The sequence below is a fragment of the Cololabis saira genome, chromosome 9 (assembly GCF_033807715.1).
Source record: "Cololabis saira isolate AMF1-May2022 chromosome 9, fColSai1.1, whole genome shotgun sequence".
Classification (NCBI taxonomy): Eukaryota; Metazoa; Chordata; class Actinopteri; order Beloniformes; family Belonidae; genus Cololabis; species Cololabis saira.
Window position 1 is genome coordinate 38,728,794 of NC_084595.1, and position 70,180 is coordinate 38,798,973.

Below are 70,180 nucleotides of genomic sequence, written 5' to 3' on the forward strand. Positions count from 1 at the left end.
ATTCAAAAGTTATAGCAGAAAATAGGAACTATGAAATATCGACCAATCAGAAGAAGGGGCGGGGCTAATTTTCACCAATTATGGTCAAGGACTCAATACCGAGTCCGATGACACCACCCACGACTCTCTATGTCAAACCATTCAGAAGTTATAGCAGAAAAAAGGGACAACCAATCAGAAGAAGGGGCGGGGCTAATTCAGGCCAATGAAGGTCAAGGACTCAAAACAGAGTCCGATGACACCACCCAAGACTCTTTATATCAAACCATTGAAAAATTATGGCAGAAAGTAGGAACTATCGAATATGGACCAATCAGATGAAGGGTGGGCGTGCTTTTTGGCGTCTATCGTCGCCACGGTAACGCTTTTGACTGAAAAAAGTAATGCGCGTTGTCGCAGGATGGAGACGCATATTTTGATGTATAACACACCTGGGTGCACATTACTGTTCGGGCGAAGAATCGGCTGAAGAAATGGCATAAATTTCGCCAAAATGACACGATTAATTGAAAATGGTATGGTTTTCATACTCATCAAAGAACGCAGTGACAGTTATGCTGCACGGCTCGGCCTATTAACATTCTCCCAAAGAGAAGAGATCAGTATCACTGGGGTAGAAGTGTTTCATGATTTTATAACAATCACAAAAAACAACTGGATTGTGGGACAAGTGCACCTAAATCGATATCACTGAGTCCCCTCTGCAGAGCTGGAGGGCTTGGGTTTTATTTATTTAATTTGTCACACATATAGAAACGCCTTGCAGGATAAAATAAATGTAAAATAAAAGCAGAAGTGGTTAAAATAGTTCAAACAGCCAAGCATTCAAAGAGAGCCCTCATTGTACTCAATACTTTTTCATTGTATTCTTGATCCAATCAAGTTGTTTTTCTGTGAGAAAAGAGTATACGCCAGGCTTCTTTACCAATCCACAATCCCAATATCCAAATGAAGTGACTCCAACCAGAACCCCATTGCACAGCAGCGGTCCTCCTGAATCCCCCTGAATGGTTCCAGGAAGAACAAACAGGTGGTGGTTATTTTGAAGCGTCCATCAGTTAAAACAGAGATGAACGTCTGTTAGGCCCACTTACCATACAGGTACCTGCAGCTTTTTTACCGTCCGACCCGGCACATACCATGCTCTTGGTGATGACGGGATCGAAGTTGTAATACTCCGGTGAGTTACACTTCGCTCTGTCGACCACAGTCACGTTGACGTTCATCAGGACATCCGACATTGTCTCTACCTTGCTATTGGTACGTCCCCATCCAGCTGCCAGACACTTGGTGCCCGCTGCCGGCTCATTGACAGTTTTTGCCAGCTTAAGACTTTTCACTGTCTTGGTTTCCTTTGCTTTCTTTTGAAGCTGAAATTTAAGAATATTATCTACATTTAAAAAAAAGTTAATTTAAAAACTTAATGCACTGTGCAAGATCAAGGCATTTTATTGTGAGATATTAAGATGTTATGCCATTTGAGTTCACCTTACCTTGAGCAGCATGAGGTCGTTGAGATTTTCGTTTTCATCATAGCAGGGATGAGGAATTGCTTTCTTCACCTTCTGGACCTGCCTGGAGTCTTTTTCTTTCATCTTGTTCTTTATGGAGTGCACCCCCAGCAACACAGTTTTCATGCTGCAAAAGTATGCACAATTTTATTCATCATATTTATGGCAACTGAATTATTGTATACAACTGATTTTTCAGGAATGTTTTGCAATGTAGCCCTATGCAGATGTCTGAAACATTTGAAAGGATTTTTATTTTCTTATAGTTCCAGTGGGGGTAATGTGTGGTAAAAAGTCGATATGAATGTAGATGTTTAAAGAACAGCAATAAGTTTGATGGCATGGGCTGAATTAACATTACACATGTTTTCATAACGATATTCTAATTAATTGGATGCATGAAGGAGCCACATGCAAAAGTTTGGGTACCTGGATTCAATGTATTGAGATGATTCAACCTTTAAAAGTCCTTAACTTTAAAATACAAAATTGTTTAAAGCAAAATTTGTGTTTTCTTGTAGAATAAAAAATGGATCAGAGCCCTGTACAAAAACAGTTTCATTTTTAAGAAACAATACAGAATTAAGACAAACTTGCACTATAATTAGATGGTAAGGAGTGTTAACTTTCATTAGTGGAGAGTAGTAGTTTTGAATTAGTTCAAAATTTGAGTTTGCAGCTAAATATCAACTAATGTAAAAAATAAATGGGTATTTTAAGCCTCTCTCAAGACTCAAGGCAGTTTTGATAGGGCCCTTTCAGACAAACCAAAGTAATTCTAACTTTATAGGTGCTCAAAAAATGTATAAAAAGGATTATTTGTACCGGCAGACTACCAATGTCAAGCAAACCACTGTTTAAAGTTTAGTTCTAACATTTATATTCTATTCTCACTCAGAACTGCTTTGATGAGTCCCTAATGAAGGTTTATACTCTATATCATCCAACAATAATCTTCATTAGACTCTGATCTAGATGTATGCTGATCTAAGTTGCTGTCTTTTTCACTTCATTGAGATCATTTATCAATATAAATAAAGAAGAGGAAAGAAAATATAACAAATATGTAATTTTTGCAAATTACAATACAAAATAAACAAGAACTATGCAATAAAAAATAGTACAAAACCTTTTTGTTTGCAAAAGGATCCCTGAGCACTATGACGAGTTCAAAATAAATGTGACATTTTTTGAGATTAGATGCTTCAGATTCTTACCCAGTACAGTGGGCAGCAGTCAGGACCCACTGTGGATCGATTAATGTCCCTCCACAATCCGGTATGCCGTTCTCCAGGGCCAGCAGGGCCATGAAAGGCAGTGAGTGTGGCGAGGCTTCTTTCCCATGAATAATTTCAGAACCATGACCTGACATACACACATACACACAAACAACGTCCAGGGAATTAATTTACTATAGTTACAGATAACAATCCAATACCTGACTATTTAAACAGAGATATAAATGATAACAATAATAATGATACAAATACACAAAAAGAAAGTATTACTCACTTGAAGTAAGACAGAGAAAGCCACATGAGATTAAAGCAATGAAACTTTTCAGGGGAGACATTTCCTCGCATCTGATTGCAAACGCACTGACACCCCTCTTGATCTCTTTGGTCGTTATGTGTATTAGATTCAGAGGATGTGGTCTTATAAAGGAAATGCCTGAGTCAGCAGGTTGGGCAGAGACACCAGAAGTGATGCTTTCATTCTGAAGTGGCAAGAGCTATAGTTATAAGTTATAGTTGAGAGCTACACTGCTCTCATGGGTGATTTTCTTTTTTTCCTTTTTTTGTTAATACATCAGTTCCAGTTTCATTTAAAATAATATTTCATTACTTTTAGTTTTCAATCTTCTTAGCCCTTCACCTATCCTGCCACCTGCCCCGCTACCAACAAGCTTCCCTTTGAAGGGGGCTGAGGAGTACAGCTAAAGATATTCCTGTATGAAACAGAAAACAGTGTTTTACACAACCAAACGCTATTGCATGAATGAACCTCATGATGAGTCATTGCTAATCTTCAAAAAAGCCAGACTTCAAGTGTCAGTTCCATTATTCCTAATCCCCTTTCTTGAAGGCATATATATTTGCACTTGTCAACAAGAGGATACAGAAATAAGGAGGAGAAGATTCCTTGCTGGTGGATTATGGTGAGCGTATATACACAAAGGGACAATCAAGTCTCACTCATTTCAATAAGTTCACACACTCTCATGCTGAGAAATTAACTTCACTGCACAGTAATTGCACCAGCCCATTTTACAAACGAGTCAAAGGCAGACTACTGTTGTATAAAATAATTCAAAACCACACTGGATATGTAAACTGCATGTGCTAATTAACTGAATGTGTGTATGTGCTGAGCTTATTGTGAGATTACTCTGACTTGTCTCTGAAAGGAGAAATTCTGTACCAGACACGAGATAAGGGGGGCCACCAAGCAATAAAACCTGGGGCATCCTCCCCCTTTCTTAAAGCAATAAAACCAGTCTTACAGAAAGAGCAGTCAGAACTCAGCAGAGCAGGCTGGCTTCCCATTCTGCAGAAGACTTTGAAATTCTATCTCAGTCTTGTGTCCATTTTTAACTTTTCCAGTTCGATCAACAAACCCGGGGTGATCAGGTTCGATCACAACAATTTGGGGGCTCGTCCGGGATTGAGCAAGAGGAAAAGAGATAATTAGGACAAAACAGCTGGTTACGAAAAGACCGAGGACACGGGCCGCGGCATAATCAGGGTAAGCAGACCCTTTCATCTGCATTGGACACCACTAAATCAAGACCATGTTCAGAAGTCTTAGTAAATACCCAACTGCTGAATTTAATAACTGGTAAATTTAAGGAATGACAACTGCTGAATTTAAGAACTGCTAAATTTAATGACAACTGCTAAATTTAATGACAAAAAAAAGACTAGGGCTGGAATAGAAATTAAGAGGAAATATATAGAAACTGGGTTTAAGGCTCATAGAGCGGGTTAGAGGCCCTGTTGCCGTAGGCATTCCAAAGTTTTGAGTGTGGCAACTCCACCGTGACATCGACGGGTGCACGGATAGAGCTGGGTAAAGTTGCACGGGAATTGAGACACCCCAAAATCACTGAGAGAAGTCTTGAGTGTGGCGACTCCCACCGTGGCATCGACGGGTGCATGGATAGAGCTGGGTAAAGTTGCCCGGGAATTGAGACACCCGGAAATCACTGTGTTGAGCCTAGGATTAGAGGTTTTAAATTGCCCGAGAAACTTAAATGGTGAGGGTGTGTCGCCGTGAAGATACAATACTAAGATCCATGTTGACATGAGCCTAAGAAACATAGACGGTGAGACTTTGTGAAATTACATGTAAACTCAGCAGCAACTGCTGGCGCGCCTGCGTTTGTGTGTGTGACGGGCTGCTATTGTGTGTGTGTGAGGTACTGCGTTTGTGTGTGTGACGGGCTACTATTGAATGTGTGTGACGGGCTGTGATTGTGTGTGTGTGTGCCGTCTGTGTACCGTTTGTCATGTGCATTCATGAGATACTGTGAAAATGGTAGACTTTGTGAACAGCTGAAAGTAGATATATTTTGTCATTTTAAGAGAAAGAGAAATATAATTTTATTGACCTCGTAGTTGGCTTTAAAATGGGAAATTGGAAAAAGACAGAAAAAGTAAAAGAGAGATACGTAAAAGTTCCTAAGTCAAATCATGATCTGCTCTGAGCTTTAGCAGATTTGTAGGTAGGAGAGATGCAGAGAAGCAGAGACGCGGCCTGTTTCCCCTCACAGGACCCAACAGAAGGGGGAGGGGCTGTTTATGTCCTTTTACAACATCTGAGAAGGCCAGTAAGGCTTTAAAATACAGAAGATTATTTAGATATTAATATTATTTAGGGGTTGAAAAGGTAAACATATTAGAATATATTTGGACATAAATAAGATAAAAGATAAAAGGTTAAGAAGTAAAAAGTATAAATTCATATGAGTCTCTCTGTTGACATTTTTTGTTAAAATAATACGAATAATGAACTTCTTTAGATGATGCATTCTGTGTCTAATAAAGGAAACTTTTTTATCTGCTAAAAATACATGAGCTTCAAGAGAGGACTTTTGGGAGATGTGCTCAGGTTGACGTTTCACTGTATAAGCATACCCCTGTTTGTTTGTTTAGGTCATGAATGAACGTTTGTCCTTGTAGGTGAATTTGTCTGTTGGGGAAACCTGTTTGTGTGGCCAGGATTTGCCTGGATGGGAAATGTAAGACTCAGTGTTAAGAATGAGATTCTGAGCTTGGAGTTTCTACCGGAGCCCCCACCCAAACTATTAACTATGTTGTCCATGTTTTGATTCACACCATTCCTATCAATAAAGTATTCAGGATATATATTGCCTTAGTTAGTAGATCCTTGGTTAATTAGGTTGTTCAGTATATCCCAAGTTCCTTTTATATTATTTTTATTTTCATGTAATAATTTTTTATAATATAGCTTTTTGCCAGTTCTTATTATATCTGTTAGTTTATTTTGTAGATCTTATATCCTTGTTCTGCTTCTTTGGTTTTTACCTTAAGGAAACATTTATAAAGATTATTTTCCTTTTTACAAGCATTTATTATTCCTTTAGTGAACCAAGGACTTTTTAAATAAATTCTGATTAATTTGAACGAGAAAGAAGCCTAAGGACACAAAAAAAAGGGGATTAGTGACAGAGAATAGCCAGATGAATATAGGAGGCTGGGGGGGTGCAGAAAGCGGAATTCCACAGTGAAAGGTACTGACGGACACAGTCATAAAAAGTCAGGTTACTCCCTTCCCCATTCAAAGGAGATGTTGGTGAGACGTAAGACATGTCGGGTGAAACAAAAACAAGAAAAAAGGAGGAACTTTTGGAGTGCAGTTGGTGGAGGCCGGGCGCGGGGTCAATGAGGCTGGGGTCAGGCCGAAGGCGCTGATAGTAACTCAGGCAACACACACACGAATTGTATTCTCCACCACATTTCACCACAACCCCCACACTGCCATTACGCATACCAAGGGATAGGGATGGGGGAGCGGAGAGACCAGGGTGTGGGAACCACACTAGATCCCATGCTGACCATGGAAGGGGACGGCGACCAACAAACGCTCCACAATGAAGGTGGGTCCGACATCCCATCTGTCCATCAGTACACTGACGGGGACTGGCTTCCATGCGGATAAACAGACTCTACCATTCACACGCCCCCTCAGGATGAGGGTGGGACTGCAAACCCTGAAACAATTTTTTCTCTTGTATCACCCCAAGCTCCCTGTAACCTGATGGGAAGAGAGTTACTAATCAGGTTGGGGATGATGATTCAGTGTGGATCCGATGGTTTGACACTTACCTTTCTGGACGGAGGTACATGGCGATGCGTGGATCAACCATCTAGTGGACAATGCATGTTATCTCCTCAGCCAGGTCCGGCCGCAGATATATATTGGACTTTGTTTGAACCAGAAACACCGGCTACTCCTGGCCTCTATACGGTCTATCAACAGTGGCGCCCCTGAATCGACACCCTGGGTCCTTATGCTCCTTCCCCCGACCCCTTACATCTCACATTATTTCATGACACGACACCCAATGGTACCATGATGCCTTCCAAGACAAAAAGGGGGACCATTGGAGTATTGCGTGCACACACATGTATGTTTTGGCGGTAGGCGTTGCCGCCTCCGCTGCACTCACGACTGCACGACGAAGGTGGTATGAAATGGTGGATGAGGCCTACCCTCAAGTGTCATTGGCTTTGCGCCCAGGCCATCAGGCTAAGGATTTAACGCCTCCAAAGCAAAATTACAATACGCTAGAAGACAGATTTAATTCCTGGGGAGATTGGTATCTCAAAGGGGGTTCACATCTCTCCAGAACGCCGCTCCTCCATCCTCCACCACCCCACAGCCCTGACTGTAGAGGACATGTTGTCCTTTTTAAGACTGCTGACGTAATACCTGACTACACCTTCACCACCCAACAGTTGCACGACATGGTAAATCAACTAGGCGTTAGGAACCGAACGGCACAACTAGATTGGGCCGAGGCCACAGAAAAAGCGTTTATTCTCCTGACACAATTACTATCGTCGGCAGCAGTCCTCTCCGCCCCAAATTACTTGTCTCCGATTTATTTAGATTTTTCTGTAACAGGATCATCAGCAAGTGATGTCCTGTTCCAGAAAAAGGGGGAATACGGTTGGTAATCATGTATGACATGGAAACACGACACCCTACATGCACACAGCATGTAGCAGCTACAGCGAAATTAATAAAAAAAAACGAAGCACCAAATATTTCATACACACACGAAGGAATCAACATGGCAGATCATATCACAGAGGGAGAACCACACAAGTGCATGGAAAGAATCGTTCGAGACGACAAAGTCAGGGAAGACTTAGCGGCAACACCATTTGACGAAGCGATTAATTTGTTTGTAGACGGATACTGTTTTAAACACTGGGACAAAGGGTTACAATCAGCATATGCGGTAGTAAACGAGGAAGACGAAACATGGGAAACAGTAGAAGCTAGAAGGATTGAAGGCATCCAATCAGAATCAGAATCAGAATCAGATTTATTGGCCAAGTTTGAACATTGCCCAACAAGGAATTTGACTCCGGTTATTTCGCTCACCACCCAGATTTAAAAGTAGCAACAGTAAATAACAAATGTACAGTAGATAAACAATGTGGCACGTATTAACATATATACGATTAAAAAAGTGAAAGGTGTAGCAGTACTGAGGTAGACATTGTAATGATAGCTCTTAATAAGAAATATAAATTTTTTTTAAAGTGAGCAATCAGCCCAGAGAATAGAGGAATTGGCAATAATAGCGGCCTTGAGATGGGAAACGGAGATTGAGATGAGTTGAGTTAAACCTGAGACCACCTGATATATTGTGCAAGCATTATGGGAGTAGTTATATACTTTAAGGCAAAGAATACCACAGTGGGAAAACAGATGGCGATTAGGTGAATTAAATTCAGTCCAGGAGATGGCACGAGTAATTTTTCTTTTCTGTAAAAGTTAAAATTTTTTAGATAACTGGGATAAGTATTACATTAAATAATATTACAGTAATTTAAATGTGGTTCAAACAAAGGTTTATAAAGAATGAGAAGGGCAGAGCGTGGAAGAAGGTGTCTCGGTTTGAAAAACAGACCGACATGTTTAGATATTTAGTTTTTGCACAAGGTGATCTATATGACAATTAAAGTTTAGACAGTCATCAATGAGGACCCCAAGGAACTTTGTAGAGTTTACTTTCTTTATTTCTTCATCATTTATTTTGATCTGAAAGGCCAGATTTTCCATATTCATTCGTTTTTTATTGAAACTAAATGATGTATAATTTGTTTTCTTAATATTAAGAGAGATTTTGTTCATCTTAATCCAAATATCCACCTTAGAGAGCTCATTGTTAAGGAGGTCTTGAAGTTCATGGATGTTGTTATGTGACATAAGAAGGGTTGTTTCACTGGGCATTCCCAGAAAACATGCCAGTGTTTAGCCCCCTGGGGCAGATCATTTTCAACTTTATTCTGTGCGAAGATATCTCTTTATTTAACATTCAACAGTGAACTAAGAAGGAGCTTAACAAGAAGGAATATGTTTTTCATTTATTGTAATAATTAATTTGATCATCGACCAGTATTTTGGGCAAATGTGCCATAGTGTCGTGTGAGCTAATGATTTTTACTTTTTGTTGCCTAGAAATGCAATTTTTTTCCACAAAGGAAATGTTAATCAAGCGGACAATCCTAAATACCCCGTGACTGCTTAAAGAATTTAACAGAGAAATTTGCAGGTCTTGATTGTTTAAGTGTGTGTACATACAATGCCCAAAGGGAAAGAAATCAGTAATGTTCTTAAAGAAACAAATATTGCTGCACACCTTTCTGTATAAAATTATAAAATAATGTATTAAATCATCTGGAGTTGAGTATTGTGTAGTAGGTAAGATCATGAAGGCGTTTGGAAAACGCCGGATGGGACACGCAAATATGAAGACCAAATTGGCAAAAATCTGTGCACAGACCAAAATGACATGGGTGGACGTGCTACCCTTGACCCTGATGGCAATAAGGATCTCGGTGAACGCGGCCCACGGACTAACCCCGTACGAACTACAGACTGGACGACTGTTTCCAGGGCCGCAGAACGCGCCCTACATGACGGAGACTGACAAATACCAACTTGGTCAGAAAGCTTACTTCTCCGAACTGCAAAGTTTGGTCTCTGCTTACTCCAAACAGGTCGGGGACAGACAGACACTAACCCCACAGACAGAGTGGGTTCTCCTGAGAGTCATCAGAAGAAAGTGCTCGGAGCCGAAGTGGACAGGACCCAGAACGAACCTCCCACGTCGTCCAACTCCACAGGAAAGGTGACATGTGGTGTCACTGGTCGCAGTGGGCCCCACCGGACCCCCACGAAGATCAGAACCCCAGATCCGGCTGGATCTGGCGCAGCAGCGGACCTCAAACCTGAGCCCTCAACAAAGGGGCAGAATAATCCCCTGGGCAGGTCCAACAGGTGTCAGGGTAGTCTACCCCTGACACCCGATATATCACACCATTCAAAAGTTATGGCAGAAAGTAGGAACTATCAAATATGGACCAACCAGATGAAGTGGGGGCGTGCTTTTTGGCGTCTAGCGTCGCCACGGTAACACTTTGGACTGAGAAAAGTAATACGCGTCGTCGCAGGATGGACATTTTGATGTATAACACACCTGGGTGCACGTTACGGTTCGGCAGGGCCGGTTCTAGAAAATGATGACATGGGCTGCATCTCAGATCAGAGGGGGTGCACATGCCTGGCACGTTATTCAACACTAAATTATGCATTTTCCCATAATTTCAAGCAGAATGATACTAGCAAAACAAGAATATTTAAAGTGTATTTCAAATGCTTTATTGCAGCAATATTGCTGCAGAACAAAGAAAATGTTACATTTAGTCTGGGCTACCTCACCCATCAGACAATCTAGCAACAGAAGTGTCTTACCCTGAAAATAAAAGATAGAAATTCAAACTAATTTTGATACAGCTCAAAACCATCACTAAACATGACAGTTATTTCTAGTGAAATGATACCAGTCAAACAATAATATTTAAAGTGTCTTTCAAGTGCATTTTTGCAGCAATATCGCTGCCGAACAAAGAAAATGCTACATTTAGTCTGGGCTACCTCACCCATCAGACAATCTAGCAACAGAGAATAAAACATAGCAACAAAAATAAATATAACCATAAATATACAGGACTTTCTCAGAAAATTAGAATATTGTGATAAAGTCCTTTATTTTCGGTAATGCAAAAATATAATACATTCTGGATTCATTAAAAATCAACTGAAATATTGCAAGCCTTTTATTATTTTAATATTGCTGAACATGGCTTACAGCTTAAGAAAACTCAAATATCCTATCTCAAAAAATTTGAATATTCTGGGAATCTTAATCTTAAACTGTAATATTTCAGTTGATTTGTAATGAATCGCGAATGTATGACATTTTTTATTTTTTTAATTGCATTACAGAAAACTTATCACAATATTCTAATTTTCTGAGACTGTCCTGTAAACTTGCTTGCGTGGTTGTGCTTGAACCACTTCCGAATATCCATCGTTACTTTGTGTTAACGGTGCAGCAGAGAGCAGCGTCTTGCTGGTGCAGGTAACTGCGCGCTGGAAGCAGATGAGTGATGTACATTGGCTGATTTATGGTTCCGCGTTGCACCAACGCAGAGCTTAGGATACGCGGGGACGTGAACGTACATTGTGCGTCGCCGTGTACCCTACGCCGTCGATTTAACGCAGAACCATAAATCAGGTTTAACGCGCGAGCATTTGTCAGTTTTCCTTTCGTCTTTTCAACTGAGCATGCAAACACATACACTGCGGGTGCAATGCATGCTTATATACCCTCATAGAACCGGGCCTGCGGTTCGGGCGAAGAAGCGGCTGAAGAAATGGCATACATTTCGTCAAAATGACACGATTAATTCAAAATGGCCGACTTCCGGTTCGGTTTCGGCCATAGCGCCAAGAGACTTTTCTTTAAGTTGCGACATGATACAGGTGTGTACCAATTTTCGTGAATGTACGTTAAACCATATTGTGGGGCTTGAGGCACAAAATCTTTTCTGTATGGACCAATCAGATGAAGGGGGGGCTCGCTTTTTGGTGTCTAGCGTCGCCATGGTAACGCTTTTGAAAGAGAAAAGTAATGCGTGTTGTCGCAGGATGGAGACGCACATTTTGATGTATAACACACCTGGGTGCACGTTACGGTTCGGGCGAAGAAGCGGCTGAAGAAATGGCATAAATTTCGCCAAAATTACAGGATTCATTCAAAATGGCCGACTTCCTGTTGGGTTTCGGCCATGGCACCAAGAGACTTTTCTTTAAGTTGCGCCATGATACAGGTGTGTACCGATTTTCGTGCATGTACGTCAAACCGTATTGTGGGGCTTAAGGCACAAAGTTTTCTAGGGGGCGCTGTTGAGCCATTAGGCCACACCCATTAATGCAAACCATTAAATATCAAATTCTTCGCCAGGCCTGGCTTGCGTGCAAAATTTGGTGACTATTGGGGCCCATTTAGGGGGGCAAAAAGGATAAAGAATAATAATAAATAAAAAATTCCTACAGATACAATAGGGCCTTCGCACTGTAAGTGCTCGGGCCCTAATAAATATATCCTCTCCAGATACAGAACCCTGCTCAACAAATTCATTTTTAACTCTGACAGCAGGGGGAAGAAGAGTAAACTAATCCGGGTAAAAACCATTTATATGACCTGCCCAACAATGATAAAAGTTGCCATGACACTACCTCTTTTCCACCAAACCGGTTCCAGGGCTGTTTCTGGGCTAGTGCTGAGTTTGGAACCGGGCTTTCTGTTTCCACTGACAAAGAACTGTCTCCGGGCCAGAAAACCCGATTCCAAGGTAGAACCAACTCTTTGCTGGGCTGGAGGAAAGAACCGTTTACGTAAGCGGAAGGGGGACAGAGTTATGAACCACCACCAGCACTGCTCCAGAACCAGCCCTGGAACCAGTTTGGTGGAAGAGGGGTAACGTGACCTTAATCCTTATTAGCGCAACAGTATAGCAACAACCCAACAATGAAGACTGTGTTAGACATTATCTCTTATTATCTGATTCTCATACTATTTAACCTTGAACCATGACTGAACAACATTTGCCTTTATTCACTGCTCTGGATTCATGCACAGGATTTCTCTTCAGGTTAACATTTAACTATGCCCTTACTTTTACTTTCAGGAGCAATTACTTTTGAGAATATCAATAAACTATTGACACTCAGTCAAATATCAGTGTTTGATCTTTTTAGTGCCACGGCTGCGCCGAGTGGCACGCCTCCTCCATAGCTATGCAATAGCTATGGAGGAGCAGTGCCTCTTGGCGCAGCCAGAGGCACTATTGTTATTGTGTGCGTTTCATCTTATTATTCATTTTCCGGACAAACTTCGGCGCGTAACTAGCTTTGAGAAAACGCGAAAAGTAAAAACGTAGAAACGTGCGCCTTAAGCGGGAATCATGTGCTATGAATTTTATTAGCGATTGGTGTGCACGTTTTTGTGCAACGTGCAAAAAACGTGCGCTTTTAGCGCCATCCGGAACGCATTGGGAGAACTTTGGGACCTCACCACTCGCACACCATTACTCGAAAAATTCTGAACCGATTTAGAAAGTTGTAGGCCCTGAATTTAACTACAGTCCTGTGGATTTTCAGAGCGATTGCACAAATAGTTTTTGCACGAAGTGCAAAAACATTTCCAAATTTCCAAACTAATGGGGAACTATTTTCCAATGTATTTGTATGGGAAAATGTCGAGGAAAAAAAGACAAAATTCACCTTTGTTGTGAGTCATCTAACTTGCTCATACTTGCACGTAGAAATGTCATTCAAACTTCAAAACGGAGGAAAACTTCTCTTCTCTCTCCAAACGTGAAACTGTTTTTTCCTAAAATGTACACTTTTCAAGATATGAGCCCTCAAGCGAGGTCTGGAAATCACTTTTTTGTCAAATCTAGAGTGTAGCTCTAATTTTTTAGAGTGGGAGAGACAGTCAAAAAATGACCTTAATTTGTATTTGTAACTCGAGCTCACGGCCAAACCGTGAAAGCTAGAAAGATAATTTTTGGTCAGAATGTAGACATAGATGTTGGGATTCATAAAATGTGACTTTGACAGGCGGGGTATTCACAAAATTTAAATGGGGAGCTGCGCCAATTCCTGCCTCAGTCCCCATTGACTGCAATGTAATTAAAAGTTTTCTTCAAAAAAATCTCACTTTGTTTTCGAACTGCCGTTACTAACACATTTTAAGGAATATCTGAATAAAATTAAGATTGTCAGAATCTGCCGGGTTCTGTGTCTCTCACGATGTCTTTGTTTTTCTGTTAGGAGCTACGGTTTTCTCAAAAATCTGAGTTATTTGAGAACTTGTCACAAGGCAAAAGCTGGGGTTTTCTCACAACCAACCCGGAACCTTCCTCATTTGGAGGTTCATGTTGCCCCTAGCAACCAGAGCTCAGCTGTTGACTGATTAGACTGAGCCAGAACTGGTCGCATGAGCCAGTCAGTACAGACTTCATATACTTTAACCTGGAAAATTGAGAAATCTGAACCCTGACCTTTTGACCTTAGATGATCACCAGTCCGGCTGGGAACCGGTTCATTGGATATATATATATATATATATATATATATATATATATATATATATATATATATATATATATATAATTATTATTATTATTATTATTATTATTATTATTATTATTATTATTATTATTATTATTATATATATAATAATAATAATAATTATTATTATTATTATTATATATAAATATATACATTTGTATATTATATATACAAATTACCCCCGCCCCTTCTTCTGATTGGCCGATATATTATAGTCCAATATCTTTTGAATGGTTTGACATAGAGAGTCATGGGTGGGGTCATAGGACTCTGTATCGAGTCCTTGACGTTCATTGGTGCAAATTAGCCCTGCCCCTTCTTCTGATTGGCCGATATTTTATAGTCCAATAACTTTTGAATGGTTTGACATAGAGAGTCATGGGTGGTGTCATTGGACTCGGTATTGAGTCATAGACCTTCATTGGTGCAAATAAGCCCCGCCCCTTCTTCTGATTGGTCGATATGTGAGTCCTTCAACGTTATTGCTTGCAAAATGTACACAAATGTGCAGCAGCCCGCCGTGGCACTTTCGAAATTTCTGCGAGGAAATTGTGTAGTTTATTATTATTATACATATTGAAAGCCACAAAGTATTGTCTTTGAATGCATTAAAAAAAACTTTAATAGCATTTCAGTAATTTATGAAAAATGTCAGATTGCAAGTGCAGTGAGCAGCAGTGAGTTTCCATCTTGGATGCATTAATATCCCTCAGAGAGCTGGTTTATTCTGTTTCTAACAGAGCCATGAGCTTCAAATGATCTCTGAACTTAAAAAGAAATTAATGAAACATAACAGTGTACCAGATGCACTGTGATACTGAAAATATTCCACACGCTCGCTTGAACTTGAAGCTAAACGTATTAAAGTTAATATTTTAATGTAACCATGAGCTTAGAATAGTACTCACATCAATGGACAACCACAAACAAAATAATAAATAAAACATATCCTGACACTAAACGCTTGCGAGCCAATTAAATTGTTAAATAGGTGTTAACTACTTTGCTGGACATATTTGGTGGAATTTGTTGATCATGGATGCCTGACATGGTTTTCATACTCATCAAAGAACGATGCTGCACGGCTCGGCGTATTAACATTGTCCCAAAGAGAAGAGATTCATGTTTCATGACTTTATAACAATCACAAAAAACAACTGCATTCTGAGACAAGTGCACCTAAATCAATATCACTGAGTCCCCTCTGCAGAGCTGGAGGGCTTGGGTTTTATTTATTTAATTAGTCACACATATAGAAACTCCTTGCAGGATAACATAAATTTAAAATAAAAGCAGGAGTGGTTAAAATAGTTCAAACAGCCAAGCATTCAAAGAGAGCCCTCATTGTACTCAATACTTTTTCATTGTCTTCTTGATCCAATCAAGTTGTTTTTCTGAGAGAAAAGAGTATACGCCAGGCTTCTTTAACGATCCACAATCCTTATCTCCAAATGAAGTGACTCCAACCAGAACCCCGTTGCACAGCAGCGGTCCTCCTGAATCCCCCTGAATGGTTCCAGGAAGAACAAACAGGTGGTGGTTATTTTGAAGGGTCTATCAGTTAAGTCGGAGCTGAAAGTCTGTTAGGCCCACTTACCCCACAGGTATCTGCAGCGGTTTTACCGTCTGACCCGGCACATACCATGCTACTGGTGATGACGGGTTTGAAGTTGTAATACCCCGGCGAGTTACACTTTGCTCTGCCGACCACAGTCACGTTGACGAACATCAGGACATCCGACATTTTCTTGACCCCGCTCTTGGTAGTTCCCCATCCAGCTGCCAGGCACTTGGTGCCGGCTGCCGGATCACTGACAGTTTTTGCCAGTTTAAGACTTTTCACTGTCTTGGTTTCCTTTACTTTCTTTTGAAGCTGAAATTTAAGAATATTATCTACATTTAAAAAAAAGTGAGATATTAAGATGTTATGCCATTTGAGTTCACCTTACCTTGAGCAGCATGAGGTCGTTGAGATGTTCGGTTTTATCATAGCAGGGATGAGGAATCGCTTTCTTCACCTTCTGGACCTGCCTGGAGTCTTTTTCTTTGTTCTTGTCTTTTATAGAGTGCACCCCCAGCAACACAGTTTTCATGCTGCAAAGTATGCACAATTTTATTCATCATATTTATGGCAACTAAATTATTGTATACAACAGATTTTTCAGGACTGTTTTGAAATGTAGCTGATGCAGATGTCTGAAACATTTGAAAAGATTTTTATTTTCTTATAGTTCCAGTGGGGGTAATGTGTTGTAAAAAGTCAATATGAATGTAGGTGTTTAAAGAACACCAATAAGTTTAATGGCATGGGCTGAATTAACATTACATATGTTTTCATACTGATATTCTAATTAATTGGATGCATGAAGAAGCCACATGTAAAAGTTTGGGTACCTGGATTCAATGTAAAAAATAAATGGGTGTTTTAAGCCTCTCTCAAGACTCAAGGCAGTTTTGATAGGGTCCTTTCAGACAAATCAAAGTAATTCTACCTTTATAGGTGCTCAAAAAATGTATAAAAAGGATTATTTGTACCGGCAGACTACCAATGTCAAGCAAACCACTGTTTAAAGTTTAGGTCTAACATTTATATTCTATTCTCACTCAGAACTGCTTTGATGAGTCCCTAATGAAGGTTTATGCTCTATATCATCCAACAATCTTCATTAGACTCTGATCTAGATGTATGCTGGTCTAAGTTGCTGTCTTTTTTACTTCATTGAGATCATTTATCAACATAAATAAAGAAGAGGAAAGAAAATACAACAAATATGTAATTTTTGCAAATTACTGTCAGGGAGATTTTGGTGAGGACCCAGATGCGGGAGAGGAGGAGGCGGGAGTTTGGGAAAAAACAAGGGTTTATTCCAAAAGAAGCAAGAGGCAAAAAAACAAAATCAAAGCGCTGCTTGGCAGGAAAAAAACTAACAGGAACAGGGATAAAAAAAACAGAATACATGGAGGGAAGCACAATACAGACCGACAGGGAACAAGGGAATGACAAGACCAGATATACTCAGGGGATAATGAGACACGACGAGACACAGGTGCAGACAATCAGGGCAGATGGGACACAGGCGGGGCAAAACAGAAACTGAAACGCTGGGGGGAATGTCAAACCCTGACAATTACAGTACAAAATAAACAAGAACTATGCAAAAAAAAAAAGTACTATGACGAGTTCAAAATAAATGTGACATTTTTTTAGATTAGATGCTTCAGGTTCTTACCCAGTACAGTGGGCAGCAGTCAGGACCCACTGTGGATCGATTAATATCCCTCCACAGAACGGCGTGCCGTTGTCCAGCAGGGCCATGAAAGGCAGTGAGTGTGGCGGGGCTTCTTTCCCATTAATAATTTCAGAACCATGACCTGACATACACACATACACACAAACAGCATCCAGGGAATTAATTTACCATAGTCACAGATAACAATTCAATACCTGACTATTTACGAGATATAAATGATAACAATAATAATGATACAAATACACAAAAAAAATAGTATTACTCACTTGAAGTAAGACAGAGAAAGCCACATGAGATTAAAGCAACGAAACCTTTCAGGGGAGACATTTCCTCGCATCTGATTGCAGACGCACTGACACCCTTCTTGATCTCTTTGGTCGTTATGTGTATTAGATTCAGAGGATGTGGTCTTATAATGGAAATGCCTGAGTCAGCAGATCGGGCAGAGACCCCAGAAGTGATGCATGCTTTCATTCTGACGTGGCAAGAGTTACCACCAATACCGGTCAGAACCACCTTTTTCATCAGCTGTGTGGTGGAGGTTTTTTTTTTTTTTTTAACCCCTTTGAGGTCACACAGCTCTCATCAGATGGTGGGAACAACTAGAACAAGAAAATGCTGGGAACCACTTAAGTTTCAGTGTGTCTTGTTATGGGTGGGGGGGGGGGGGGGGGGGGGGGGGGGTGCGGGGCGGAGGCTGTAATGACATGAAGAATGAAATGATGTATTCAAAGTTGCCTGATAGAAACATTACATGAAGTTATAGTTGAGAGCTACACTGCCCTCATGGGTGATTTCCTTTTTTTGTTAATACATCAGTTCCAGTTTCATTTAAAATAATATTTAATTACTTTTAGTAAGTGTTGTATTGTTCTCGTGGTCTCCAGTCCCTACAATCAGCAAACCAGCCAAGGTGACTTTGGACTCTTGGTCCAGTCATTGACTTAAGTGTAGACCTGCCACGTCATGGCACTGTTGTTCCACTACAACAACAATGGTGCTAACTCCGACAGCTGCAGTGGACATCATGGGGAATTGAAAGACTGTTGACAGGCAAGAGACCATGGGCCCAATCGTTTTAGCCCTTCACCTATCCTCCCACTTGCCCCCCTACCAACAAGCTTCCCTTTGAAGGGGGCTGAGGAGTACAGCTAAACAGTGTTTTACACCACCACACGCTATTACATGAATGAACCTCATTCACCTCCAGTCATCAGTCTGTCAAGCTCCTGAAGTTTGCGGGCGACACCACCCTCATTGTACTCATCTCTGATGGTGATGAGTCCGCCTACAGGTGGGAGGTGGACCAGCTGCTGACCTGGTGCGGTCAGAACAACCTAGAGCTCAACGCTCTAAAGACAGTGGAGATGATAGTGGACTACAGGAGGAACGCAGCCCCACCTGCCCCCCTCACCCTGTGTGACTCTCCAGCAGACACTGTGGAGTCCTACCGCTTCCTGGGGACCTACCCCAGGACCTCAAATGGGAGTTGAACATCACCTCCCTCATCAAAAAAGCTCAGCAGAAGATGTACTTCAGGCGGCAGCTGAAGAAGTTCAACCTGCCAAAGAAAATGATGGTTCAGTTCTAGACGGCCATCATTAAGTCCATCCTCACCTCCTCCATCACCATTTGCTGCTGCCACTGTAAAGGACAGGAGCAGCTGCCGCGTATCATCCACTCTGCAGGGAAGGTGATTGGCTGCAATCTTCCATCTCTCCAGGACCCTGAAGCCTCCAGGTGTCACGGCTCAGACAGGACAGAGAACCCAAAAGCACAACACCAGGCAGAATCAGAGTCCGTGAGGCTTTAATACTGGTCAAAGACAGGCAGGGGTCAAACCGGGCAGACAGGCAGATCAGGCAAACAAGTCCAAAGGGGCACGCAAAAATCCAAAACCGGGAGTCATGCAGGGTTACAGGCAGGCAGGCAGGCAGGAACAGGACAGAAATCAACAAACGGCCAAAGCTCCGGGGGCCGTCCTCGGTGCCGGGCAGACCGGCGAGGCAGTTCGGGGGGTTGCCCTTGGGGCGTAACAGGCGGATCCGGGGGTCGGTCTGGGGGCTTGGCAGGCTGGTCAGGGGGTCGGTCTGGGGGCTTGGCAGGCTGGTCAGGGGGTCGGTCTGGGGGCTTGGCAGGCCCATCCAGGATCGCCTCAGGAACAGAGACCGGCGGTGGGACCGCCTCAGGAACCGGGGCAGACAGGATGCGGGGCACCGGAACAGACAGGATGCGGGGCACCGGAACCGGGGCAGACAGGATGCGGGGAGCCGGAACAGGGGCAGACAGGATGCGGGGAGCCGGAACAGGGGCAGACAGGATGCGGGGAGCCGGAACAGGGGCAGACAGGCTGAGGCCGAGGCTGGAGCGGAGGCCGGAGCCGACGCTGGGGCTGGAGCTGAGGCTGGGGCCTCCCGGACCACCGCCGGAGCCGGAACCGGGGGCGATGCGTCCAAGACCACCACTGGAACAGCAACAGGCTGGAACTGGGGGCATGTCCCCGTACCCTTCACCGTACGGTGGTAGAACGCCACTTGGTCCCCATAAAAAAAATCCCATAAATCCTCTTCCTTAATTGGTAGGTCCATGTTGGCTGGGTTCAGTCTTTGGCCAGATTGTACTGTCACGGCTCAGACAGGACAGAGAACCCAAAAGCACAACACCAGGCAGAATCAGAGTCCATGAGGCTTTAATACTGGTCAAAGACAGGCAGGGGTCAAACCGGGCAGACAGGCAGATCAGGCAAACAAGTCCAAAGGGGCACGCAAAAATCCAAAACCGGGAGTCATGCAGGGTTACAGGCAGGCAGGCAGGCAGGAACAGGACAGAAATCAGGAACGCTGGAAAGCGAGGCAAAAGCACACGACAATCTGGCAAACTAGAAGGTGGAAATGGGCCGGTATATGAGGGGAACTGCTGATGAGGGAAACCAGATGTGGAGCCGGGTGGGGAAGCACAGGTGAAGGGAATTAGTGGATCTCTGGCTGATTAGGGTGGCAGGATCCGGAAAAACAGGGGAGTGAGTCAAACAGCAAAAAAAACCTATCCTACACTGTGAAACTGTGACACCAGGACCCTGAAGCGTGCAGGAAAGATTGCAACAGACCCCTCCCACCCCGGACACAAACTGTTCTAGACTCTTCCCTCTGGCAGGAGGCTGCGGTCCATCAGGACCAAAACCTCACACCATAAAAACAGTTTCTTCCCAACTGCCGCTGTCCTCGTCAACAAGACCCCGGACCCCCCTCTCCCCCGTCTACTACGGACTGCTCCCCCGATCCCACTCTACCTTACATTAACGTAAAGACTGACCTTATGTGTTACATTAACGCACATCCTAGGTCACTTTTGCACAGACTCATATCCGGCTGTAGCACGGCGAGTGCTACGGGGCCTGACCGACAGGACAGAGAGGACACAGAGTTTTATGCAGAACCCTTTTATTAAAGCAAACACCGCCACACACGTGCACAAGCACCTTCTCCCACAGCATCAGCCAGATCAGCCCCTTCTCAGTCTCAGACTCGCCTTGTCAAGGCTGGCAGGGTGGAGAGGTTGATGGGCCACACCTGTGACCCATCACCTGAGTGGCTGCATCTCCTCCACCCTGCCACACCGGCACTTTAAAATCTCATGTTGTACATTTTCTCTCACGTTGTACATTCTCTCTTTTCATTATATATTTGCTCTTTGTACTGCATTAATCACCATAACAAATTCCTTGTGTGTGTTCAACAAACATGGCAATAAACTTATTCTGATTCTGAAACTTATTCTGATTCTGATTCTGAAACTTATTCTGATTCTGAAACGTATTCTGATTCTCATGATGAGTCATTGCTAATCTTCAAAAAAGCCAGACTTCAAGTGTCAGTTCCATTATTCCTAATCGCCTTGCTTGAAGGCATATATTTGCACTTGTCAACAAGAGGATACAGAAATGAGGAGGAGATTCCTCGCTGGTGGATTATGGTGAACAAAAAGGGGCTACGTTCACACACTCTCACGCCAACATGGCATTTCTCATGCTGAGAAATTAACTTCACCGCACAGTAATTGCACCAGCCCAATTTACAAACGAGTCAAAGGCAGACTACCCACTGTGTCCTGAGCTCTCAGCTCAGAGCAGCTGTCATGAGTTACCAACCTATAAGAGGGAATGTGGGGGGTCAGTCAGTGTGCAATAACCAGGACTGTGCAATAATGTGAAATATTACACTCACAGGAACACTTTTTCTATTCATATAATTCTTTTTATGGCACTGCACTTTTTATTTTTATTTTATTTAGTTATTTTGTTTTGTTTCTACCTTTTATTTCTATCTTTATCTTTATTTTCACATTTTTATCTATTTATCTTTATATAGGTGTTTGACTTTTGGGGTGTTTGATTTATAAATGACAGTGCTGTGTGTGTGTGTGTGTGTGTGTGTGTGTGTGTGTGTGTGTGTGTGTGTGTGTGTGTGTGTGTGTGTGTGTGTGTGTGTGTGTGTGTGTGTGTGTGTGTGTGTGTGTGTGTGTGTGTGTGTGTGCGTGTGTGTGTGTGTGTGTGTGTGTGAGACATCTGAATCTGATCTGAAATTAATCTCTCAGCCAATCAGAAAATATAAATGTCTTTGTTGCCGGGTAAGGTCTGAGTTTCAGCTTCAAGAAAGCTTCAAAGCTTGAGAGCCCTGACCATGGATGTATAAAATTAACTGGATACCGGACAGGAAAATGGCCGCCGTTCATTTCAATGGAAGTTGCTCGTCTGGCGCATACGCCGAAAAAAGTTCCTGACTTCCGGGTTTACTTCCGCGTTGTGGGGCCCATAGAGCATGCGCAGTTGAGTCACCTCCCATCATGTCCTGGGGCAATGAGAACGAGTATTAATATAATATGTATTAATATAATATATTAATTAATGTATATTATTACATATATTATTAATGTATTAATATAATATAATTATATAATATGTATTAATATAAAACATCCATGGAGTGCACGGACACGGCTGTGACGTCAGCCGTGACGTCACGCCCAGAAAGAGACTTTTCTTTGACTTTTCTGGCCGTTAGAAAACATTTTTGATGGATATAAAGTCCAGGACTTAAAAATATAGAATACAAAGATTAGTAATTGACGGTGATTACAGCTGGAGGTTCCTGTGAACAGTTTTAGAGGCTTCTCTTTTACTATTGCGGTCTATGGGAAAAAAGCTTTTTGGGCCCCATGTGATTTTTTGTTGCAGTACCGCAGCTGGCCACTGGGAAAAATCGGCATGCCTGCTGAGTGCGAGACCGGGGGCCTGGCCCTGACACACAAAGTAAAAGCGTATTATTTATTGTATTATGTTAGCTTTGTATGAGTCTGTTGATGGTACCGTGCATGTTTGTACCTGTCTACATTACTTTGTGTCGTCTAATTAGGATTATATAGTGTGATATATAGACTGAATGATAATGGGTTGTCATGCTAACATGCTATTGCTTAGCATTATATTGTTTTCAGAAGGGGCGAAAACATTCGCTGACATTATTTTCCAGACTGGTCAACAAATATCACAATGCAAGTTAAATATCAACATGTCAATCCTTTTGTGTTTTATGTGTAGCTATCTGAAGTGAAGGACTCTCAAGCTTAATGCGTGAGACACACGCATTTCAACAAGTTCACACGCGACACGTGCCATTTCTCACGCTGAGAAATTATTAACTTCCCCGTACAGTACATCTTACAAACGGGTCAAAGGAAGGCTATGCTACTGGGCGCTTATGTCTTGAGTAACTAACCTCTTGGTAAATCAGAAAATAGTATTTTTTGTTGCCGGGCGGTCTGAGTCTCAGCTCCAAGCACTCCATCGCCTATGAGACATTCCACCGTGTGTGCGCGTGAGTCGGAATTGAATCCTGGAAAGATTCAGCATCAAACCAACAATTTTAATAGACATTTTATTGGCGTTATTGTTGTTGTTACAGCCATAGATACACGTTAGCATTTGCATTGTTGGTTCTTTGGGGGCCATGAACTTAGTCACAAGAAAAACATGCTACAAACAAGATTTTAGAGCGGTCTGAACATCCAGCTCTCAGCTCACAGACTTTAGTTTTACGATTGTCCTGGACGGATGAGGTTTTAGCCTCCTTTTAATTTTAACATCCGACAGTTTAAAGTAGGAAATAAGGAAAAGCATAGTAGAACTACAAGATAGGTGATCAGTTTTTCTGTGTGCAACATCCATTACCTGAATAGTCAGTATTTTAGGTGTAGTGAGCCATATTTTACTGTTAGTTAGACTTTTATCAATATCTTCCCTCTGAAATGATAACATTTTGCTGTGGGTCTAAAACATTCAATTGACAACAAAACTCACTACATTTAACTCGAGGTAGAAATTATCAACTGATTCTACTAAAACTTTCCAGCAGCTTATGCATTTTGTCTAATATAGTCAACATTTGGCAAAATATCCAAAACGGGACTTTTATAATTCTGTCTCTTAAATAAATAAAGTAAAATAAATAAATAAAAATAAAAAACTATAGAAAAAATAAATTGTGAAAAACAATATTAAAAAAAACACAATGCAACTGAAAATAATGCCAAAATACTTTGATAAACTAAACCCTTATGGCATAACTAATACTTCCTCAGATTTCAGTCAGATTCACCTCTCTTTAACCAACTCCGAAAAGGGTAGAAAGATTCATAATCCCTGTGTATAATGTCAATAACAGAAATAACACAGAAGCCAAAATGTAGTAGTTTCATCTTGCAGCTGATTCAGCCGTCGCATGAAAACAATGACGGCTTCATTCTCAGCTGCAGTCACTTAAAGTGCAAACACATTAGTTCTATTAACTACGGATTAACAATAAAACTTCTGTTCATCAACGTACATGTGGATAACATGAATGAAGTACAAAACAATACGAAACAGACTACATTCATTAAGGTTATTCTGCACTGCACATCTCCATGGCAACACATTAGCTTATGTAGTGAGTTACTAAATGACACATAATCCCAGACTAGAGAATGTGAGACACGCCCTCTGCAGTTTTAGTGAAAAATAACGAATGAAATAACAGAAATCCAATAGATCAACGGTTCTCACCTGGCGGATAGGGACCCAAAAACGGATCATGGACCTGTTTCAGTGTATTTTGGGCCTCAGCCACAAGTAAAGCTAAAGCTCTCAGTTAAAGCTGCATATTTCTGAAATCTACTTCTCAGTTATAGCACTTCTTTTTAATGTTGTATTTCTGCTGTGCGGTTTGTACCAACGTTTCATTAAATATATTTGAAAACTAGAAAAATGTTACCTGATTGGACTCAAATAACCCTGACACTGCTACTCCGTCTGCTATCATTCTTGATCGGGCTGCTGAGGCTCAGTGAGCAGAAGTCATATCTCCATTGGTTCTGATAACAAGTGATACTTCACAAGTACAATGAACCTCTAATTTTACACCTTTAACATACGAAATATGATGTAATTTTGTTTTTAATTCACCCCACCACTGAACAGAGGGGTGTGATTAACTAAATGCTGCAGCTTAATGCTCAAAGTAATGACTCAAAGCCACGACCGTTTCCGAGACTTAACAATGCAACATTTAGTGTAATCTTAACCACATACATGTCATTGTCATTGCCTTAACGTTATCACAGGTTTAGGTGAAAGTGGACCGAAGGTCTGCATCCTAACCTCCAAATATGCACTTTATCACCTGTTAAAAGTGAGAACCAGTTATTTAAATCAACATTACAAAATGATTGATTTAGACTGAATTCCTCTGCACAAGAAAAGGAAAAAAAGAGGAAAAAATATTTTGTCTGCACATGAATAAACTGCATTTTCTTGGTAACTTTCACATTTTGCTGAGATATGGTTTGTCTCACAGTCTCCACTAGGTTAGCATTATGGCTGTTGAAAAGTAGGGTAAAAATACTAATAATCATTTTATAAAATATCAGTTTTAAATCTAGTTGAAACTGATTTTGTAACGTAGTTTGCCTGCCGGTCTCATGACTTATTTCTTTCTGCATTCAAATGTGAGTGAAAATACTATTGCAGGCAGCTTGCCTGCGGTTTACAGTTACCTTCCTGTGTCATTTTATGGTATCAAATGACTCATAAAATGATCAACGTAAGCAGGAACCCATCAAAATTATTTAACAATAAAGATTTCTTTTTGATGACTTGATGATTACGGGATAAAACATTACGGACTGTCGGTGAAAATATTGTAATGGAGCAGAAGTGAAAGACATGAAAATTAATTAAAGTCAAACTTTCAAGGTGGATCTTTTTCTCCTTTGTTTTATCAGGTTAGGAATGGTGTTATACTTTATGTGTATTTGTTTAAATAAATTGTCTAACTGGTTTGTACAATATTGTAAATAACTTTCACTGTATTCTCTACACGCCTGCACCAGTGAATCTAAAATATACGGAATGTGATATGTGATTTGGCTAAAATGTGGTTCTAGCCAAATCCCCTGTTTGTCCTGATGTGTCTGGTTGACAAAGTGTCTTCAACTAGGAGCTCCAGCGGTGAGACTTCAGTAGCCTCTTCAATGAAGTCATCTGAAGATGAGGAGAGAAGTTTGCATGTCGTTAGGAGAGTTTCAGATGTTTTCAAGAGTGTCTGTTTCATCGCAGGAGAAATGAGACTCACCTTTTTTCAGTATACGATAAAGAATCCACACTAGAGGAGCCAAAAACACAAGTTTGAACATCTTCACAATGATGATGAGGATTTTGTGCACTTCAGAGTCTATCATGGCAGAAGAAAGACACAAACAAACAGGTAAATGACTTCATCCTGACCAGATTAAGTGTGTTGGAGACATGCCAGTTACCTGTTTTAACTTGCAAAGTTGCAGAATTATTTTGAAGGGTGACATTTTCCCCAGTTGCGATATTTGGCCGTAAAACAAAAGCAGAAATCTCGATGAAGTACTCCGTGAGTGACGTTAGGTTGGAGATGCTGATGTTCATGACTGAGGAGCCAGCGGTGTAGGAGTAAAAGAGCGTCTCACATTTGTGGGAGCATATGGTCACGTTGTAATTGTGCGGGGTCGTCAGCATGAATGTGGAGACGGTCCAACTAATGCTCACATAATCGTCACCTACAGAGTCCACTGTCACTGTCTGTGGAGAAACTGGACCTGTGAGAGACAACAAAGCAGAGAAATCCAATAAACCTTTCTTTTTCAGAGATTACATTGGTCTATCTCTTGATTTAACGTTAATTTTCCAGTGGGAAGTATCAATGACCCTCGAAGAAACAGCCACTGGGCACCATTTAATAGACACATAACCATTTAGAACACCAAGGCATGTGACATAGACAGAGTGACAACCAGACTAGGGTCAACAAAAGACAACAAAAATGGCATTTAGTGGAGTAGCAACACCATGTGTTCCTACCACTACTCCTATGTGATTTTGTGCTTATGTTGTTCTCTCAGATGTAAGTCGCTTTGGATAAAAGCGTCTGCTAAATGACAGTAGTAGTAGTAGTAGTAGTAGTAGTAGTAGTAGTCATAGTAGTAGTAGTAGTAGTAGTAACACCATTGAATGAATGGTGTCGCTTTGCACTAAAAACTTTTGGTTCCTGGCTCTTGGATGCTCCTGAATAAGCCATCACATAGAACCTCCCACCATGATTGGCTTGGCACACGCTGTACTGGTGGAAGGGAGGGGTGCCAGTGTCATTTCTCAAGAGAGAATTTTCACAAAGTGAATAGGTACTACTTGGAAATAGCACAATCACCTACTTGGAAATAGCACAATCACCTACCCTGACAGACAGTCATGTGAACCTCCTCGCAGTATCGAGCCAGCAGCTTCTCGTCCTTCTCCATCCTAGCCTCCAAACTTGCACAGCGGCCCCTGTAGTTCTTCCTGTACCAGTGTTCGTAGGCCAGTTCCTCCCCGTTGACCCACATCCAGTTGCTGGAGATGTTCTGCCGTGTCAGGCCGAGCCAGTAGGTGTCTTTGTTTGCAGGAAATGCATTGAGGAGAGCAAAGTACTGCTTCTCTGAGCTCAGAACCGCCAGGTCCACATAGTGCCTCTGGCAGAAGTCCCGGGCCTGCACCCAGGACATGGGTGTTTGGACCACGTAATATTGCGAGGTAGTCTGGCCAGCTGCAAAGCCATGGCATACCACTAAGATAGGGGAAACAGCAGAGATTGAGTTGTTTACTCCTATTTCTGACAAGTTCAGCCGCAGTTTTTCAACCAACAGCACCTCAAAGCTGCCTGATCTGCAATGTGCCACTAAGAGAAATCACAAATCAAACGTGTGTTAAGAAAAGCATAATTCTGATTGCCACCTAGAAACTTAATTACTGAAAAATATACATCGTTAGGGGTATATTACTACAGGCATACAAACTTACACCGAAATGTAAAAGAGAAAATCAGGTAGCAATTGATCAGTAAAATGGAATATAACAGAAAAGAGGGTCGTTCTGTCTATGTATATACCGTACCTGTATACGTGCACATCATTTTCTTTGACTGACATTACAGCAACTATGACTAAAATCAAAGTTCATGCAATTATTTAAAACAGTCTTAAAAATAGCGCAACTGGTAGAAGTTACATCAGTCATTTCAACTACTGCATTCCGAAAAGTTTTTTCCCAATTTATAGAGTTTTTTTGTTTATGTTCTTAATCCAAAATGAAGAAGTTTAATAAGTTACCCAGGACAGCCAGCCGCTGCAGTATCTGTTTCTCACTGGTAAACATAAAGTAAAATCCGTGTGTTTTCCTGGATGGTGATTGGTGCCGTTTCCTCCTTTTTCCAACAAACAGCCCACCATATGCTGTGTTGTATGCTCCAAGTTTAGTTCATTCATCTGCAGAACGTATCCTGGACTCTCTCCTCATTGTCTCCTAAAAACCTCTTGTACCTGCGAGTTTCACCTCACGCTGCAGGATGACGCAAGAAGTGGTGTGAGTGAGTGGGAGTGTCCAGACTTGATAATTCACTTGCACGAGGAAGTTTTCATGATTTTTTTCATTAGACGCAAGTGCACACCTGCAGGAAGGTGCAGAGCTTTTATACTAAGTACTAAAAATGTTTTCAGGTAGCTCCTCCCTCCAGAACATGTTAAGACCCAGCATAATGATGAACGCTAGTTTGCAAGTTCGTGTATTTTATGACTTTGAGAATTTAATCCAATTCACTTGAGTCTTTAAAAAAAGCTTCACTGACAAGAGTCGAGCTGACTTTGATCCCTCTGTTACCTGGATATGAAAGAGAGGTGTTAACAAGAACAAGAATAAAGGTACTCCATGTAAGTGATATCTAGCAATGCTAGGGGTGTCAAATTAGCGTATTAATTGTGATAAATTTATTACAGGCATATTTAACACTTTATGTATATTTTAATCGCTTAATCTGTTTTTTTATCTCTAACCTTACTTTTTCTGTTTGCGAGTTGGCTTTATTGTGAAATCTGTGTTTGTGCTCGAGTTGTGGGTGGAAAACAACGGTCAGTCCCATTGTAGCTGGACAGGCCTGGGGAGGAACGGTGAGTAGCGGAGAAGTGGAAATGGAGGAACATGTGGAGGTCTGGTGAACGGGGAATTTACATTTCTAAAAAGGCCTGTCTGCACTTTTGATAAAAGTAAATTGATATGTATTCTTTTTGGAAAGGGCTTTGCTCACCACATAAACGTAAAGCACCAGGTCACGAGCGCAGCCGCAGCTAACGTTAACGATGTTGCCACAGCAACGATGTTGCCACAGCAACGCTCTTCCCCAAACTAGATTGGAGGAGAGCAGCCTCTCGGCTGCACGTCTGCGGCCGAGAGGCTGGCGAATGTTCCTGCGAAGTGGATGTAAATGTTTAGGACGCAATTTGTTCAAGTCTGTAAAATAATAAATAAATGACTTAAAGGTATTGTGACATCATTTTTAACATGCTTTTCACACTATTAAAAGTCTTGGCAAACATCCCTCAAATGTGTCTAAAAGAGTGTAACAAGAAAAACTTCACTCTAGTACTCCATTCCTGGCTTTTTATTACAGTGTTTTTTTGCGCCGTGAAAAATGCTTCCTTTTCTCCCTTTCCTGTCAATCATTGCCCCGCTCCTCCTCCAAACCTCCTCCTCCTCCAGCCATACGCTCACAGCGGCGTCGGAGAGTTAAGCCGGGAGCGACAGGCGAAGCATGCACGGAAAAGCAGCACGGCGAAGCAGACAGTCCACAGCAAACCATCACAAAAATAAAGGCATGCAAGCAGCAGGTTCCCCTTATCTTAAGTCCAGTCAGTGGCCGCGGGTCTTTTTAGCAGTTTTCCTCCGGTGATTAGAACAAAAGAAGCTCTAAACAGCTCTGTGTTAAGCCTGATTTATGGTTCCGCGTTAAATCGACGCAGAGCCTACGCCGTAGGGTTCAGCGTAGGGTGCGCGTCGCTGCATAACCCTACGCCGTAGGCTCTGCGTCGGTGTAACGCGGAACCATAAATCAGCCTTTATGGTGCGCTGGAGAGGAGAGGAGGCAGGGAGCTGGGTGGAGGGGGCGGTGATTTAGCGGGGTACGACGTCACGTTCTGCCACCAAACCAGATGAGCCGTTTTTGCATAGTTATGCGGAAAATCCCAGAAAGCACACAATACACTGAATGTTAAAAGTTTGTTGTTTTTTGGGTGTAATTGATGTTAAGACACCCAACAAAACACAAAAAATCAAGAAAAATGTGTTTTTCATGTCACAATACCTTTAATAAAGCCACTTTTTTGGTTGTTATATATCAATTTTTTGATCTGCCACAATAATGTAATGAGAATAAAGGAAAACACCTCAAGTTGAGGGCTTTTCTCAGCAATTTTTAGGTGAGATTAAAAAAGCGATTTATTAGATGAATTAATTACAGATCTTAATGAATGAATCGCTCAATTTTTTAATCGCTTGACAGCACTAAGCAATGCATCCTTATCTTGACACAGTTATAAAATCTTGTTTGGCCAGTTCATCCCATGCAGTGATTCTATGTATCTGACCGTGAAGTGTGGATTACTTTATTTTCCACAAGGGCCAGATACGTTTGTGGACCTGACATCGCAGGCGTGTCAGGGTTTTCTTTTTCTTTTTTTTTCATTGAATGCACACTCGTTTAATGAAAGGATCTTTCTGTTCTTGCTTTCATTTTTTTGTTCATGTGCTTATGCATGTACGGATAAAAAAAAAAAAGTACCTCTCAAGCATAGGTTGCACATGTCCATGTTTTAGTGTCATCAGAACTTTGAGCTATAAATACCAAACACTTGCAGGCAAACATGCTCCCAGTGACATGGAGGTGCAACGCTTGTGATGTGTTTACGGCCCACCATATGCTGTGTTGTATGCTCCAAGTTTTGTTCATTCATCTGCAGAACGTATACTGGACTCTCTCCTCATTGTCTCCCAAAAACCTCTTGTGCCTGGGAGTTTCACCTCACGCTGCAGGATGACGTAAGAAGTGGTGTGAGTGAGTTCCCAGACTTGATAATTCACTTGCACAAGGAAGTTTTCATGATTTTTTTCATTTGACGCAAGTGCACACCTGCAGGAAGGTGCAGAGCTTTTATAAGTGCTAAAAATGTTTTCAGGTAGCTCCTCCCTCCAGACCATGTTAAGACCCAGCATAATGAAAAACGCTAGTTTGCAAGTTCGTGTATTTTATGACTTTGAGAATTTAATTCAATTCACTTGAGTCTTTAAAAAAAGCTTCACTGACAAGAGTCGAGCTGACTTTGATCCCTCTGTTAAATGACATTATGAAGCCACTTTTTTGGTTGTTATATATCAATCTTTTGATCTGCCACAATAATGTAATGAAAATAAAGGAAAACACTTTTCTCAGCAATTTTTAGGTCGGATTAAAAAAGCGATTAATTAGATTAATTAATTAATTACAGATCTTAATGAATTAATCGCTCAATTTTTTAATTGCTTGACAGCACTAAGCAATGCATCCTTATCTTGACACAGTTATAAAATCTTGTTTGGCCAGTTCATCCCATGCAGTGATTCTATGTATTTGACCGTGAAGTGTGGATTACTTTATTTTCTATAAGGGCCAGATACGTTTGTGGACCTGATATCGCAGGCGTGTCAGGGTTTTAATTTTCTTTTTTTTTTTCATTGAACGCACACTCAAGCATAGGATCTTTCTGTTCTTGCTTTCATTTTTTTGTTCATGTGCTTATGCATGTACGGATAAAAAAAAAAACGTACCTCTCAAGCATAGGATGTTGATGTCCATGTTTTAGTCATCAGAACTTTGAGCTATAAATGCCAAACACTTGCAGGAAGACGTGCTCCCAGTGACATGGAGTTGCAACGCTTGTGATGTGTTTATTCTTGGTCAAAGGCCTTGCAGTGGAGGTTTACACAGCTCATAATGCACTGCTGCTTCTATACATCCGTCTCCGTAAACGTGTCACCCATGACAGAGCGCACATCGGTGGTCGTGGTGGTCTGACTTTTCATGTTGGAGGAAGTCTTCACCACAGTCCTTCTGAACAAAGTGTCCTCATCTTGGCACATACTTGCAAGAGGGTTTTTTTCTTTTCCTTTCTCAAGAGGACTTTAATCTACTTTCTGTTGATGTGTAACTCAAGTTATTGTACTCACACTGCTCATTGGCTTACATGCACTAGTGTTTGGATGCATTCAATTCACTGGGTAAAGTCGAATCTATTTATAGCAAGTGTCAAATAAAAAGCTAAATAAAAACTAATCCAACTGACCCACAAGGTTCAGGCGGCAACTTCATACCTCAGATTTAATATGACCTGTATCACTACCTGCCAGAATACCTCTGCTGTACAGGTTTTATCATTCTTACGTCAGTCAAACCCAGTTAAACATATCAATTATAAAGAAATAATCAGATATGTTGCTCTTTATTGTGGTTAGCTCAGAAGAGCATACAGGAAGTGCGTAGTTTCTGTGCAGAAGGTGTGAACATGTTCGTATCGGTGGTGGAGGTCTGACTTTCATCAGGTCCGATCAGATAGCGGCGTTGTTTGTAACTACAGATCCCAGACGTGAAGGCGCTGGTCAGCTGCAGCAGAGAAGACGTGACTGTTGTCGGGGTTTATTGCCAAGTGCAGAACTCGATGAGAGTGACCTGAAGATACACCAAAAATATTCTACTTTTAGTTGCCAAAGATTCCCTGTGACAATATATACATTAAGATATTAGACCTTATACAGCTAGACATTAGTCTGTCTAACTTCAGATAGACAGCTGCTCAGTCAAATCATTCAGCGTGATCTAAGTGTTTCGTAGTAGACTAGCGTAGTACCAGCTGTACCTTTACCCCAACCAAGAGGCTCTGCATACAGATTAGGGACAAAATCCTGTAGAAGAACAGGTTAGGGTTGGGGTTTAAATGGATGACCAACACGCTGAGAATCAGATATTAGAATTTTAAAGACAAAAAAGCACCAAGAAAGAGAAGAACACCAAATTTGACAGAACAGGCAGGAAGGATATTGATAAGAGAGGTGACTAATAGTGCAAGGGAAACCCTGAAGGTGCTCCAAAATTCAAGAGATTAGTGTCTGTATGCTATGGAGCAATGGCGATCATAATCATAATCATAATTAAAAACATGAAAAAGCCATTGCTTAAAGGAAAGCAGGAAGCTCTTCAGTTCAGAGATCATTAACTTTGGTGAAATCATAGTTTCACATTCACCAGAAGCCAAGGACGTGCATGAGTCAGCACAAACTGGCTTACAAATCAACTGGGTGGGAGATGACGGTTGTGCTGCTGTGATATCACTCAGCATGTGTGATCTTGTACTACTCTTATTCCAACGAGGCTGTTGTGAACATGGTAAACAGAATAGTAGATTTAACGTATTTGACATGTTTTCTGACCTGTGAGCTGGTGGATCCGCCTGAGCGAGGGAAACTCCCACGCCCAGGAGGTGACTTGGTGATGAGGAAGGCCGTGGCCTGTGACAAGATATCTCTTCTTTTCAGCCCATCGCAGGGAACAAATCTACAGATGGAGTCATTGGGAATAATCTATCAACCAACTATAGTGTAGAGTGTAATTGAAAATGTTTTAAAACCCCTCTGATACGAGTCAGAATGTAAGCACCTGTGAGTTTGTGTTCACAGACGTCAAACAAGAGCCTGATCGTGTGTCCCAGACTCTCAGTTCACCGTCTTTCCATCCTCCTCCAGTAGCAATCACCTCTCTCTGCCACGGACACCATCCCAACGCCTATGCATGAAATAACACATTATAGACACAATGCGGGATCACCAAATATATTTGACCTCTCTAAGTGACAGCAGATTAATCCTAAAAACACGTTCCTTGCTACTCAGTCCTGTATTCGTTGAGATTAGTCATCCTCAAGTCAGAAACTGAACACTTGCAGTATATGACTGATATGGCTGATTATAGTTATCACTAAACCCATAATCAGTCTGAGAGAGCTGCAGATCTACTGCTGCAAGTCAAGTATGTGATACGAATCAGATCAACCTTTAGGTTGTGGCTTTAGAGAAGGGGCTGAGAAATCATTTTTCGTTGAACACGTATGGCATAACAGTGAATACTGTTCAGCTTCAGCTTCAGTGGCAGGCTGATCCCACCACGATGCAAAACCGAACGCCACAGAAAGTCGTTCCTCCCAGCTGCCATCAAGCTCTATAACTGTCCTACTGTATGTGTAATACTCCAGCACTTTATTCTTAGCACTTTATTACTCAGCACTTTAGTACCCAAGCATTTTAATTTTAAATATAATTTTAAATCTAAGTGATCTGTTTTTTTTTATTGGATCTGTTTTTTTATCTTTGTGTTGAATGCATGCATGAAAAAAAACGCACTGATGCTGCTGCTGCTGCTGCTGCTGATGTAACACCTTAAAGCAGCACAATGTAACTTTTCCACCTTAATATAATATTTCCAGAGTCATTGTGATGGAACATCAACTTCCAACAGGTTTAATGACACCTCTGTCATGGTCTGAGGGGTCTGTATCGCCTTCACTGGCACTATGTAACTTTGAGGTGGATGGTAGGAACCCTTCCACACTACTGGTAAAGCACTACCGCTTTTGTCCAAAGGAGCCGCTAAACTCAACAAAAGCTGAAAGTTACATTGTGCTGCTTTAATTTCCTGCATCCTATCCTATCTATCTATCTATCTATCTATCTATCTATCTATCTATCTATCTATCTATCTATCTATCTATCTATCTATCTATCTATCTATCTATCTATCTATCTATCTATCTATCTATCTATCTATCTATCTATCTATCTATCTATCTACTGGCATGCAAACATACTACATTAAAACTACAGTATGTCAAACTTTAATGTTTCAAATCAGCTTTTTAAAATTCTTATAATTGTAATATAATTTTACTCAAAGTACAGCAGAAGGCAGTAAAAATGCACGCTCAGACTCTTTTCTAGATTTAAAGGTAGGGTAAGCAATTTCTGGGCTGTGTCTGTAGTGGTTTTTTTTTGTTTCTTTTTTTCCTGATTGTGCTCATCAGATGAGCAGGTCGTGGAAGGTGAGGAACTATATATATATTCACTGAATGTGACAAGATTCCCAAGAATAACTTTCCCTACCTTTAATTTGTAGTCTCAACTGAAGATACCTTAACAGCACTGGGTTGTTCCATGGTCATAATCGGCTGTTGTGGCCCTTTGGGCCCCGTGATGTCACTATCCCAGATATGGAGAAGACCCTCCGGTGAGCCGCTGGCCAGCCAGTCGTCTCCAGGGGACCACTGCAGGTTGCAGACCCCCCCCTTCTGGGAGGCTACGCCTATCACCGGTGCAGGAGCCCGGGGGTCCAGGTGGTGGATGTGTCCCAGAGCAGAGCCACTGTGGGATTGTAGACACTATCAGAGAGCAGGGAAAACCTTTATGTACAGTATCTATATATATATATTAGGGCTGTCAAAGTTAACGTCCTCTTAACGCCGACAATTTTTTTAACGCGTGATAAATGCGCAGGATGAAAAAAAAAGCGCATTATATAAGTTCTGGCCGTCGACGGCACCCGTAGCCTGAGGAAAAGTGTGGTGAACTGAAAGATGGAGAATGAAAAGGGACTTTTGAACGGCTAGTTCACTTTCAAAAAGATACCCAGATGGTTTGTTGGACTAAAGTTATTTGCATGTACTGTCGATTTGTAATGAATTACCGACGGATGCAGAGAGCGCAGCACACAAGTGTAAAGTTGGGGACTACATTGTGTTTGTATTTATGAAGGAATGTTACATTCAGGTCAAAAGCTTTTTTTGTGGAAAGTTGAATAAACATTGGCATAAAGCAGCATATTTGCCCTTTCTCATTTAAAAAATACCTTAAGGTAATTTAAACAGCAAAGAAATGTGTGAATAAATGTGCGATTAATATGCGATTGATCACGAGTTAACTATGGACAACATGCGATTAATCGCGATTAAAAAAATGAATCGTTTGACAGCCCTAATATATATATACTGTATACATATAGTAACTGTTCAGCCAGCCATTATCCTAAACAGACTTCAAATGATAGTTTAAAATATCATGCACCAAAATACCTGGTGAGTAACTGCTGTTTCCAGGAAAGGGCCCCCACCGAAGACAGGTGTGAATGGAGATATCTTATGCTCTGCTTGTGGTCAACATCCCACAACTAAACGTCAAAGAGAAACTCTGATGCATCACAAACCGTCACCCTGCTGATTCAGAAGGGTGTTGAACTTCCCCTCAGAGACCACCGCAGTTTTTGCTGAAATGGCTCCTAAGCCCCTTTGGCACCCGCATCTCCAGAGAAGTTACCTGCATCCCCCCTCGCCTGTTTCCGATGCACAGAACTCTGCCGTCTCTGCTCCAGCACAGGCAGGAGACGGACGGGGCCTGGCGGTGAGGTCGGCTCGCGTCTGGATTCGGCTCCAAATGTCCGACCACCTCATGAGTTTCTGAATTCCACAGGTGGACAGAAGAGCCAAGTGCTAACGCAACCATCCCGTCACAACTGCAGTCGAGAACACTTGCATCTAAAAGGAAAGAAATGGAAAAGGAAAAGAACTAAAGAGGCTATACTGTAGCTTAAATTATTGTAGGTGGGTTTTTTAACAAGTATAACAGACTTTTCACGTCAACTACCAATGTGTTCGAGGATTTCAAGTGAATCTTTGCAATTACTACAAATCCTTGTTGCATTATGATAAATTGTGATCTGAGCTTATAATCAACAATTAAATACAAACATAATCTCAATTGGAAACTCAAACTGTGTTATTTTTATATCTTTATTGAAAAATCTAAAGTTTCACTATTTTTATCAGATCTCTCATGTAGTAGGAACTTTTTGGGAGGGTTTATGTCTCTTATTTGTTCCTTTTCAACGTCAAGTTCGTCCTGTTTCTTTAATTTTGATGTTGATTCCCTGCAGTGCTCCTGCCGTGTCCTCCTGGTCACATCACCACACTTCTCCTGAGCCACGATGCAATGTTTACTCCAGAAAAGCAGCATCTTCCTCTTTTCCCTCCATGATTATATGTAAACCACTCGTGCCCTGAAAGAGCAAACGGCCTCAAACCATGACGTTATCTCCACCATGACACACAGCAGGGTTTCACAATTCGTATGCAAAGCCTTTTTTTCCCCTCTTCTCAACAGGGTGTTGTGCATTTTTGACAAAGCATTCAACTTTTTTAACGTCACCTCTCTACCAGACAGTGTCCCAAAGGTGACGTGGAAAATCCAGCCTTGACAACCAAGAAGAGTTTCCATTTTTATTTAATTTCTCTGATGATTCTTCTAGGGACCAAGAAAAATGTTGTGATCAAGCTAAATATTTCTTGAAGAGTGAAGGCTTTCTTGGTCAACACCCCAAGGATAAGCACATATATACACACAAATATTTGTAAAATGAAATGGGACTCGGGTCTTCTCTTACAGTAGTCGTTCAGCAGTGATGGTGCCCCCAACATCATCACGGACTTTCTCTGCAGACCTACACCAGCTTTGTTCAGAACAGCAAAAGGCTGCAAACCATGTCTTCTCTCTTCAGAACCTGCAATGGGAAAGTATTACAAAAACTATAACTCTCAACATGTATATCCTATGAATAAACTGTTAATGCTTTAACTAAAATGTGATCACTTTGTTGTGGCAATTATAAGAAAACCATACTTTTATATGCAATTGCTGCCAACAAGCGATGAACACTTGCTTAAGTGAGTGAATAGTCACTGCGTTTACTTTATTTAGGCCTCTGCATGTCCTTGTTCTGTCACATTTATGTAAAAGTTGTACTCCACCAGTTGTACTTCGTCGCCTATTTATACTGGCCCAACCAGACAGAAAAATCCCACAAATCCTGGTTTTTGCATACAAAAAAAAACAACTATAAGATTTGTTGCAGTTCCTCAACTGGCCACTGGAGGCTGGCTCTAAAAGTGAGCCAATCTCCATTGACTTCCCTGTTAAATTATCCAATTTGAGAGCAGAAATAAACACATTTACAGCCTGGTTCAAAAGACCATTTTAGTCTCAATTGTTTGATTTCACACTCATTACAACTCTGAGAAAGGGGGGCAGGGAGATTTTTTTTTTGTATTACATCAGGATAGTTTACATAAAGCAATACGTTTTTCTCTAATGATTGACAGCCTGCTCAGTCAATGGGTAGCCGTTATCAATTCCTTATCCGTTATCATGCTGCCGCACTTTGCGAAGCAATCAGAAGTTTTCTATTTCACCACTGAGTCAACATGTCAATTTAACTCAAATGCAATATTTTTTTTTCTGTGTAAAAAAAACTCTGGACCGTTAAATCTTCTCACTATTCTTGGCACATGTGACCTTGGGTAGTATAATCACACATATCATTCAGATGCTGTGACACTTATTCACGCCTTACCAACTTGTTGTATACGTCCGTCCGCTCGACCTGCTGCTCTCCACACCAGCTGGGCTTTCTGCAAAATATAAATACTCTATAATAGATTTGATCTTTTTATATGTTTGTTTTCACTTCCCATCTTCCACTAGCCTTATTAACCAGGAACGCACCCTGACACTCTTCCTCTCCCCCACACCCTACCTGCCATGACACTTAACTTAACCTGCACTCTATGCGTTACATCAATGCTCAGCTCGCACTTTGGAAACTCGCACTGTGATCACATGTTGGACCGCTCTTACTTATACTTACCTGAATCACTTACCATGTATATATATTTATATATTCATACTAACCCATATACTGCTAATCCCATTACTTGTTTGTATATTGTCTATACCGCTAAAAATATCACTGTTTCATATCTACAATATTTAGAAAAACTTGTTGCACCAACTACGCCAAAACAAATTCCTTGTATATCCAGTAATGTACTTGGCAATAAACTTTTTTCTGATTCAGTATGTTTATTTTTCCACTTTGGCCATATATATATATATATATATATATATATATATATATATATATATATATATATATATATATATATATATATATATATATATATATATATATATATACAGTATATATATTTCAAAGATGCATACGGTTCTTGCATACACCATGACAGCAACACCATGACAGCAACACCTTGGCTGATTGTGTTGTACATTAGCTTCTGTGTGGACAGCACTATCCTCATCAGAACAGCAAGATGAGTTCCTAAAAAGCAACTATGGATCACTAATGACCTGAACAAGAAGAAAAAATAGTCTTCAGAAGGGGGCAATACAGTTATTGATGAGTGTACAGAAACAAGTTAGAGTCAAGATTAGAAACAACATGGAGGCGTACTGGAGAGTGAGCTCCTGAACACTGATCGCAGGTTTCAAGCAGGAGAAGAATCAGACAGATGGATGTCTGGACGGATAAATAACAATAGATTGAACATGTTCTTCAAAATGTTCAGTATGGACACAAGCTCAGCATCCTTCTCTCCTGCCCACCTGGACAAGAGACTGGACTGGAGATGCAACACTGATGCTACTTAAGATGGGACAAAGCAAACTGTATTTCTTCAGATAGTTAGGTTCTTCTGCATTTGTAGACTTCAATCTCATTTCTTTAACTCTTCAGAAACACACCTGTTCTGGGGGCTTTTCTGTGTCCGGCCATGCTCTGGCTCTGGAAACATGCGTGTGTGCTGTGTTCTGTGGTCCAACGGCCTCTGTGTAGCTTCTGACACCTGATGCCACTGTTTCCAGAAAGATATTCAGAAAACTCTGGTCAAATTGCAAACACACACACACACACACACACACACACACACACACACACACATTCACTTCCTCTACGTGATGAGACATCTGGACTCAAGGGGTATGAATAAAAAAGGGCTTGCAGAAGTGTTAAATGGTAAGGAAAATGTTTTAATAGAGGCATAAGTTGACGCCTATTTCACAACTAAGCCATGAATATGTTACACTGCAAGTGCAGAGTTGTGAATATGACAGTTTAGGCGTTGTCTGTAGTGCTAAAACCTGCTGCAGGACGTTGTGATGCATACATTAATTAAACATTTATCTGAATAAATAAGCACTGTTGCAGTTTTTTTTCTAGCAAACAGAAAAGTTGGCGATTGCAATAACTTATAAACTGTGTGGTATGCATTCTTTTTTTTTTTAAGCATTTGTTTTGTTGTCTCAGTAATTAGACAATTGAAGAAGCCTAAATACATCTGAGGACTAACTTTGTTTTATCATGACCAAACTCCAAAAATGTAAATAAAATGAGAATTTCAACAAAATATGGTTTTAATTGTATATTAATAAGAGCCACATTTGCTTATTTACTGTTTGCTACTTTTTTAAATCCGGGTACAGTGAGCGAAATAACCGGAGTCAAATTCCCTGTCTGGCATGTTCAAATTTGGCCAATAAAGCTGATTCTGAATATGATTCAAAGGACCAAAACAAGGTCATTTAAAAACAGGATTTTGGTAATAATTAGATTACTAATTGCAGTTAAGATGGGGTGATTGTTGCAGGACATGGTCCTGCTGGGTAGTGATACCTGCAGGGTCTCCCTGTGGGGGTGTGTGTGCTGGTCTCGGGGGGGAGTCGAGCTCCAGCCTCCTACACACGGTATCGAGCTCAAAGTTGGGACCACACCGCCACCTGGCGGCCACCGGCGGAATCACAGCAGGGCTGTCGGCGCCGCTCCTCTGGATGAGCCACCTCCTGAAGCGTTTGTGTTGGATCTCCGGGATATTGTGAAGTTTCTGGGGAAAGATACATAAATATATACAATAATATGTCTCAGAATTATGGTCATTTACATGGATTTCAAACTTTGAGAAAAGCGACATGAACCAAAGTTCTTTAAAAGAAACAGCATTAAGGGGAGCATTTCTGGTTTGAACTTTCAAAATAAAAGTTGCATAAAATGTAGCCTGGTAGTTGGACAGTTTACTAACGTCTATGGTTGGACCACATTAAGTCGATTTTCTCATCCATCTTCCTTCCATACTCAATTCAATGTCATTTATATAGCGCCTATTACAATACAAGTTGTCTCTAGGCACTTTCCAGATACCCCGAACATAACCCCCCAGCAATTATTACATAAACATGCTTTTCAAGTTGATAGGTGATTCTAGATTGAACATAGGAGTGAATGTGAGCTTGTGTGGTTGCTTGTCTATATCTTGCCCTGTAATGGACAGGCAGCCTGTACAGGAAAATCAGATACAGATATTGGATGGATGGATGGAAGCTTGCTTGCTTAAATATGTACTGGTTTTGATGGCTTTTGGTTAAAAGTTGAGAGACATAAACCTGGCACTAGTAAGGGAAAACATACATTAAAGGACCACGGGTTGGACTTGAATTTGTTTGGGCTGTGAGGAGGATTTTCAGCAGTTACTTCCACGCTAAGTAGGTAAGTACTGAAAAGCCGTTAAGCGGTTGCTAGGCAGATAATTCAGACGTTTGTGTTCATTCAGTGTTAACTTCAGTATTAAAAGGCTGTTGCTAGAACGCAGCTTACTGGTTGCTAAGAGGTTGCTATAACATACAGTGTTTATTGTTAAAAGTATGCAGACCTCTCTGAGGATAAGATGTCAGATAGATGTGTTACCTGTACATTTGAGGCTCTTGTGAGATTTTGCACTGAATAATTCTGTATTGTTATGGAAATAAAGTTCTATTTGGCCTTTCATGTACTACTCTTTAATGCAAAGAGATGCCTGTTTGTGAGAACAGTGAAGCAGATGTCCCAGAAAGGAAATCAATGATTCATTTTACACCTGATATTTCATTGAAGTTTGACAAAAAATGATGCAACCATATTGGCACAACTGCATTCTTTAAAGGGGTCAAATTGTGCTTGTGCATATTGTTCATTAACTGACTTAATGTTGTTTTCCACAGGTGTTTTTCCTTTTAAGAGTCTGTTTTTGTCAGTACGAAGAAATTCCAGCCTTTAGGAGTTAAAGCTGGATACAGAGTTTCTAGGGCCTACATGTTTTAGATGTTTCCCTGTTTCAACACATCCTGGTACAAACAATGGTGTCAGTAACAGACTGGTGCAGATGATGATCCATTAATTTGAATCAGGTGTGTTGATGACAGAATCCATCGAGGACCCGACTTGAAGAGCCTGCTCTCAGGGAACCATTTGGCTGGAAATGAGCTTAGTCTAATGTAAAAATAATTGGCCTCTTTGACCTTTTTTTTTATTTAAATTAATCAAATCTAAATGATTTGTGATATGTTTAATTTGATAACTTGAGTCCGAGATTCATGAAATTGTAAACACAGCTTTTTAGACTTTTAAACTTATTTTGAAGGCTGTTTCCGGTACTGTAGTGGTGGTTTCTCACTAACTTGACAGATTTTTTTTTTTTTTTTTTTTTTTTCCCCATCTGGTCCACTCGGGATTCTGGCAGTCCCCACGCCGAGCTCGGTTCTCCTCGTTCGTTCTTCGTGCTCCAAGATGGAGGCACTAGGGGGTTATCCCACCAAATCCTCCAACCCCAGAATCAAGAGGTTGCGGGTCCTGCTGAGCATGACAGTGGGTGTGGGGTGTTTATTCCTCCTCCAGACTCAGCTGGTGAAACCCAGAAAACCAGAGGACTTTTATTCCTTTGAGGTTAAAGACGCCAAAGGGAGGACGGTTTCCCTGGAGAAGTACCGAGGAAAAGTATGTCCACATCATCAACCATCAGCCTTTTCCGTTTCAGGATTACAAAAAGAAAAAAGTGTGAAAAAAAGATCTGTGCAAGACTTGTTGCATCGCTTAAGCGGCATGTGTTGCAGAGTTTGCTGGTAATCGCAGCCTCTCTTTTGCAGGCGTCGCTGGTTGTAAACGTGGCGAGTCAGTGCGAGCACACGGAGCTGAACTACAGGGCTCTGCAGGAGCTGCACCGGGAGCTGGGCACCTCGCACTTCAACGTGCTGGCCTTCCCCTGCGGCCAGTTCGGGGACACGGAGAAGGGGCTGAGCCGAGACATCGAGGCGTTCGCCAAGGCCACGTACGGAGTCACCTTCCCCTTCTTCAGCAGGGTCAAGATCATGGGCTCGGAGGCCGAGCCTGCGCTCAGGTTCCTCACAGGTTAGGAATCACCCGCACCGATGCATGTCCCCCGCTGTGATCATGGACTAGGGTTGCCAACCCCCTGAGAAATAAATAAGGGACACCTCACCGGATTGTCTTCACCCTTCCTGGTGTGGTGAATTTTTAAGCTCTCTTTTTTTGAGTGAAACAATTTTTTAACTATTTGACTCGAACCTGAATTGAATTAGATGCATATTTTTGAATGCCATGAACACATGGAAAACAAATTATTATCCAGCAATTCACTCTAATACAAAACAACAAAATGAACTGAATAAAATAAGTAACTTTCTTAAACAGAAACCTGTCCTGCTTAACTTAAAATTGTATAAATTAATATAAAACAGTAGAAAGAAAGCAGAACATCCATTCTGTAATAGTGCACATTTTTAGTGCAAACAGAAAGTCTGTAGAAAACTTGTAAACATATTTGTGCCTCAAAGGCCATGACTGTAGGCTACAGTTGTAGTATAACAGAAAAAATAACTTATGAACTCAACAGCTCAATGCCATTTTCCTTCGGCATTTTATTACTATTTTTTTGACTAATACGGGACAAAGTGGGTCTCTTTTCAGCTAAAAACGGGACGCGTACTTTAGTTTATAAATACGGGACGATTCCATTTTTGAAGGGACGGTTGTCAACCCTATTATGGACCAATGTGGGTCAGTGATGTCCAGTGTTGTGCAAGTTCATACTTCTCATGAACTAGTTCAACGTTCAGTTCTGTAACTGTATAATTAAACTAGTTGCTGTTATAGAAAGAATAGGCTAATAAAAGAAACTTATTTTGGGGTTTTTTAGGGGATGATTCTGAAGAAATCTGCAACGTTAGGTCTCCAAAGACAGAGGACTAGAGATGATGAAGTTTGAAAAAGTCTGTACGCAGGGAATAAAGTCAAACTCAGAACAAGGTGTCCATGATCTAAAAGCATTTTGACAGAACTGGATTCAATTTCTGTAGTGCAAACCACTAAATGGGCTAATGCTTTTTTTTTTTTTTTTTTTAAATCGTTAGAGAAGCTCATGTAACATAAATTTCTTTCCTTCATGCATGGAGCGAAAGAGTATTGTAATAACCATTTCAAAGTCAGCACCTGTGATTTTTATGAAGAGGCACTGGTGCACACGAGACTGCTAACTTTGAAGGAGACGTTTACTGGAGCAAAAGAAGCTCCAAACCAGATGTTTCCCCAGAAGGTTTTCATAATTTTTGAAGGGAAAGCCAAACCAAATTCTGAATGTAGCACAGGATTATGCCACTGTGGTTTGGTTGAAAAGAAAGCGTGCCTACAATCAGCGGACTCTCACCCACTGAACATTTGGTGCATGTAAATGAAAAATACAGCAAATGAACAAGTCTGAAGCAACAGGGTGATAAAAAGCCCCTGATGTGTTGGGTTTGTTTTTTCTACACATGCTGTCTATTGGATGTTGAGTTTTCATTTTAGATTTAGTTTTTGCACCATTAATACCTCTATAACATTTGTCTTTTCTTTCTTTCTACAGATTCCGTGCAGAAAATACCAAAGTGGAACTTTTGGAAGTTCCTGGTGAACCCGGAGGGGAAGGTGGTCCGGTTCTGGCGGACGGACGAGCCCATGGAGAGCATCCGGCAAGAGGTCACGTCGCTGGTGCGAGAGATCATCCTCAAGAAGCGGGTGGAGCTATGATGGAGTTTCCCGGTAGATCCTGGACGTGCTGCTCTGTGTTCCTGAGCTCCGACAGCCAGGAGTGTCTGAACTGTCACCAGTGAGAGCGGCCGGGAGGTGCATCGCCCAACAAATGTGCAGGATTATCCACTAGTGTCAGCCACAGAGGCAGTGGGAGGCATGCAACCTGTGGTTGACAGCTGTGATGAACAGTCCTTACAGTGACCACTGCTGCAACTGAAGGATCAAGTATTTGTCATGTTGGCTTTTTACAAATGTTCTTCTTTCTACTTTATCTTTCTACTTTTTTGCATCGATTTTTACATCAAGTTTACATTAAACTCTTATGATGAAATGAATCATTATTTCCTATTTTGACTCATTTTTAAGCCAAGCAAATTCTGATACTTCTGTCCAGCAATAAAATGAATTTGATTTAACTATGAATTTATAGATAAAATTGCTCACTACTTTTAAATAATCCATAGTTTGATAGCAGTGTCAAAGAACTTAAAACTTCACACAAATCTACAATATTCATGCTAATACTCTTCATTTTATACATATCACTTTATAGCAGCTGTTCATGTGTGTAATCCTGGGACATAGTTCAGTCAGAACATAAAAAAGGGTGACTGTAAACAAAAAGTACCAGTTTTGATGCACAACACCAGCTCTGAATCACATGTCGGATGAAAGAAGTGAATGCAAGTTAAATGGACGTTTGGAGGGCAGCAGCAGGTAAGCTGGCACCTTGCATTACAACCAGCTAACGAAACACTGCCTTCCAATCACCCAACATGTCATACATGTAATAGCTGTAGCAAAAAGGCCTAAAGGGTTTGTTCTGTTTTTCTGGAACCACAAGTTCAAGGATGTGCATGTGTTCCACTTCCAAATCCAGCTGTGCAAGGTTGATTGACTGAAACAAAATGACTGGAGTCAAATGTAATTGTTCAGGTGGCAGAGCGGTGTGAGCTGGCAATAGACACAACAGTCAGCTAACATCACACTGCCTCCCAAACAGTCACAAATCGGGAGACCTATGAGACTTACAAATGTTTTCTTCTTCCATTCACACGTTTCCCTGCTGGTGGACTTTGCATTCAAAGGTGAAGCTGAAGAGCGCTCCTGTCTGCTGACACGTCTGAGGTAGCAGTGGTGACCTGTAGCAGTGGTGAGGAGTGCATCTATCCGTGTATGAGAGCGTCCAGCAGCACTAAACTGCACCGCCACCACATCACCAGCTCTGGAGCTCACCTGAAACTTAACCTCACCTTCCTTTTAATCCTGTAAAACATTCAGGTGATTTCCGCTTTCTACTCTTTTCAAATAATTTTCAAGCTAGATGAGTATTCTCTCACTAATATGATTAAATGCCAGTGGTAATTGTTCTATCAGACTGATATTACCCAAAGACTAACTCATGGTGGGGTTGTGTTGGATGAAGCCGGAGCAGTGCTGTGTTTGGAGTTTACCGGTTACCTGGGGTCCGTTTCACAAAGCAGGTTTAGTGAAAACTCTGAGTCTGTTAACCCTGAAATGAGGGAAACTCTGAGTTTTCCGTTTCACAAAGGGAGGTAACTCAAACCAGAGAAAGAGAGGTAACTCTAGCCTGTTTCACAAAGAGAGGTAACTTAAGCTCTCGGTCAGTTACCGTAGTAACAGACGCTCTGAATCTAACCTGGTCGGGACCAGGTTTATTTCAGCGAACCTGGAGTTTCTCTCTGTCTCCTCCCTCAGTGGCGTCAATTCAGCCAATGGGTCTTTACGCAATACACATCCGTTTTCTGCACCACGGACAGCAAGCGGCAGAGTTAGAGAGCAGAAAAGGCTTATCTAACAAATGCAATTTAACTCGTTCACTTTATTCACTATGTCAGTGCAACAATATCACAGGGACATCAGATTTTAACTTCAAACAATTAAAGTCCAAATGCAAAAAGGAGAGGGAGAGTAAAAAAAAGTCAAATATTTCCCTTAAACAGATGTATAAGAGGATTTATATATTACTTTGAGATGAACTTGCATAATTAATCCATCAGTGGCTAACAGCCTCGTTAATATCTTCTGGACCCATCACTTGTCTTCTTTCTTTTTTTTTATTGCGTGGTTGTCTGCTTCATTTTCATTTTTGTAAGTTAGTAACACTGCAGAGCGCACTAAAAACGAGATTGATAGCGACCACTGTTGTCAGGGACGCTGGGACCTTTCCAGATATGAGGGGGGTACAAGTGTTGGGAAAGATAATACCTAGTGAAATCCATCATGTTGTTCTGATATGCATTTGTAGTTATTTTACATGTATTAATTAATAGAACAAATCAATACAAATAGACACAGAGTAATTCCATAAATGTATTTAAAAAAATAAAACATTTACATTTTCCCCTGAAGCCGAGGTGTGGCAGCTGCCGTACCCAATTGACGACCCTGATCTAAATGACAATAAAATTTCATTTTTTTTTCTCCAAAATATGCTCTCATACTCACCATACGCACGTATTAACACTTCTAACTCCAGTGGCGTGAAGTATGTGGATCTAGAGATGCAAACTGATGTTTCGTCAAAGGGATTTTGTAAATTGAAATGATAAATAAAGTTAAAAAGAAAAAAAAGAAAATGTAAGTCGCTCTTTTGTGTCGCCGGTTGCCATGGTGAATCCTTGTATCAGCGCTCTACTGATGATGGCTTTTGATTTCCCTCACGCACGAGTTTAACTCCAGGTGAAACTACTTAGAGTTGAGTAAATTACCTCAAATCCGCTGTTCTGGAACCGAAAACTCAGAGTTTCCGATCTCAGAGTAGATCAACTAAGAGTTCAGGATTAGACTCAGAGTTTGTTGAACCTGCTTTGTGAAACGGACCCCTGGTTGCAGCAGCACCAACAACAGATTCAAAGGCTCATTTCTTCTGGGCTATTCTGGACATTTGAATGCTATTGCATAATCCACTCACCCGTTTATTGGACTTGCCGTTTCTCATCTTCTGGTACTTTTGAGTAAAACGCAGTCTTCCTTGTGTCTGGAGCTGTTTGAGTGGCTTGGGTCAGTCCTCCTGTGCACTTGCAGCCTCCTATGCTGCTGCAGCCTCAGATATAGTTGTGCAAGGCGGACAGGGGAGCGGGAAAAGCCCCCCACCCCCCTCAATTTGCATAAACGTGGTCAGGGATATTGTAGGCGCCATGGTTTCCACTGGAAACAAATAAGGAAAGAAAAGTAAACAATGAAAAAACGCATTTGTTGCTCATTCCTTTTCCCCCCTAATCGTTTGCAGCAGAAAAAGACAAAGACCTGTTTCTTACATTTTTTTGGTGACAAAAGGTGAGGTCGGTTTAGTGCATAACACACACGCACTAGCGAACAAAGTTTATCTGGAGCTGATGTGGCGCTAAACGCTGTGAACGGCGCGCTCGGGGGCGGGGGCGCGCTCCCGCGGCGCCTCCATCTGCGCTCCTGCAGCCTCAGGTGCGGCCGGGGCCCCGCGGAGCGCACATGCACCAAACATGATTGAGTCTTTCATTTAGGCCTATTAAAGCCAGTCCTCTCTGAGATTAGTATTTTATTTTGGGGGTCTTTCAAAAATAATTAAGTTATATCCATACCTGTCATGTTTTAGATTTAAAAACACGGGCACTTTTCTGCCGCTGTCCCACCAGCCCTACCGAGGTCCAGTATCTTACATTTTAAGACAGATTTATGAAAGGTCCAAAATAACTACCTGTCAATCACTTCAAAACTACAATTATGTGCTCATAGCCTGATAGGCCGACCTTTTTTCACACTGAAATGCTGTGGACACTCATGTATTCCTATAATAGAGCCTAAATAAAAACACAAAAGTGAATTAAAGCACATGTATTTATTTTAAATATTTCCAGTTTGTCTTCAAGTGAAACATTTATATTTTCTTTTAATTTGTCATTTTCACTCATGGCTCTCTGGTATTGACTGACATCGTCCTTCCCCTGTGAGAGACAGTCACACTAACATCAAATCTTCCAGAACGGGTAACTGTGCACCACCTGGTCCTCTTTACATTTTCTATCCAATTTTTAGAGATATTTACACCAAGTCTTCTTTTTTGGGCACAAATGTTTTCTCTCTCTTTACATCCATCCATCTCTGATTTGTTGTTCCGAGTTTGCTCCGGTTTGCTCCCGTTGTTGCCACTAACCTCGCGAGAACTGCCACCCAGGCTACAGCAGGTGGCAGTTCTCGCGAGGCTATCGACAATTCAGTTTGCAGTTTAAAAATTATTATTATAAAACGGGAAATTTACTTGAAAATACTAATACGGAGGACGTCAGGAAAGAGGGGTAAAATACAGTAGTTCCCCAGCCAAAACTGGGAGACTTGACAGGTATAGTTATATCTGATTCATCTTCTCGTCTGACGTTTAGATCCCGCTTTTCCAATGTGTTTGTGTCTAAATTATTTCACACTTGTTGTCAATGTTTCAAAATGTGCAGCAAGCCAAGAAAACGGCTCAAATAAAACGCGTTACATTCTCTGTTGTCATATTTGCCGCCTTCCCGCATATTTTTGTCATCTATTTCCCTCCACAAGCCCCCATCCAGGTTTGGCTTTGGTTTCCTAGAGACTGATTGTGTCCGTCCTCGCCTCTCCCCCCGCATCGACCCGCCGCTTGGCGGCAGCTGGACCGCTCAAATGTTTCTGTCAGGCCGAGCCTCGACTTCTGCACAGTCGCATTTGATCCCAGGAAAAGTGTCTGTTTTGGCTCCAAAACTTAAGTTTTTACAGTCAATGAAGGAGCTGATTGACAAGAAAGTTCTTGATTTATAGGATTTCATCTTTTAAATAACAAACTGTACTCAAATCAAAAGCTGTATAAGTTATATTGACAGATAAGAAGAGGCAGGCACCTATCTGCAGATTTTGAATGTAAGTATAAAGTGATGTGATGCAAGCCTAATTTCCCTCAGTACTTTCTCTAAAATAAATAAAAGTAAATGACATTTGTGACAAAAAATATCAAACGTTTGCACTTGCAAAATTTAAACTGTTTTTATATATCTTAAATAATGACAATGAGTTTGTTTTAGTTTTTAATACTTTTTTGTCTGTTTTTATTTAGTTTTGAGGTTAAGCTTGAGGTGGATGTGAGTCGGTGAACATCTGGACCAATCAGGATGTCAGTGGTTAAATTTCTGCTCTCAGAGTTGGTTTGTATTTGGACAAAAAGCTGAACTCCAATATGCAGTTTACTTATTTGGCTTAGATTTGGCTCTAAGAACCAGACAACTGTCTTATTAATTGTTATAATGAACTCAATGATGTGATTATAAAGCCAGGCCTTAATGGGTGGGTGCAGTCTTCATATCTGCTATGAACTTCAACAGTGAAGTTCATAGCAGATTACATGCAGATTCCCACAGGTCATCCTTATATCACCTTTCCTTTTTTTGTTTTCATATTCAAGGTTTTACAACTCTAAATGATGAGAAAGGTGTTTCCATATTCTACCCACCTGCGTGGGTTTTCTCCCGGTACTCCAGCTTCCTCCCACAGTCCCCAAACTTGTATGTTGAGTTAATCGATTAGCCTTAATTGCCCATGAGTGTTAATGTGTGTAGTTGTTGATCTATGTGTTTAAGCAATGATGTGGTGACCTGTGTATCCCTGGGTGGGATGCTTCAGCAAACTCCTGTGGATCTGAATAAGAATAATCAAGAATTGATAAGAGATGGAGGGGTGGTTTTGGAGAAGGGTAGGGGTCATGTTCTGGGTTTCTGGAAAGCACCTATACAACTTGTATATAGATGCTAAATACATAACAATGAATTGAACTGAATTGAATTACGTCATAAACATCTTCCAGACAAAGTATTAGACACTTTTTAACCTTATAAGGCACTTTTATTTTCAAACCTTTAAAATACATGTTTGCCATGCTGGAAAAAATGAAAAAATACATCAAAATGTAAACAGAAACCCGTTGCAAACAACAGTGACAGCAGTATTAGCTCCTGTAAGCGTCACTTTGACTGCTTACCTTAAAGCTACCTGAGGAAGGCATAATTTTATTTACAGAAATCAGTTACAATTACAGAAATTGAATTGTAATGCATAAAGAGCTGTCTACCCATACATCTTTCCACTCTCTTATAGTTAATAGCACCTTTATAACCAGAGCTGCTGCTCTAATCTCTGATTTTAGTTGTGGTTGGGTAACCAGCGAAAGCGGTATCCCCCTTGCTGAGTTCGTGAGGTAAATGCATGTCCATGGGGAAACACCTGAGTCCTTATGGTGCCATGTTCTCTAATAGTTGTTCTAAAGGATGAGACACTGTCTCCGGCATCAGGTCCATCGACGCTCGTTCTCCCGTCATTGAGTGTAGACATCTGAAGGCCTGAGAATGCACCGTACATGCGTATCGTCTCTGTTTCCCCATGCTGTCCTAATCCAGCGTTGCTGTGGAGGACGGCATTGCAGCGGGTGCTGATGTCCTTCAGCAGGTCTTCCACTGAGTCAGAGGACTCTGTTTCATATCCTTCGTCCAGTCGCTGCCGCTTACAGGGACCCAGCGAGCCATTATCAACTGACTGCACCACTGGTTCTCCTACATGTTGGTCTCCGACTGTCATCAGTTTCTAGAGGAATATGGTCAAAGATCACAGTTGATATTCATAGATAACAATGCATACATATAAGACATATAAGATGAGGATGGATGTGTGCATCTTGTCTCTCGTGTTCTCACTTCGAGTGCTGAGGCCAGGTGCTTCGCTCGACTGGCCAGCTGCCTGAGGTGAAGGTTCCTCTCCTGCAGGGAGTCCAGCTCTTCCTGTTGTCTGTGAAAAGTCTCGTGGAGCTGCAGACACAACATTCACTCAGTTATGCACACAGATTTAAGAACTACACTTTGTGTATGGACTGTTTATGTAAATCACAAAAATGCAGCTATTTTCTGCTATACAGATACTTTATTTTTCAAACCTAACCAAATTAAAGAACTACATGGAATGAAATAAAAAAAATCTGGTGTATTTTTTGGGTGAATCTGTTGAGATGAAAGAGATCACTCAGCAGCATTAATACATCTAATTTTAAGGTTTTACCTGTTTGTTGATGGCACCAGCATGCCCCAATTCCCTTTCATGACACTCTGCCATGCTCCTCCACAGTTCTCCATCGTGGCCTTGAAGGCTGTCGGTCTCTGTGGATGTATGAACCAGACTATCCTCTGGAGCAAAGTCCCCCTGGGGGGTGAGGGGAGGAATGACACATCCCTGAAACTGCACCAGCTCTGCTGAAGACAGGCTGCTCTCGAGTGTGGCAGCAGACTCTGACAAGGAAGACAGTCATCATAACTTTGGTAGGATCTCCAGAGTTAAGGGTGATTATCAATGATCACAATGTGGTCATATAAATAGTTGCGGTCCTTATGGCCAGTGAACTCACCTGCCATGAAATCCAGCACATAATCTCCAAAATGTCCTGGGTCAGATCCATTCTGTGAACAAATAAAACTAGCAATTAAACCTTTTTTAAATTATTATTTAAAATTATAATTTTTCATTTTTTATTATTATTTTTGAACAATCTGGCCTGACACCTGAATTTGTAAATAGAAGAGCAACGTGCCTTGTTAACAAATGTATGGCATTGTATTTTAAAGGAATGTGCGGTTGCCTGGTGCGTAATATGCGCATCCGTGGCAAAAGCAGTTTTAGAAATAATAATAATAATTAAAAAAAATTGTATTCCTTAATAGATAAATTAATGAATGAATAGATGAATAAAAATTTATTTTTGACCATTTTATTCTCACCTGAGAGTCCAGCGAGTTTCTCTCCTGTGTCACCGCAAAGGTGCAGTCTTCTAAATCATCCCATGCAATTGTTGAAAATTCTGTAACACACAAAAGCAAAAAACTGCATGAAAAGACATAAACGTTGGTGTATGAAGGTCAGTCATGATGCGAGAGATGCGACAGCCGCATAGATACCTTGATCAAGGACGCATGGGAGCTCAACGTACACAGTGACCGGACTGCTGCTTCTTGGCACCAAGATTTTATCCTGTATAGGACCGAGTTTATTAGACGTTTCAACTATAAAAAGGGTTACAAGACCGTGAAGAAAAAGATTGGTTTTGCTTACAGCTGCTCTCCTCCCGTGCTGTCCCATTTGGTTGGAGAAAATACCACCCGACGCTCCTCCGTCTCTTTGCGTCTCCATCGGTTCTGTCTGCAGAACTGAATGGACATGATTGAATTTATGACTGATATAGTCGACATTCTCCCGGTTTGTGTTTGTCTCTGCCGCGGTTTCATAGTTTTGACCCAATCAAATGCACTTATTTGGTCTCCAGGGAGTGACAGCGTCCTCGGAGATTCAAATTGTGCAGACGGGTTTCTAGTCTAAAGTGGGAAAAAGGTGCCGCGCATAACGGCGCCATAACAGCAGCAGGTGCGCTGCTGCAGGCATGCCCGCCCTCCCTCATCCCTCCCTCCCTCCCTCCCCCTCCCTCCCTCCCTCCCTCCCCCTCCCTCCATTCCTCCCTCTCCCTCTCTCCATCCTCCCTCCCTCCCCCTTCCTCCCTCCCTCCCCCTCTCTCCTTCCTCCCTCTCCCTCTCTCCATCCTCCCTCCCTCCCTCCCCCTCCCTCCATTCCTCCCTCTCCCTCTCTCCATCCTCCCTCCCTCCCCCTTCCTCCCTCCCTCCCCCTCCCTCCATTCCTCCCTCTCCCTCTCTCCATCCTCCCTCCCTCCCCCTCCCTCCCTCCTTCCCTCATCCCTCCATTCCTCCCTCTCCCTCTCTGCATCCCTCCCTCCCTCATCCCTCCATCCCTCCCTCATCCCTCCATTCCTCCCTCTCCCTCTCTCCATCCCTCCCTCCCTCTCTCCTCCCTCCATCCCTCCCTCCCTCTCTCCTCCCTCCCTCCCTCATCCCTCCCTCCCTCTCTCCTCCCTCCCTCCCTCTCCCTCCATCCCTCCCTCTCCCTCTCTCCCTCCTTCCCTCCCTCTCTCCCTCCATCCCTCCCTCTCTCCTCCCTCCATCTCTCCCTACCTCCCTCCATCCATCCCTCCCTCTCCCTCTCTCCATCCCTCCCTCTCTCCTCCCTCCCGCCCTCCCTCTCCCTCCCTCCCTCATCCCTCCATTCCTCCCTCTCTCCCTCCCTCCATCCCTCTCTCCATCCCTCCCTCCCTCCACCCCTCCCTCCATCCCTCCCATCCTCTCTCCATCTCTCCATCCCTCCCTCTCCCTCCCTCCCTCCCTCATCCCTCCATTCCTCCCTCTCCCTCTCTCCCTCCCTCCATACCTCTCTCCATCCATCCCTCCCTCTCCCTCTCTCCCTCCCTCCATCCCTCCCTCCATCACTCCTTCCCTCTGTGGGCATATTCCCAGCAGGATGCTTTACAGGTCTTTACAGTTAAACACACACACACACACACACACACACACACACACACACACACACAAAAACAATACGTTTTTATTATAAACGTAATTGCAAGAGAGGATATAGGTTATGCAAATGGTCACATTCCTATTATTTTACTTGAATCACTACAACTGGTTGTGTTTGCATTTTAGTGATCTAAGGATTCTTTGTGCCGGATCAGTTTGTGGGTCATTTCTGTTCAAATGCTACGTCAGAAAGCTTAAACTAGACAAAATCCTGTTTTAAAAACGAAATGGAAATTAAGAAAAGGACAATTACATTCAATTACAAAGATTTTAGGCAACTTTGCTGGACTTTGATGGAGAGCCAAAGCCCTAAACGTGAGGCTACTAGTATCAGGGAATAACGGCAGCGGTAGCGAGTCCTGCAGCTTTTGTTTTCAAAAGATTAGTAGTGCCAACATGCTCATGTTTAAGTATAAAACTAAGTATAAAAAAACGGCCTAATAATAGACCTGCTGACACCGCCACACAAGTGCAGTGAAATATAATTTTTTTGGACAGTTTTGTATATAGGAGCGTTTTTGTAGAGTGATTATACATATTTATTCATATAGATCACAGCATCTTTAAAAAAAAATCTTTATTTAATTAATCTTTAAAACTTTAAGAAAATTCAAATGTTGTCAAAAACAACAGACAAAACTTTAGTTAGAACTTCATATTTCACACCAACAAACCAGCACAAATTCACTTAATAATAATAATTTATTACAAAATAACAATAAACTGATTACACACCTTAGTTTCAGATCTTTCATTGTGAAACTTTCAGCAAATCCACGCATATACATGAAAAGATGTCATGACATACAAAAGTATTACCATACCTTACATAGACATAAAATTAAATAAATAAATAAAGTATACTTATATTAAACCTCTAGTGGCTGCAAACATGACTTTATTTTTTACTCTTGGAAGCCGCTAAGCTCATAACATCACCTAAACCCCTTCCACATGACTGTTGTGTGCTGCTGACGCCCCCCCCCCCCCCACCTCTGGTCATCCCGCTGCTGCTTCCACCTGCCTGCTGTGTGCTGTCGACGTCCCTGACTCCCCCAGTCTGGCCTTCGGCAGGAGGGTCCCCCCTGATGAGCCTGGTCCTGCTCAAGGTTTCTTCCTCCTAAAGGGGAGTTTTTCCTTGCCACTGTTTGGCTTAAGGCTTTTCTCCCACTAAGGGAGTTTTTACCTGCCATTGTTTATATAATAATTGCTCGGGGGTTTATGTTTATGTTTATGTTTATGTTCATGTTCCTGGATCTCTGGAAAGCGTCTAGAGACAACATCTGTTGTATTAGACGCTATATAAATAAAATTGAATTGAATTGAATTGAATTAAACCCTGTCTCTAAAGGTAACACACAGGAGGATCTGATGTATTTCTAATGGTGGTGCAGTTGCAGTCACATGGAACACACCAGTGTCAGTGTCTCCCGGTTTAGTGACACCAGCAGCTTCAGTTTGTCTTTGCACTCCTGCAGCAGATTGTAGTTGAACTCGTTCTCCTCGCCTATAGACAGGTCATTTGCTGCACAGGAGTCCTCGTCTGAACACTCACGGTTCTCAGAAGGGTTGATAGAAATGGATAGGTCATCCCTGAAACTCTCACACTGGTTTCCTGGCGAATGCTTGTTTGTGTCCTCGGCATAGCCGTGTTCAGTTTTCAGTAATTCACCGGCTAGTCCTAATGCACAGTTAGCAGTCAGAGACGGTGGGTATTTATTGAAAGCATAATCAGCGAGGGTCAACTCACACACTTTTTGTGCAAGGTTGCTGCACTGCCTGGTTCTTGCCATGCCCGGTTTCACTGTTAGAAACATGTCACTACTGTCGCTCTCAGTCATCAGATGGGCATCTTCAACACAGTTGATGAAACAGTCCAGGAAAAAGGCCAGGGTGGGTGCAGCCAGGCGGAAGTTCAGACGGAGGAGGATGAGACACTCCAGGTTGCAGAGCTGCTCCTTGGTGAAAGCATCACAACACAGTGACAGGAGGTGGCTGACTGAAGGGGAGCACACCTCCACCTGCATGGAGAAAACGATGTTGAATGGAATGACAATAGTTTACTCAGTGGTATATTCAGTACTGGAATTGAGGGGGGATGGGGGGGGATGGCATCCCCCCCTGAAATAAAAATGGTCAAAATCATCCCCCCCTGTAAAACTGCCATCCCCCCTTTCCATCCCTTATGTCATTTCATCAATGAATGTGGTTTTACTGCTATTTCAACATTTAGAGTCATCACCAGAAAAATAATACCAGAAAAATAACTTGTTATTTGACAATTTTCACCTGTTTCAAGTAAATTTTCACTTGAAATAAGTAGAAAAATCTGCAAGTGGGACAAGATTTATCTTCTCATTACAAGCAAAAAAATCTTGTTCCACTGGCAGATTTTTCTACTTATTTTAAGTGAAAATCTATTTGAAACAGGTGAAAATTGTTGTTTTTTCCAATGATGAGTCTTGTTTTAAGTGTAATGAGATTTTTTTTACTAAAATGAGACATTTTAACTAGAAAAAAGACAAATATTCTTGTTAAGATTTTGAGTTTTTGCAGCAATCCATTTTACTTATCCTGTGAGGGACAGAGTCATATTGATAAGTTCAGAAAACTGTTTTTTATTGTTGCGTTTTGATGTATTTGATGTAAGCCCAGTGGATATTTAAAGCTTACAGAAGGCTGCATTTAACTGCTGCTATGTCATTCCTGCAGTATTTCTGCAGGTGTTTTGGTCAGTGCTATTATTTGTAATATATAATATTATTTGTAATCAGCACAAATTATCTGTCCCCATATGATAAAATCCACCATCGCCCCTGATTTTCTTTTACAACTTGAGTACTGGGTATATTATTCCCGAAGACAGACCTGTTTACTGGCTAGGAGGAGTGCAGTGACCCCCAGGAGCTGGAAGCAGTCAGCAGCAACAGGAGTGGATGCCAGAAATCTGTCCATGATGTTCACCGTCAAACAACAGCATTCAAAGGACAGATGGAAATGTTGGTGTACTGGGATGAGCCAGCTGACCAGCTTACACCGAGCCTCTGCAGTCAACTGTGGATGAAACACAGATGTACAGTATATATAGTGCATTATACGTCACTGATAAAAACATTTGAGCCTATTTCCTTAAGACAGCTCTTGTTTGCTTTCTATTCAATGAGCAACCTCAACTGTATCTTAATCCTGCAAAAACGTTTTATCAAAATGATTACATTTTCCAATAGACTTACTAGATCCACCCCATTGTTCCAATCCCTAAGTATTCTCCCTATTTTTGCTGTAAATATTTTTCAGATTTGCCTTTTTGTCTATCAATCCATTAACAAGCTACTTCCAACCTGTTTTCATTCTTTATTTCAATTCAATTCCCAAATTCATCACTTTAATACTAGGTCTGCAAACAATCTCCATCCCACCTTTTTCAGGACTACTTTTTCTCAATTTTCAGTTAGGTTCAGAGGTTCCTCTTTATTGAAACACCTTACCACTCAATATTAGAGAATGCTTGAGCACAAATAATTTAAAAAAACAAATCACAACTGTTTTGCTAACCCAGCTTAGCAAAGCTTAACAACTAATTTCCAGAACTTCTCTGCACATCCTCATCAGATTCCTGTTTTTCTAGTAATTTAGCTTATTCTCCTAGTTGTCCTGTTTTACATACGGTACATGTATTGTTTGTTTCATTATAGGAGGACCACTCGACAAGCCCTTATGGGTTTTTTTGGTTCCTTCTGCACATTTTTTTCTGTTACATTGTATTTCTTTTTTGTTGTTTCCTTTTCTACATACTGTTTGTCTGAATTTTTGGCGGTTGTTTATTTTTTTATGTGCAAATAAAAAAAAAAAAAAATTAGAGCACATTTACACTGCAGTCACATTCTCATTATCATCACATCAGTGGCGTCAATTCAGTGGAAGCTAAGGTATGGCAAGGTTACGAGTCACAGAACTTAACTAGAGTATCAATCAACACGTCCAGCAAATACTCATCACAGAAGTCTGCTATGGAGCTTATCTGTGTGGTCAAGAAAATTGGAACTTTTTCAAATGCAGTCTCGCTCACTGCAAAAACTCAAAATCTTACCAGGAATATTTGTCTTATTTCTAGTTAAAATGTCTCATTTTTAGTCAAAAAATCTCATTACACTTAAAACAAGAGTCATTACCAGAAAAATAACTTATTTGACCATTTTCACCTGTTTCAAGTAAATTTTCACTTGAAATAAGTAGAAAAATCTGCCAGTGGGACAAGATTTATCTTCTCATTATAAGCAAAACAATCTTGTTCCATTGGCAGATTTTTCTACTTATTTTAAGTGAAAATCTACTTGAAACAGGTGAAAATGGTTGTTTTTGAGTCTTGTCTTAAATGTAATGAGATTTAAAAAAAAATGAGACTAAAAATTAGACATTTTAACTAGAAATAAGACAAATATTCTTGTTAAGATTTTGAGTTTTTGCAGTGTATAATAACTAGTGAAATCGATCATGTTGTTCTTATTTGCATTTGTAGTTATTCCATAAATGTATTTAAAAAAACAAACATTTACATTTAACCCTTGAAGCAAAGGTGTGGCGACTGCCATACCTTGCCATACCCAATTGACGCCCCTGCATCTCATTCTCAAGTTTGTCATGAAAGATTTTCAGATGACAAACATATTATGAATTATGAATTTTTATGAATTTTTATTGCTTACTTGTGGCTGGCGTGCCAGACTCTGACAGGGATGAAAATGCGCCTCTTTAACTTTCTGGATCTTGAATCCGACGTCTCCGTACTGCAGGAACCAGGTGGACAGCCGTCCTGCAGGCTCCGGCTCGTTTGACTCCAGGTGGGACACGTCCGATCCAGGGCGACACGGGATCTGAGGGGACGCCAAGTCTTCTTCGAAGCCAGAGTCACTTAAGGTGGACTGAAGTTTCTGTTTCCTGCACCGGGCTGTCTGCCGCTGCCGGGGCGGCGTGACAGCTCCGGAGGAAACCCCCGCACCTCTCATCATCCGTGACTTTATGTATAAAGCTTCAGAACCACATTCGGCTTTCACAAATGATACCATCTCCGAGTCGACGGTCTGTTGGCAGGTATTTCCCCTGCCCTGGCTGTGTGTTATTACTCCGCTGAACAGTGTTGGATGTTGGATGGAGAGGGGCGTGCTGCCGGCTGACGTCACTTTTCCCGGGGTCTTCCCCGCTCGTGCCGCTCACCTTCGCTCGTTGCCCTAGCAACCGAAGCTAAACAATCACTAATATCCCATGTAGGAATTAATTATCAAACCTTGAACCATATGGCTATAGTCACATGCTCACGATCAATTTCATGAGACAAAAAAAGAAAGAAAAAAGGAATAAAAAGGGTTTTCAAAAGATTAGTAGTGCCAACATGCTCATGTATGGTTTAAGTATAAAAAAACGAGACAGTATAAAAAATAGACCTGCTGACACCGTCACACAAGTGCAGTAAAATCAAAGTTTGCTTGGACAGTTTTGTATATAGGAGCGTTTTTGTAGAGGGATTATACTATTCATAGATCACAGCATCTTTAAAAAAAAATCTTTATATAAACTTTAAGAAAATTCAAATGTTGTCAAAAACATCAGACAAAACTTTAGTTAGAGCTTCATATTTCACACCAACAAACCAGCACAAATTAACTTAATAATAATAATTTATTACAATATGACAATAAACTGATTACACACCTTGGTTTCAGCTCTTTCATTGTGTTACAAAACTGGGAAACTTCCAGCAAATCCAGGAATATAGCCTATGTGGAAGTGGGAAATGTCAAAAAAAGAAGTGTGGCTGTTGAACTGTACAGTCTGGCATAGTTTATTGCTTTTATACTGCGATTGGTGCCAAGTACGGTCTGAAACCGCTTTTTAAACAGAAATGTGTCACTAATATCAATTTTTTTCCACTGCCAATCACGTGAATATATACAGTGTTGAATCATACTTCTACTGATAACTTCCACTGGCATGACTCCGCTGTTCGCAGTGTCAGCCTAAGGTCTCATAAATAGATAACTACAGCCCCCTAGCTGTTTGGAAGAACACCTTACCAAACAATAAAAGTAAAATGTGTCTCTTACACCTAATATGAACAAATAGTGCAGAATCTTTGGCCAATATTATATATAATGCCCAACTCGGTGAAAAAACGCGCCACCATGACAAGGAATCTCTTGCCATAATCACCCAATAAATACCATTGGGTGTTATTGTTTAAATGGTCTGTGGAAGGATCTCAATGTGGCGAGTTCTGCATGCTTAACCTCAGTGTATACCTATGGTACAGAGTATACCTAGTACCAATGAGTACTGGCTGAGTGTGAACATGGAGCATGGTCCCTGAGCATGATTACCCTCACCCATGGAGCACTAACGGGACTGTACCGCAAACCAGACCTTCGACCAATTTTGCTGTAGCTGTAGCCAGTTGTGTAAAAAGTATAAAGGGTTATCCTTCGATCGCACGTTTCCCCGACTTCCTAGATCAGGGGTTCCCAACCTTTTTTGTGCCGAGGACCAGCAGAAGTCTAAACAAAAAGCTCAGGGACCGGTTGACAATTTATTTCAATTTTAATAAACATTTTAGAAAAAAACAATGCATTTTAAAATGCAGGCTATCATTGTTTTACTAACTTTACAATGGTTTCAGGTGCATATTTTTATCCACCAACAGGTGGCGACTCATTTTACGAAAATAACAGCCTATTTCAGCCAGTTGTGTATAAAGTATAAAGGGTTATCCTTCGATCGCACGTTTCCCCGACTTCCTAGATAGTCTAGCGGAAGTGTCCCCGTCTGTAGGACGGGAGACTCGTGTTCGAACCTTCTGTCCTGCCCGATTCGACGCGCCCGATTTGCGGTAATGTCGCCACGAAAAAATGCATCGCAATAACAAACGGACAAAAGGTTCAGTTGTCACTGTCCTGTGCACACTGTCTTGCAAGTTTTAGATGTTATATTAAATGTGTTTCTCTTTCAGATACGTGGGCCCGGAGAACAACCAGACGACTCCAGTTCATGTGATTAACAATCATTTCAAGTGGATAATCTAACTATATTTATCTATAATTTAACAAGGAATGAGACAAAGCTTCGAAGTTTTAAAGAAAAACAAGCCACATTTATTAATACAAAAAGAAAAACAATACACACATGACAAACAAATATATACATGTATATACAAAATAAAAACAAACTATATACAAGTGATAAAAAAACTATACATTTATATACAAAACCTCATTTTTTTTGTCCTTTCATGTACTTCCAGACTACCACCAACCGCAGCTCTCACCAGAGTCCTCGGTCTGAGCATCAACCTCCGGCTGCCAGCACCGTCTCCCTGATGGCCACGTAGTCTCCGTGGATGAGGGACCAGCAGGTCTTCATGATCCTCTGGATGAGGGACCAGCGCAAAATTTGAATATATTGCAAAACTTAATTCGTAGTAAATTCAACTTAAAGGAGCATGAAGCAGGATTGAGGCAGGCTTTATGAAAAAAAATCTGTATACGTTTTAAGTTTTCTAGTAATAATGTCAGATGAAGCGTTCCACACCAAAAAGAATGAGCCCTCTACCGTATCTCTCCGTTGCCTTGAACATGCTGTGTGCTGCAAAATATTCTGCAATTCGGACTCCAAATTTCCCGCGCTGGGCGGCGGATGTGACGTCACATGACGCTGCATGCACGTTCTCCCCGTTCTCCCGTGCCGGCTTCACTGTTGGCTGCAGTACCCCCGACGGCCGTCGTGGCGAAGGGTGGCGCTAGAGAGTCTCATTTCTTAAAAAGAAGCCTCAAGCTCCTTTAAAGTGAAACCAATTTTATTTTCCCACTACATACAAAGTGAGATATTTCAAGCCTTTATTTGTTATAATTTTGGTGATTATGGCTCACAGTTTATGAAAACCCCAAATAAAAAATCTAAAAAAATGTGAATATATTATGAAATCAATAAACAATTCAATGATCAAAATTATAACAAATAAAGGATTAACATATATGGCTTTGCCTGTAATGAGACTATGGGGGAGACACAAGGAATACTCGAGGTTCATTGAGAAAAACCAGGTTAGGTTGAGAAAGTGTGTTACTATGGTAACTGACCGAGAGCTTAAGTTACCTCTCTTTGTGAAACAGGCTAGCTAGAGTTACCTCTCTTTCTCTGGTTTGAGTTACCTCCCTTTGTGAAACGGAAAACTCAAGAGTTCCCCTCATTTCAGGTTCAGGTTTTCACTAAACCTGCTTTGTGAAACGGACCACTGGCATGACTCCGCTGTCCGCAGTGTCAGCCTAAGCTCTCATAAATAGATAACTACAGCCCCCTAGCTGTTTGGAAGAACACCTTACCAAACAATAAAAGTAAAATGTGTCTCTTACACCTAATATGATCAAATAGTGCAGAATCTTTGGCCAATATTATATATAATGCCCAACTCGGTGAAAAAACGCGCCACCATGACAAGGAATCTCTTGCCATAATCACCCAATAAATACCATTGGGTGTTATTGTTTAAATGGTCTGTGGAAGGATCTCAATGTGGCGAGTTCTGCATGCTTAACCTCAGTGTATACCTATGGTACAGAGTATACCTAGTACCAATGAGTACTGGCTGAGTGTGAACATGGAGCATGGTCCCTGAGCATGATTACCCTCACCCATGGAGCACTAACGGGACTGTACCGCAAACCAGACCTTCGACCATTTTTGCTGTAGCTGTAGCCAGTTGTGTATAAAGTATAAAGGGTTATCCTTCGATCACACGTTTCCCCGACTTCCTAGATAGTCTAGCGGAAGTGTCCCCGTCTGTAGGACGGGAGACTCGTGTTCGAACCTTCTGTCCTGCCCGATTCGACGCGCCCGATTTGCGGTAATGTCGCCACGAAAAAATGCATCGCAATAACAAACGGACAAAGGTTCAGTTGTCACTGTCCTGTGCACGCTGTCTTGCAAGTTTTAGATGTTATATTAAATGTGTTTCTCTTTCAGATACGTGGGCCCGGATAACAACCAGACGACGTACCTGCGAAGAATCTGTCCCCTCTGGATAGTAAAGCTGCAAAAATAAATAATATATATAAATAAACCAGATCCTGTTTTGGCTACTTACTCCAGTTCATGTAATTAACAATCATTTCAAGTGGATAATCTAACTATATTTATCTATAATTTAACAAGGAATGAGACAAAGCTTCGAAGTTTTAAAGAAAAACAAGCCACATTTATTAATACAAAAAGAAAAACAATACACACATGACAAACAAATATATACATTTATATACAAAATAAAAACATACTATATACAAATGATAAAAAACTATACATTTATATACAAAACCTCATTTTTTTTGTCCTTTCATGTACTTCCAGACTACCACCAACCGCAGCTCTCACCAGAGTCCTCGGTCTGAGCATCAACCTCCGGCTGCCAGCACCGTCTCCCTGATGGCCATGTAGTCTCCGTGGATGAGGGACCAGCAGGTCTTCATGATCGTCTGGATGAGGGACCAGCGGAAAATTTGAATATATTGCAAAACTTCATTCGTAGTAAATTCAACTTAAAGGAGCATGAGGCAGGATTGAGGCAGGCTTTATGAAAAAAAATCTGTATACGTTTTAAGTTTTCTAGTAATAATGTCAGATGAAGCGTTCCAAACCAAAAAGAATGAGCCCTCTACCGTATCTCTCCGTTGCCTTGAACAGGCTGTGTGCTGCAAAATATTCTGCAATTCGGACTCCGAATTTCCCGCGCTGGGCGGCGGATGTGACGTCACATGACGCTGCATGCACGTTCTCCCCGTTCTCCCGTGCCGGCTTCTCAGTTGGCCGCAGTACCCCCGGCGGCCGTCGTGGCGAAGGGTGGCGCTAGAGAGTCTCATTTCTTAAAAAGAAGCCTCAAGCTCCTTTAAAGTGAAACCAATTTTATTTTCCCACTACATACAAAGTGAGATATTTCAAGCCTTTATTTGTTATAATTTTGGTGATTATGGCTCACAGTTTATGAAAACCCCAAATAAAAAATCTCAAAAAATGTGAATATATTATGAAATCAATAAACAATTCAATGATCAAAATTATAACAAATAAAGGATTAACATATATGGCTTTGCCTGTAATAAGACTATGGGGGAGACACAAGGAATACTCGAGGTTCATTGAGAAAAACCTGGTCCCGACCAGGTTAGGTTGAGAAAGTGTGTTACTATGGTAACTGACCGAGAGCTTAAGTTACCTCTCTTTGGTATAACAGGCTAGCTAGAGTTACCTCTCTTTCTCTGGTTTGAGTTACCTCCCTTTGTGAAACGGAAAACTCAAGAGTTCCCCTCATTTCAGGTTCAGGTTTTCACTAAACCTGCTTTGTGAAACGGACCACTGGCATGACTCCGTTGTCCGCAGTGTCAGCCTAAGCTCTCATAAATAGATAACTACAGCCCCCTAGCTGTTTGGAAGAACACCTTACCAAACAATAAAAGTAAAATGTGTCTCTTACACCTAATATGATCAAATAGTGCAGAATCTTTGGTCAATATTATATATAATGCCCAACTCGGTGAAAAAACGCGCCACCATGACAAGGAATCTCTTGCCATAATCACCCAATAAATACCATTGGGTGTTATTGTTTAAATGGTCTGTGGAAGGATCTCAATGTGGCCAGTTCTGCATGCTTAACCTCAGTGTATACCTATGGTACAGAGTATACCTAGTACCAATGAGTACTGGCTGAGTGTGAACATGGAGCATGGTCCCTGAGCATGATTACCCTCACCCATGGAGCACTAACGGGACTGTACCGCAAACCAGACCTTCGACCATTTTTGCTGTAGCTGTAGCCAGTTGTGTATAAAGTATAAAGGGTTATCCTTCGATCGCACGTTTCCCCGACTTCCTAGATAGTCTAGCGGAAGTGTCCCCGTCTGTAGGACGGGAGACTCGTGTTCGAACCTTCTGTCCTGCCCGGTTCGACGCGCCCAATTCGCGGAAATGTTGCCACGAAAAAATGCCTCGCAATAACAAACGGACAAAAGGTTCAGTTGTCACTGTCCTGTGCACACTGTCTTGCAAGTTTAAGATGTTAGATTAAATGTGTTTCTCTTTCAGATACGTGAGCCCGGAGAAAAACCAGACGACGTACCTGCGAAGAATCTGTCCCCTCTGGATAGTAAAGCTGCAAAAATAAAGAATATATATAAATAAACCAGATCCTGTTTTGGCTACTTATTCCAGTTCATGTAATTAACAATCATTTCAAGTGGATAATCTAACTATTTTTATCTATAATTTAACAAAGAATGAGACAAAGCTTCGAAGTTTTAAAGAAAAACAAGCCACATTTATTAATACAAAAAGAAAAACAATACACACATGACAAACAAATATATACATTTATGGGTGTTTCTGCAACTACGGTCACTTTTGACTCTCCCAAATTAAAAAAAATCAACCTTGATGAATTTTGATTTTAACCATCAGAGTCTGTAATACATACAAACAGGTACACAAAATTGCATATAATCGTTAAGATTTTAATCTGGAACATGTTTATTTTTTATGGTTTTCATCACTTGTTCTTACAAATTGTCCTTACCGCAACATTAAAATAACATTAATTTTATACATTTTCCTTTTTTAATTTCTTTAAAATTTTAAAACATTTAAATTCATTTCATCAATTTTTGTGCATCATTGTAAATACTGATATAAAAAAATTATACAAATTAGGGCATTTCATTGTTTTCTCTATGCCATGGAAAATGTAGGCAGTAACCTTAGATGTCAATTGTCTTCATACACACAAAAGATAAAATCTGTAGCTTATTTTGACATACATTGCAATTCTAATGTGTAAATTTTTATTTATTTATTTAGCCTTTATTTTACCAGGTCGGTCCCATTGAGACACAATGGTCTCTTTCCCAAGGGAAGCCTGGCCAAGACAGCAGCTTTAAAACATTGAGTTTCAACAGTTAAAACAGACAGTACAGAATTACCTAAAACACCAAGTCAAACAACAATAAAATAAACCGAATATAATCTGATCAAATCAGTAGAGCTAGATAATGGGGCTTTCATGAACAATAATAATAATAATAATAAACTTTATTTGTATAGCACCTTTCATACATAAAATGCAGCGCAAGGTGCTTCACATAAAAAGAAATTTAAGGCATAAGACATAACATAGAAATAGAGGGCATAAAACAAAAATCAAAGCAGCAAAGTGGAAGCAAAAACAATAGCAGTAAAGCAGCATAGTGAGGACATAACCAACACATAACCCAAAAGATCGATTAAAATAATCAAAATACAGACAGTATTTTAAAATAATTTAAAAGATCAATTAAAAGCAAGTGTACAAGAACAAGAACGGTATGAGGCCGACTCTATGGCCGCGTTCAGACTGCAGGCAAATATCCGATCTTTAGCCCATCCAGATTGAAACTGGATGACTCTTTTGAAGTCTGAACAGTCCCAAACCGCATGATATCCGATTTTTGCAAACCAGATCGAAACCACCTCCAGGAGGTAGTTTCATATCCGATCCATATCTCATTTGGGCAGATGCGTCTCAGTCTGAACAGCTCCAAACACTCAGATCGGATATGACTGTCCCAGACGCTCCAAACCACCCGCCCATTTCCAGTTGTGGAGCTACTCATCCTTTCACAGAGAGCATGTACAATCTCTGATGTCACGTCAAAAACTATTATTTGTAGTTTGAGTGTTGCAAATTCACATTACAAATCATGTTTTAATAGCAGAAAAAAAGACCGCATTTCCACGTACGGTGCGGGTCGCTGCGTACCCTACGCGGTAGGCTCTGCGTTGGTGTAACGCGGAACCATAAATCAGCCTTTATATCTTCCTATCAGTCGCGCTGAGAGCCTGAACGGCCTGAACCTGCAGCCCGTCAATAAGGAGGAGAGCGGGGCTGCCAGGTGTTCATTGCTGGTTCGTTTTGTTAACTCTGAGCTTTGTTGGTTGGTTTGTTAGTTTGCCTGTGGTTTTGTTCTGAACACCTTTCTCTGTTTCTCATTTTGCTGGGACGCCGGGTCCCTCCGCCGAGACACATGCGGTATGCGTTCATTGTTGTGTCTAAAAATGATGCGCAGTGCCGACCCAATCAGAAACGGTGCAGATATTTTGGGATTTTTTTATATATAAAAAAAATACATGACTTCACACAATACACGCGCTGGGTGACGCCTCCGCTCCGACGTCGTTGCCAAGGCAACCCGTCAGATCAGTCAATGATGTGGCATAGTCTGAACAGAGCCATATCTGATATGGACACTTGCTAAAAACAGTGTGGACAGTCAGCCCTGAAAATCAGATATGAGAAGGAATCAGATATATATCAGATTTGCCTGCAGTCTGAACGCGGCCTATGTCTCATAATAACATTCTTGAATGATCCCAATGAAACAAGATCCCTCAAAAATCACGAGTAAATCATCTCTACTCGTGTGTTAAAATATTTTTCGCCAATACAAATCATTATAATAATTAAAATAAAGCATTGCTGCGGTAATGACATCTTGTGTCGGTAAGGACACAATGTTAATGTTAAATGTTAATGTAACCTTAAGAACAGGCTACTGTAGAGAACGACAGTAACAGACAAAAACAGAAGGTATTACATTTGTCTAACATAGAGGTATTGCAGTAAAGACAGTCAAACTGAGTTTCATGTGTCAAAAACATTATGGCCTAAAGATGATGTGCCACAAACATTAATGCTAATCCACTAACACAACCTCATAACACAAACAGCATCTCACCCACAACATTATATTTGTGTACCAAGTGAACAATTCTCATTTCAGCCTGAAGAGTAAACTCATTGGAACTTTGAGGCTTTTTGTACATGTACATGTAACTAATTAAAACGAGAACAGAGTTCCTTCCACACTGAGTCCGTAAGCATCATGTGCCTTGACGTCACTGGTTTTGGTTCTGGCACAAGTCCAACCACACTCTCATGTGTGTACCAGATCACATCATCCTTCATTGGCCAATAAAACCTATTGACCCCAACCCTATGCATTGTTTTGACCAAAGCACAACTCTCTGTATCAACATCTTGAATGATGCCGGGATAAAGGTCATTGTTGTATAGAACGACACACCATTTACCGATCAGCTCCTCGTTGACATCAGAAATTAGTTGTATCGCCTTGGTTTCCTCCTGGAATGTTGGCAGATGCTGATGGAGGGCTCCCATGGAAGGCTCTGATGCAGGAGCAAAGGTGACACACTGTGGGCTGAAGCAGGTGCATGGATATGGGTTTCTGCAGAAGCAGCTCAGCACTCTCCACATGATTTGCCCAGAGACTGATGTGTGGATCTGATGGATCTTCATGGTGCCTTTAACTGTCTGCAGATCATCAATCAGGGATCTCTCAACCTCTGATATCTCCTCATCTGTGACATTAAACAGTGTCACAGATGACTTGACCTTTGACAGCTCCTCATACAATTTGGCCCCATTTTGTATGTCCATCCCCTTTGCCACTAGGGCATCCGCCGTCCTCTTTACTGCAGCACCCACACCATCCGCTGGTCCTTTGCCATGGCCTGCTTCAAGAAAATTCCATGTAACTTGTTTAAACCCCATCTTGAAGGGCTCTGTTGACAGGAGGAAGAAGTTCTTCTTGGACCGATATTGCGTAGTTGGTCCGTCACTGACCATATGAAGTACTCGAGCATTGGGGTTATTCTCCTGCAGATGGCGCAGAACAGGTCTGAGATGTGCCCATATGGCCGAAGGGTCATGGCGGAAAGAGGATGACAGAGTGCAATATGAAGATTGTGCTCCCTTGGTGTAGGCCACAACTGTGTGTAGGCTCACCTGTTGATGAGAATCCCCGAAGTGTACTGCCTGTATTTCAGTTGCATATTTGCAGAGGTAGTTTTCTGCAAAATCAACATGCAGTAACACCTCGTCTTTGGTCAGATTCTCCTTAAGCTTTCTCAAGGTAGCATACTGGTCCTTCATGTTGTAAATATGCCGTCCTATTTTTGCCTGCAGCAAGGCGGAGAAGTCATCAATAAGAATTTGGAGGGTTCCATAAACCTTCTCCTTTGTTGTTAAATGAACAGTGAATTCCTCTGTCCCACCATCTTTGGACTTTTTCTCTTTCTCCTCCGCTTTCTGTTGCCACTGATGCCACCACGTCTGACTTCCTTCTTCAAATGGCAGAATTTGGAGTGCTTTCTTCCTGCACATGGAGCATTCCCTGTACATGCACTCTTTTGATGGAGAACAACACATGGATAGCATCAAGTCTTCAACCTTGCTTGTCTTCACTACACTTTGCTGGAATAGCCTGTCAGCCATGAATTGTGCATTTTCACATAGCTTACAGAGACATGTTTCCCTGTCTTTGACTGATGGTGTACCTGCGAAGAATCTGTCCCCTCTGGATAGTAAAGCTGCAAAAATAAATAATACATATAAATAAACCAGATCCTGTTTTGGCTACTTACTCCAGTTCATGTAATTAACAATCATTTCAAGTGGATAATCAAACTATATTTATCTATAATTTAACAAGGAATGAGACAAAGCTTCGAAGTTTTAAAGAAAAACAAGCCACATTTATTAATTCAAAAAGAAAAACAATACACACATGACAAACAAATATATACATTTATATACAAAATAAAAACAAACTATATACAAATGATAAAAAAACTATACATTTATATACAAAACCTCATTTTTTTTGTCCTTTCATGTACTTCCAGACTACCACCAACCGCAGCTCTCACCAGAGTCCTCAGTCTGAGCATCAACCTCCGGCTGCCAGCACCGTCTCCCTGATGGCCACGTAGTCTCCGTGGATGAGGGACCAGCAGGTCTTCATGATCCTCTGGATGAGGGACCAGCGCAAAATTTGAATATATTGCAAAACTTAATTCGTAGTAAATTCAACTTAAAGGAGCATGAAGCAGGATTGAGGCAGGCTTTATGAAAAAAAATCTGTATACGTTTTAAGTTT

At 41.3% G+C, this 70,180-nt stretch overlaps 7 protein-coding genes across 8 annotated transcripts; 1 reads left to right on the forward strand and 6 right to left on the reverse strand.

The window, feature by feature from the left end:
* Nucleotides 1-693: 693 nt before the first annotated feature.
* On the reverse strand, nt 694-3,098 carry LOC133451139 (granzyme A-like). Its single transcript, XM_061730084.1, has 5 exons — nt 3,024-3,098; nt 2,729-2,876; nt 1,494-1,638; nt 1,095-1,370; nt 694-1,003 (listed from the first exon to the last, which is right to left on the reverse strand). Exons 1-5 carry the CDS (start codon nt 3,082-3,084, stop codon nt 848-850), a joined length of 786 nt encoding a protein of 261 aa, XP_061586068.1. The 5' UTR covers nt 3,085-3,098; the 3' UTR covers nt 694-847.
* Nucleotides 3,099-15,230: 12,132 nt separating this feature from the next.
* LOC133450717 (granzyme A-like) lies at nt 15,231-22,254 on the reverse strand. The gene is made up of 5 exons (XM_061729551.1): nt 22,212-22,254; nt 17,486-17,627; nt 16,205-16,349; nt 15,853-16,128; nt 15,231-15,761 (listed from the first exon to the last, which is right to left on the reverse strand). Exons 2-5 carry the CDS (start codon nt 17,569-17,571, stop codon nt 15,606-15,608), a joined length of 663 nt encoding a protein of 220 aa, XP_061585535.1. The 5' UTR covers nt 17,572-17,627; nt 22,212-22,254; the 3' UTR covers nt 15,231-15,605.
* On the reverse strand, nt 20,968-28,487 carry LOC133450716 (uncharacterized). 2 transcript variants are annotated; one of them, XM_061729549.1, is made up of 6 exons: nt 28,211-28,487; nt 27,301-27,669; nt 26,357-26,665; nt 26,173-26,202; nt 23,281-26,081; nt 20,968-22,353 (listed from the first exon to the last, which is right to left on the reverse strand). In XM_061729549.1, exons 1-5 carry the CDS (start codon nt 28,254-28,256, stop codon nt 25,981-25,983), a joined length of 855 nt encoding a protein of 284 aa, XP_061585533.1. In that variant the 5' UTR covers nt 28,257-28,487; the 3' UTR covers nt 20,968-22,353; nt 23,281-25,980. The 2 variants fall into 2 exon arrangements, with proteins under 2 accessions (XP_061585533.1, XP_061585532.1); XM_061729548.1 differs by having other exon boundaries at nt 26,173-26,271.
* A 4,018-nt stretch (nt 28,488-32,505) lies between these two features.
* LOC133451287 (cell division cycle protein 20 homolog B-like) lies at nt 32,506-40,816 on the reverse strand. Its single transcript, XM_061730257.1, has 11 exons — nt 40,787-40,816; nt 40,522-40,729; nt 39,594-39,703; nt 38,407-38,464; nt 37,441-37,557; nt 36,297-36,535; nt 36,077-36,171; nt 35,141-35,369; nt 33,616-33,741; nt 33,390-33,513; nt 32,506-32,631 (listed from the first exon to the last, which is right to left on the reverse strand). Exons 1-11 carry the CDS (start codon nt 40,814-40,816, stop codon nt 32,534-32,536), a joined length of 1,434 nt encoding a protein of 477 aa, XP_061586241.1. The 3' UTR covers nt 32,506-32,533.
* Nucleotides 40,817-42,403: 1,587 nt separating this feature from the next.
* Nucleotides 42,404-45,077, forward strand: gpx8 (glutathione peroxidase 8 (putative)). The gene is made up of 3 exons (XM_061730085.1): nt 42,404-42,651; nt 42,801-43,062; nt 44,576-45,077. Exons 1-3 carry the CDS (start codon nt 42,445-42,447, stop codon nt 44,737-44,739), a joined length of 633 nt encoding a protein of 210 aa, XP_061586069.1. The 5' UTR covers nt 42,404-42,444; the 3' UTR covers nt 44,740-45,077.
* A 5,733-nt stretch (nt 45,078-50,810) lies between these two features.
* On the reverse strand, nt 50,811-52,952 carry mcidas (multiciliate differentiation and DNA synthesis associated cell cycle protein). Its single transcript, XM_061730258.1, has 7 exons — nt 52,890-52,952; nt 52,692-52,764; nt 52,515-52,594; nt 52,145-52,196; nt 51,802-52,028; nt 51,444-51,554; nt 50,811-51,333 (listed from the first exon to the last, which is right to left on the reverse strand). Exons 1-7 carry the CDS (start codon nt 52,950-52,952, stop codon nt 50,896-50,898), a joined length of 1,044 nt encoding a protein of 347 aa, XP_061586242.1. The 3' UTR covers nt 50,811-50,895.
* A 2,603-nt stretch (nt 52,953-55,555) lies between these two features.
* Nucleotides 55,556-59,161, reverse strand: LOC133451290 (cyclin-O). The gene is made up of 3 exons (XM_061730259.1): nt 58,862-59,161; nt 57,024-57,209; nt 55,556-56,176 (listed from the first exon to the last, which is right to left on the reverse strand). The coding sequence occupies exons 1-3, from the start codon at nt 59,159-59,161 to the stop codon at nt 55,556-55,558; spliced, it is 1,107 nt and encodes a 368-aa protein (XP_061586243.1).
* Between the last annotated feature and the right edge of the window lie 11,019 nt (nt 59,162-70,180).

Coding starts and splice junctions, on each gene's coding strand:
- LOC133451287 (XM_061730257.1), bottom strand. CDS start 40,816: ATGTCGCTTTTCTCAAAGTTTGAAATCCAT. Junction 38,465..39,593: donor CAGAAAAGCCCCCAGAACAG/GTGTGTTTCTGA, acceptor TATATTTTGCAG/AAAGCCCAGCTGGTGTGGAG. Junction 32,632..33,389: donor GCGGATCCACCAGCTCACAG/GTCAGAAAACAT, acceptor GTGTATCTTCAG/GTCACTCTCATCGAGTTCTG.
- gpx8 (XM_061730085.1), top strand. CDS start 42,445: ATGGAGGCACTAGGGGGTTATCCCACCAAATCCTCCAACCCCAGAATC. Junction 42,652..42,800: donor TGGAGAAGTACCGAGGAAAA/GTATGTCCACAT, acceptor TCTCTTTTGCAG/GCGTCGCTGGTTGTAAACGT. Junction 43,063..44,575: donor TGCGCTCAGGTTCCTCACAG/GTTAGGAATCAC, acceptor TTCTTTCTACAG/ATTCCGTGCAGAAAATACCA.
- mcidas (XM_061730258.1), bottom strand. CDS start 52,952: ATGTCCATTCAGTTCTGCAGACAGAACCGATGGAGACGCAAAGAGACG. Junction 52,765..52,889: donor AGACGGAGGAGCGTCGGGTG/GTATTTTCTCCA, acceptor GGTCCTATACAG/GATAAAATCTTGGTGCCAAG. Junction 51,555..51,801: donor CTGGTGCCATCAACAAACAG/GTAAAACCTTAA, acceptor TTGTGTCTGCAG/CTCCACGAGACTTTTCACAG.
- LOC133450717 (XM_061729551.1), bottom strand. CDS start 17,571: ATGGCCCTGCTGGACAACGGCACGCCGTTCTGTGGAGGGATATTAATC. Junction 16,129..16,204: donor ACGACCTCATGCTGCTCAAG/GTAAGGTGAACT, acceptor CTTAAATTTCAG/CTTCAAAAGAAAGTAAAGGA. Junction 15,762..15,852: donor CCGCTGCAGATACCTGTGGG/GTAAGTGGGCCT, acceptor GGAACCATTCAG/GGGGATTCAGGAGGACCGCT.
- LOC133451139 (XM_061730084.1), bottom strand. CDS start 3,084: ATGTCTCCCCTGAAAAGTTTCATTGCTTTAATCTCATGTGGCTTTCTC. Junction 2,877..3,023: donor CTTTCTCTGTCTTACTTCAA/GTGAGTAATACT, acceptor TGTGTATGTCAG/GTCATGGTTCTGAAATTATT. Junction 1,639..2,728: donor ACTGCTGCCCACTGTACTGG/GTAAGAATCTGA, acceptor ATACTTTTGCAG/CATGAAAACTGTGTTGCTGG.
- LOC133450716 (XM_061729548.1), bottom strand. CDS start 28,256: ATGTTTACCAGTGAGAAACAGATACTGCAGCGGCTGGCTGTCCTGG. Junction 26,666..27,300: donor TCACATGACTGTCTGTCAGG/GTAGGTGATTGT, acceptor TGTCTCTCACAG/GTCCAGTTTCTCCACAGACA. Junction 26,272..26,356: donor AACTTTGCAAGTTAAAACAG/GTAACTGGCATG, acceptor CTGCCATGATAG/ACTCTGAAGTGCACAAAATC.
- LOC133451290 (XM_061730259.1), bottom strand. CDS start 59,161: ATGAGAGGTGCGGGGGTTTCCTCCGGAGCTGTCACGCCGCCCCGGCAG. Junction 57,210..58,861: donor GTCTGGCACGCCAGCCACAA/GTAAGCAATAAA, acceptor TTTCATCCACAG/TTGACTGCAGAGGCTCGGTG. Junction 56,177..57,023: donor TCCTCCTAGCCAGTAAACAG/GTCTGTCTTCGG, acceptor TTCTCCATGCAG/GTGGAGGTGTGCTCCCCTTC.